This window comes from Asparagus officinalis, chromosome 3, assembly GCF_001876935.1.
Source record: "Asparagus officinalis chromosome 3, Aspof.V1, whole genome shotgun sequence".
NCBI classification, from domain to species: domain Eukaryota; kingdom Viridiplantae; phylum Streptophyta; class Magnoliopsida; order Asparagales; family Asparagaceae; genus Asparagus; species Asparagus officinalis.
Genome location: NC_033796.1, coordinates 66,599,612 through 66,660,559, shown reverse-complemented (window position 1 = coordinate 66,660,559; position 60,948 = coordinate 66,599,612). Strand labels below are relative to the sequence as shown.

The 60,948-nt window shown below is 35.7% G+C and overlaps 2 protein-coding genes and 1 long non-coding RNA gene across 3 annotated transcripts; 1 reads left to right on the top strand and 2 right to left on the bottom strand.

The window, feature by feature from the left end:
• LOC109834286 (squalene monooxygenase-like) lies at window positions 457-15,319 on the bottom strand. The gene is made up of 9 exons (XM_020402269.1): window positions 14,978-15,319; window positions 6,130-6,241; window positions 5,779-5,953; window positions 3,178-3,346; window positions 2,861-2,932; window positions 2,645-2,791; window positions 1,700-1,975; window positions 1,010-1,288; window positions 457-856 (listed from the first exon to the last, which is right to left on the bottom strand). The coding sequence occupies exons 1-9, from the start codon at window positions 15,221-15,223 to the stop codon at window positions 752-754; spliced, it is 1,581 nt and encodes a 526-aa protein (XP_020257858.1). The 5' UTR covers window positions 15,224-15,319; the 3' UTR covers window positions 457-751.
• LOC109835238 lies at window positions 20,362-31,950 on the bottom strand. Its single transcript, XM_020403223.1, has 5 exons — window positions 31,893-31,950; window positions 22,409-22,946; window positions 21,699-22,302; window positions 20,705-21,542; window positions 20,362-20,489 (listed from the first exon to the last, which is right to left on the bottom strand). Exons 1-5 carry the CDS (start codon window positions 31,948-31,950, stop codon window positions 20,362-20,364), a joined length of 2,166 nt encoding a protein of 721 aa, XP_020258812.1.
• Window positions 36,674-37,865, top strand: LOC109832324. The gene is made up of 3 exons (XR_002244705.1): window positions 36,674-36,725; window positions 36,966-37,039; window positions 37,479-37,865. It is a non-coding gene; the product is annotated as an uncharacterized LOC109832324 (long non-coding RNA).

Genomic DNA, 60,948 nt, shown 5'->3' with positions numbered 1-60,948 from the left:
AGGTCGAACGAACGCAGAGGTCGGATCCAAAACGCCGAGGTCAAGGGGGTTTAGGACTGCGGGGCTCGAGCTCGCCTGGGGGGGTCGCCGTCGACTTCGCCAACGTCATCTCCGAGCTCGTCAGAGCTCCTCGTCGCCGTTGGAGGTTGGTTTCCACCCCCAATTCTAACACTCCTTTATCGTACTACCTGCAGCATCTTTAAAGCCTGTTCCTGCTGTTTAAGCCAAGATCTATCAATTAGAAAACATAAAATTAGTACATCAGCTATCATAGAGCTTTGCTACAGGGACCCAAAATATGGGACCAATAAAGGGGACAAGTGAGATGTCCCCCTCCTATTGGATAATGAGTTGGCCATCATTAATAATGGCCAACTCATTATCCAATAGGAGGGGGACACCTCACTTGTCCCCCCTATTGGTCCCATATTTTGGGTCCTTAAAAACTTTTCCCCAGTAGAAATTTGTCCTATCAATTTGCGTTTTGTACAGTTTTCAAGACCTTCAGCACAAGAACCACAATTTTGCTTGACATCGTCCGTGCATTAAATTACCGTCTAAATACAAATACGACATGCATAAAACAGGAACATGACTATTGGATGTCCCAAAACCAGGATAAATGCAACCAAGGTTAAAACGAATAACATACATGTACCATTACAAATATAGGGAATTATGAGTTGTACTCTTCACAAATGAGACACAGTTGACTTAAATCGCCCGGCATTGGGAGCACTGTTTCCATTTGTCATTTAACAGGTGGAGCTCTATAGTATGCAGGAACACTTGCAGGGAAGAACATTTGCCTAACCCCTTCGGCTTTTATTATCGGGAAAATGATCCCTGAAGCTGCCTTTAAAAAGATAAAAAAAATAAAAGAAAAATAAAAGGAAAAGAAGAAAATTGGTCCAAGTTAATAACGAGAATAGGAAACTAAAAAAATAAACAAGCAATAGCAATGTCTTGATAAAGAAAGCAAGCAATAACATTGTTAATGATGACTCACTGAAATCAATCTTGCACCGATCCATAGCTTCTTGGGAGAAGGAAACGGCAGCAATAAACGGCCAACACCATAGATTGCAACAGCAAAGAAGTGGCAAACCAAGCTTAATGGACGAGGATTAAGACCAGATAGCAAAGCAACAGGTCCATTGGAAAACACACCACCAAGGCTGAGATAATCGAAACAGGCTTGACGCATCTCATTCCTTGCTTGATCTGGTGAGGCACTGAATACCTTGTACAAGGCACCAGCCAAGGTGTTTATCGTAGAAGCCACTGGCTGCAAAAAGAAAGGGGTAACATGTGAATTTTTTATCTTGAATAACAAAAACTTCTATATGCAGTGCAAGAAAACATTCCGCCAGGTACAGGAATCTAAAATAGAATATATACCAAATTGAACCCCCCAAAAAACGCAAAGCGTTAGGAAACCAAATTCCAGTACAAAAGTTTTTGCAATATTACTGCATTACTTAATAGTCGCAATAAACAAAGGAGAAAAGCAATAATAATAAAAGATATTGCTATAGTAAATAATCACATCAGTCATAGATAATATACCATATCATACAAATAAGGCAAAATATTCTTATTTGGAAACTCAGTAATAATTTTCATTTACAGGAAAATAACTGAAGAGATTTGACTGAAAGTTAACAAGTTTGAAAAATTATAGTATCCTATGGATTACCTTGCGCAAGGTATAGAAGGATTCTAAATATTTGCACAGGGAAGCAGCATCATGGAGATTGGGCAAAGGCTTGAGGAGATTTCGAAGAACAACTATATCAGACAATGCCACAGTCATTCCTCCACCTGTTAAAGGATGACGCATGTTGAATGCATCCCCCATTAAAAGGGCTCCAGGAGTTGGATATGGAGCAGCTGGCATACTCTTATTTGGCATAGTTCTTATGCTTCCTCTATCAATGGCTGAAATAAAAGCATCATGCAGCTTAGCTGGGACCTGAAAGATGAGATACGTACATGTAAGAAGCGCGATAAATGCAAATAAGGAAGGAGGAAATCTAGTACCATGATCACAAGCTGTTAAATTATGAGATTTGATGATCATCTCGGATAGAAAAATAATATTAAAAGTATTAAGCATAACTTTGTTCCAAAGAAATAATAGGATGTGACTTATTAGCTTCCATGTACACTTCCAAGTGGGAATTTTTTGCAGCTCCAAGGGAGACGCTATGTTTTCCTTTCTTCTTTGGGTTTGTGCCATATTAGATCCCCTGAATCATCATATATGTTTGAAATGAGGGTCTCATCCAAAGCAACTTAACAAATTTAGGGGTCATATTCACAATAACTTAATAGATTTGGGGGTCGTATTTAAACAACTTAATGAATTAGGGGTCCAATTTAGAAATATGAAGATTTGGGCGTCCAATATAGACTTAACAAAGGTTTGGGAGTCTAATATGACATAACCCTTCTTTTCCTTCCCAACCACCACCAACTTCTCCTTTTTCCTCTATCTAGTAGACAAACAAGAGAAAGCTATTTCTCTTTTACTTTTACCTTACCTCGTGAATTCTTCGTGCTCACAACCAAAATTAGCCTATGAGACAACAGAAACAAACCACGCAATAAAAAGAAAATTGCATATCGTACTAAAATGTACCTGAGGAGCTACGACAGTCTTCAGGTACTTAGCCATTTCACCATTTGCTATAGAAGGCACTTTCTGGCCGGGTACATCAACCAAACACCGGACTTCGGTGCTGCTTATAGGATAAAATAGTATCGGAGAAGGATCAGCCAAGACAACATGCCCATGGCGGACTTCGGTGCTGCTTATAGGATAAAATAGTATCGGAGAAGGATCAGCCAAGACAACATGCCCATGGTTTGGATATGGAAGCTCACAGTTCTCAAGGACCAAACCAACAAAACAAGAAGGTACATCCACCTGCATTGTATAAAGTAATTTAATGTTTTGTTACTCCTTAGTAAAGAAGGAATGGCCATTGTGGACGAAGACTTTTTATTATTATTTTTTATTTAAATTTTTTTTATAACCCAGCCCATAATCAAACCCAAGACAATGAGAGCCATATTAGAACCTCTCAACCGTCCAGATCACCTGTGGTGGGTGTGGACGAGGACTTCATAAGTAACAAGAGAATATATTGTAGGCTGAGTTGTTTTCTTCACCTTTGGAGAGCAGAGAACACGCCGCAGATTTGAGAAGCAACCATCACATACAATTGTAAGAGGTGCATAAGCTTTGAGTTCTTCACCAGATTTGGATTTGTATGACACCCCCTTAACTGTCCCATTCTCTTCAATCAAAGATGTTACAGTTCCCTGCTCCAACTGGACACTGCAAAAGTCAGAGCAATCATATTAAAGAAACAAAATTCACCACGAAGTGTTTATCAGATAAAAAGAAACTAAATAAGCAGAGATGACATGCTGCAAAAGCATTCATTTCAAAGTAACAGAAAAGAATTACGTCTTTTGATAGCAATATGCAAAACTTGTTCATACTTAGCCTGCATTACACTTGGAAAAGAAAGAATTACGTCTTTTGATAGCAATATGCAAAACTTGTTCATACTTAGCCTGCATTACACTTGGAAAAGAAATAAACTACAATATGTTACACAATATGCAAAACTTGTTCATACTTAGCCTGCATTACACTTGGAAAAGAAATAAACTACAATATGTTACACATTACTTAATCATGAAAACTTACATATCAAGTCCTAGAGTCATGAAGTATTATTTAAATCTGGGTAATTTCACTTTCTTAGTTTCTGCAGATTGATCCAACAGGCCATACAGTGTGGAGTCACACATCCAGTTGTGCATCCTATTGATTTTCATGGCCAAATATGCTTTTAATGAATAGAACCATTCAGTATGTCCACTCCACCTAAAACTAGAGCTGTTGGCATTTATAGATTAACTTAGTCCGGTTTCAACAAAATTAGTTGTCTTCTTTCCATATTATTATTCTTATTTTCTGTCATATGTTTAATACTTGTTTCCTAAAATCAAAGAAAATAAAATAGGACCCCGGAAACTATTAAAAGTTGATTTCCATCCATTTTCATCCTTAAAAAACACCCACATCATCTAATAATATGGTGACAACTCATCTCATCTAATCTCCTTTCTTACTTTTAAGAATGAACCAAACACAAGAAATGTGTCACATCATCCATCTCATCTCATCTCATCTTTAAAAATGAGTCACATCATCCAATAATATGGTGACAACTCATCTCATCTCATTAAAATTTGATTTCCATCCATTTCCACACAAAAAATCATGAAATGGGTTTCCCTAAATATGAGTCACATCATCCAATAATATAATGACAACTCATCTCATCTCATCTCTTTTCTTAGTTTTAAAATAAGGGGCTGTTTGTTTGCCTAAAAAAAGGGAAATCAAAGAAAAGGAAACCTATTTATAAGAAAAATAGGTTTTGGGATTGTTTGGTTGGCTAAAAAAAGAAGGAAATCAAAGAAATGGAGATGAGATGAGATGAGATGAGTTGTCACCTTATTATAGGATGATGTGAGTGATTATTTAAGAAAACTTGTTTTGATGTTGTTTGGTTGGCGGAAAAAATAAGGAAATGAATTATAAGAAACTTATTTCTTGTATTAAGTTGTTTTCTTTTATTTGGTTATTTCTTAAAAATAAAAAAATAGATGAGATGAGATGAGTTGTCATTATATTATTGGATGATGTGACATACACTTAAGGAAATTGTTTTCCTAGCTTTTTGGGAGGAAAACAAAGAAATGAAATGTTAATGAGATGAGATGAGTTGTCACAATCTTATTGGATAATGTGAGTGATTTTTAAATATGAGATGAGATGAGTTGAGTGATGTTGTGGATGAAAATAATATTTTATTAGATGTGGTGGATGTGATGGATGGGTTGTTGGATGAAATTAATATTTTATTAGATGTGGTGGATGAGTTGTTGGATAAAAATAATATTTTATTAGATGTTGTGGGTGAGTTTTAAGGATGAAAATGTGTGAAATTGTACTTTTTGAGATTTCTTGGTTTTCATTTCTATTTTTTGGTTTTTTAGGAAATAACCAAACATGCCAAACACAAGAAAAGAACCTATTATAGAAAATAGATTTCTTATAATTGATTTCCTTATTTTTTTAGCCAACCAAACAACCTCAAAACAAATCATGAAATTTGTTTCTTAAAAAATCACTCACATCATCCAATAATATGTTAACAACTCATCTCATGTCATCTCATTTCTTACTTTTAAGAAGTGAACCAAACACAAGAAATGAACCTATTATAGGAAATATGTTTCCTTTTCTTTGATTTCCTTTTTTTTTTTAGCCAACCAAACAGCCCCTTAAACAAAAACATCATTCTCCAAAGGTATGATGCTAATTTTTATGTCTAATGGAAACATCTAAAGCAGTTGTCAGTAATGCTCCTCCGGAAGCTTTTTCTTGTAACCAGAGCATTATTCCATAATAAAGTTGCCACATAAATATATTAAACGGCATCGTCCTTAGGTTCAAAAAGGATAAAACATAGTAAATAATCATAAAATATCAATAAATACTAAGAATGTGAAGGATCATATCAAGGAAGCTAGAAGTAATAGAAAAAAAGTAAATTAATCTAGTTTGAAAAATTTCTGAAGTTCTTCAACTTTCACTTCAGATTTTAATATTCACTTAAAAAAACAATTATTTGACTAAGGATCAACATAAGCATTACATAAAAACTTGGGAATTAAAAAAAAGGTTACTTGGGCAAAGACGCAGCTTTCTCTCGCATCCTTTGAATAAACCGCCCATTGTGAAAACTCCTACCTGCAACATCTGAATGGTATTCTTCCAAGGGATAAGACAATTTGGTATCCTTACCATCCTTGAAAAGAGCATACCCAAGTACCCTCTGGGCATCAATTTCATCCACACAATCTGGAAAATAAATATTTGTTTAGTGTACAGTGTTCTCAAGATTGCAAATCATTGCGTAATAAAAGTCAACAGCCAGATGCAATTGAACAATGCGCCAATTTGCAAATATTAGATAATAATGAAGAGCTCAGAGTAATTTACTCAAGCAAGAATTAGTGATGCGATTAAATCCTTACCCTCAAGGCCCAGCTCAATTAGTTTCAAGTAGCCTCCAGGTTGTAACAATTCACCAACAATTCTATCAGGTTCTGTCAAATCTCTCTCAATTACATGCACTCGCTGCCCATCCTACAAACAATAAAATCCAATTCCTTCAAAACTCAGTTTAGAGGCCTGGACATGTCCTATGAAAGGATGTAAGGATTGTCTCATGAAGGAAATATATGATGTATATGCTGGCATGCCCACAAGTAACAAAAAAAAAATAAAAAAAATAAAAAAAATAAAAAACTTAAAAAAAACAATGATGTAAAGTATAACACAATTGAACAGATAGAATTTACCATTTTGCTACAATGAACTTTTACCTAGGAATCTAGGATCGACTATTTCCTACTAAACTTCCTGTAGAAATACTGATAACTGAAACAACATTGCTTCTCCATACCGTCTTTCTCAAAAATCAAGCTTTACTTCTTCATTACATGAAAAGGTTGCTACCTCTTTTAATTTCACCATCTTGGATCTGAAACCTAGTGAAATCCATCTCTCTTGAATATATTTGGTGACCAATCAAATTGTACTTGTTTTTTTAATCTCAGCAAGTAAAATATATCTCAAAATCAGTTGATAAGCTCAATAAATGGCTTCAACTTTAGACACTGTGTTCATTTAAAAGAATCAACAAGCACTTGGCTCTTTATATGTGTGTAAAAAGTAGCAAGTATTTGGTCACGTATATACTTACCAGCATATTAAGTAGTGTTTTTCACAGAATGAGTATATTTATCTCAAAAGAGGATGTCAATCAAATATATGCAGAATGAGTACATTAGTTGAAAAGATTCCCACCCTTTCAACTCCATTTTAAAAGGCCTCATTCCCCACTTTTTGGCTATATGTTCAGATCATGTTGCACTCAACTCCAACTAATACTCCCAATAAACCTGATTGAACTGTATCTTAGTGTCCAGCCAATTGCAATTAATTTGGTTAATCGCGCATACACCCCCTACGCTCTTTTTGTTTTGAACTTAACCTCATAGTTTCATTGTAGTTCATTATTGGATATAGACCCCCCAGGTCTTCTGCCTCTTTTACACTTGGTGAAATGTTGGTAGATATGCCACTAGGTGAAAATACTGAGCCTATCTGAGGATAAAAGAGTTAAAAAAATAATTTAAGCCAGGGCTCTATCTGCAACAATAAAACTACAGGTGTAGAAAGTCCAAAACAGCCATACAACCAGGGACCTACGTGTAACTAACCCGTAATTTGATTCCTTATTTGAAAGAACATTTTCTTCTCATTACATTTCAATTTCAAATATGATACACGTCATGTTACAAACTTTTAACCTTGCCTTCTTGTTTTTGGAAAAAAAGAAGATGAACTTCCTACTGTATTCATATAAATGCCAAACTGAAACTTCGCTAAACCAAATAAGAAAGGAGACCAAAGAGTCATAAAGTATAAAAGAAAATATATCGAACAAGATTGGAAAAAAGATACACGAGATACCAAAGTGGAAAGAAACAATGTATAAGGGAGCATTCATGGGGAGCAGGTAGGGCACTGTTGAACGCTAGTAATAGTGGATTAACACACCAGACTCAAGAAGGGTGCTGCAAAGCAATAAGAAGTTTGCTCCGAGTTTGATCATTGATTAATGATTATTCTAAATTCCATATTACTTTTGTGCTGCAAAACAATAAGAAGTTGGTTCTTGTGTTACTGCTTCTGTGCTCATTTGATTTTATTAACAGATATCCAAAATCTCAAAAAGTTTCTTAAAACAATCAATTTTAGAGATTTCATCTCCCATTTTTCCATACGACACATAAATTATCCAAACATCAATGAACATAATACTAAGAGATTTTTCCATATATGCCCTAAAAATCATAGTAATAGTTATTTAACCTTCTAAATTGTAGTAGCCTTTCAATTGTGTCCCTTCTAACCTTAAATGAATACTTGTCATTTCAGTTTTGTTAAAATGATTAATCTTTCCATACATAGCTGCTTAGTTAAATTAATGAAATTTAAAAATTAATCGTTATTAGTATTACTTTAATCTTTCCATACATAGCTGCTTAGTTAAATTAATGAAATTTAAAAATTAATCGTTATTAGTATTACTTGGCTAGATCAGATTGGTGGAGAGTAGGGAAATTAATGAAATTTAAAAATTAATCGTTATTAGTATTACTTGGCTAGATCAGATTGGTGGAGAGTAGGGATACAAAACAGTTCAGATTTATATGAACTGATCTGAATCAATATCTAAATCTGTTACGGATTTGAAAATTGAACTCCCAAACCGATCGGATCTGGATCAGTCAGGATTCGCTTTTCATTTTTCAAGCGGATACGGAGATGGATCTAGTTTTGCTGAATAAAACCATATTGAAATTCGGATGTTCGGGTAAGGATAATGGGTTTCAAGTTACTTGGATGACTCCTATAGCAATTTCCAAAAGGCCACGTGATATGTGTACCTATAAACGGATCTTTAGGTTGATGGCCCAATGACTGACCTATATATTGATTTGACACAATTGTGGAGATGGAGCACCCTACTTTCGACATCTTTATTTGATTATATCTTTCAACTTTCTCAGTCTAGCCTCAATTTGTATTCATTTCCATAAGGCCAGGGATTTGTGTGCTTATAAATGGATCTTTAGGTTGATGGCCCAGTGACTTACCTATATATTGATTTGACACGATTTTGGAGATGGAGCACCCTACTTTCCGATATCTTTATTTGACTATATCTTTCAACTACCTCAGTCTACCCTCAATTTGTATTCATCAGATGGCTGGCCTAGTAAAGGATCTATATATTGCTATTGTGTTGCATTTTTGTATTCCCTTTATTTTTCAGAGTCAATGAGTCCAGACACATGAAGAAGACGGTTGGCAGAAAATAAGAAATGTAATTTTGGTTTTGTTCTTATATTCATTTCTTTTTTATATTTGAACCACATTTGTATCCATTTCTCTTATATCTGGTTTGGGTCTGTTTCCAATTGTTGTAGATATGGATATTACATTTCACAGAAGTATATCCATATTTGAATCTGTATCCGTAACTGGTAACAATATATGGATATTGTAAGTATCATACATGATCATATTTGATACATTTGCACCATTAGTAGGTGAGAAATGTTAATTATTTCTCATCTTTTTGGAAAGTACTGTTAAGAGTGAGCCAAATATGTAAGGAAAAATTCAAACAGTTTTGCATCCCTAATTGTGCTTCAAGCTATCAAGTCGCCTTAAATTATACATTAGTATGATATTCAATATTGCTTAAGACTTAGTATAATATTCAATATTGCTTAAGACTCAATAGTGTTTTCTTTAAATTTCTTTTATTCTAAACATGAACTACATGTGCTAGTAGATTGGTTGTTAATGATTTATGACATATTTTTATGGAGAAATTATGATATATTTGATAATTGTCATGTTATATTTAACAAAGGTGATGACTCTATTATTAAAATCATTGTGACGATCTTTATCAATTAATTATTTAAATAAATAATAAAACATGTAATCTATTTTATGTGTTACATTGTTTCATTTTACATTATCGGAAGGTGAGCTTTACATTATGGTTATCATTATTTTCAACATTGATTACATGTTTATAGTGGATAGTAACTTTTTCTTTTTGTTATTTTTCTTATAGATAATGGTTTATATCTGAAAAGAATGAACAGAACGGAGGTTTTAAGGTGATGCAAAATAGTATGCGATTAAAAAATGAAGATGAAAAAAGATAACGAGGAAAAAGAAACTTAAATGGAGGTTGGAGCTTTAAAATTCAGTATAAGAAAATTGTATTATTTCTTCAAAAAGAGTGTACTGGTCACGAAGCTTCGCTTCCCTTCCTATTTATTCCTATAAACAAACACAAATTACATCATATCCTCTCTTCCTCTTGTTGTCTATCCAAGCACAATTAACTACAACCCATCCTTTTTTTTCCACCAAGATTTTAAATATCGAATATAGGAAAAATATCGTTGACCAAAATCCATATCAAATTGTAGACACCGAGGAAATATCGGGAATATGCTGTAAAAATCAAAGTGCTATATTGGATGATTTGCATAGAGAACATAATGTCCTACATTGTTGTCTAAGCATACTTAACAAAGAATATATATTTTTGATCACTAATAAATTATAGAATCTTACTTAGGGAAAGTAGCCTACTAGAATCTCGCTAAAATTTTCATAGAGCTAGAATTTTGGTAAAAAAATTAATAAAATTTTGCAGAACTATTTCTGTTTATATTGCAAAGATGATACGTGATTTAGGAGGGTTACACTTAATTTTTTGGGTCCCTTAATCATCTTTGATGATGGATTGTTCCATTTTGGGTCTTTGGGCCGTACATTGCTACATAGATGTAACATTGCAAAATTTTCCTTCCGATGATCGGATACCGTTACCCATACCGATCCATAAATCAGTAAATTCTCTCCTTAATTGTATCCCATATAATCTTCTAATATGAGGATTTAAACTTAGCTAATTCTCATATTACTTCTAATATGAGGATTTAAACTTAGCTAATTCTCATATTATGATCTACTTAATTAAGTTATAGCATGCATACAAGCTTAACATGTAAACCTAAGCCAACCATGCTTTAAACTTTGATTAGAGATAACCCAATTGTTAAATACCTTATTTGAACCCCTCTAATTAACATAATTTTTAATTTTGGTCAGCCATGTTAATGGGAGGATTTTACAATTTAAACCCTCAAAAAGCTCATAATTGCAAGAGATTTGTGCATGGAAAAAGAAGAAAAAAAACTAGTCAAACACTCAACCCTTCAACTCTCTTACTCTTCCAAGAGAATCCTATCATTTCACTCTCTCTCTCTCTCACTCTAAATCTGGCCAACTCTCTTGACAACAACAACCCTCCTCTATTCCCTCATTCTCATTCATTTTTTTCATCCTAAACCCCTTGCTTACCTTGTGGAAGAAGAGAAAGCTCAAAGATAGTCAAGAAATGGTCCTTTGAAGCTTGGAAAAGGAGGAAAGAATGTTCTAAGGTATAAACTCCAAAAAAATTCTTTCATTCCATCAGTTAGAACTGAGTTAAATCAATAATTATAGTTATATTATATCTGGGGTCTTGCATGTAACATTTTAGGACTTGCATGTCAATTTTATCTTGAAACAGAATTTCGTATAGAAATTTTCAGCAAGATACCCTACCAGTAAAAAGAACATAACTTTTTTTGTATATATCCAAATACAGATATTTTTTCTGTTTTAGAAACTACACTTCCGTAGCTTCATTTGAAACCTCTTTTGTTTAATTCTAAGATCAATTACTAGTTCGAAACTATGGTTAAACTCAATGCATGTGTCTGAAATAGTTTGCCTGAGTTATGTCTATTATAAAGAGTATAAATCTCAATATATATCATGCATGCATGAAATTCTTTCTGTTCTTAGAACTAGACACAATCATCTTTCTGTTGGCTCAAGTTTGAATTAATTTGAATAACATCTGATAAGTCTAAGCCTAGTTTAATAGATATCATATGCACTAGCAATTCCAATCTGCCCCCCTTGTGTAATTTTACATGTAACATGCATTATAAAAATAAAAGTTTGATGAAACTCATGGGATTTGGAAGCTAATCCATCATATTACTTATATACCAAATATAAGTTTATTTGTGTAGTGTTAACTGTCCAAAATGAATAATTTATTCCAGATAGCAATCTCTGTTTTTTTGCTGTAGTTCTGATAGGTGTAGTTTGCTGAGAGCATAACCCTTACTATACACCATGCATTGATGTAAATGTTTTATATTCTGAAAGTAGACTCATATTAGAGTCATTTGGAATTAGTTTCATGTATTTTTGATATCAATTGCCCTACCATCCATTCACCCCAAACTGCTGCATGTACACTACTTGTGCTGCTGTGCATATTAGAGATATTGGATATAATCATCTAGAGTGTAGCTTATACCATGATATAAATTTTAAGTCAGAAAAATTATAAAAGACATAGCGTTTAGAATCTCATGTGGGTATATATGTATGTGTATGTAGGACAGAATCTTGGATTCATTCGTTGGCCGAGAGGATCCCGGCATAATCGGTAGGTAACTGTTCATTGTCTTCTCTTAAGTCTTTGAGAATCCGATTAATTACTTCTTGAAATTCTTGCAAGTTAGTTTTCCATGCTAAGTTGTATATCTCATCACTTTCGTAATATTCCTACTTGATTCACTTCATGCGTGGACTCTTTGTCGATTGCTTAACCATTGCTATCCTAATAATGTTTATTTCAATTTTATACATTTGATATCCTTGAATGATTATATTGCAGCAATTCGACTTGCTTCGATGATTCGACTATTGATAATGATAGTAGTCCTTTCTTTATTGATGATTAATAGTCTATATTCATGGATTATGTCATGTATAAAATAAGTTTCACCGGTGGTTGGTAATAGTAATGGGTCCCGATGGGGATAATACCCTGTGTGAGGACGCTCACCGGTGGGTGTATAAAGACATGTGTGATTTATTAATTATCCATGATTGAGGAGTTTAGAATCCTGAATATTAGACATTGATTATTCATATTGACATGTTATTTCATTTTGATCAATGATCATGATATAAGTATGGTAACTTAATATTGAGATCACTATGTTCAAGTTCAATTATCTATGACTATCGTTATTATTCATCCCATTATGTTGTACCCGAGATTTTTATGGTTACTTATTGAGCCTTAAGCTCACCCCTATTGTTTCTATATCTATTCGTGAGTCATAAAATCAACAAGGATAAGGGGATTACAGACCCTGAAGTTGAAGATTAGCTCTAGGAGGAAAATCTTAGTAGGAGTAAATTTATATTCACTTTTGTAGTACTTTTGACTTATCAAATATGTACTAATGTTTGTAGCTATTACCATTATTGTAATATTTTATTGTTCCCTTTAGTTTTTTTACTCTGGTATTCTATGGACTCTGCTCTCAACCTCGTGATCATGAGCATTGCATATACATCACCACTATTTTATTTTTCGCCCTTCAGTATATATATGTTATGATGTACATAAAAATTAAGCAGATCGATCCTTCTTATTACAGACAGGTCATACCCAAATTTTTATATACCTCCATGAGGGGCGCTACAATAGATAATAGAGGTTAGAGGCATCGGAGATTGTTTCCTCCGGTGTGCCCTTCAACGCTCATGACTGTTTCTAATTTCAACGCTCATGACTGTTTCTAATTAATCTGAAAAAAAACAAAGTATAGTCTTGTTGATTTTTTATGTGTAAAATTGTGTATCTTGGTTTCATAGAAATCACCATTACTTATAGAGATTTTAAGGGTCACGTAGATAATTTCAGCCGAGAGTGTGCAGTGTTGGTTCAGACCTACTTTACACATGTCGGCAGCTGATTGGCCAAGTCGCCTTCGCACGATGATGGGACTGTTAGAGTAATGGTGTATTCTAGGAGCTTTGAAGGCTCTGGCTCGAAAGGTCATAATGACTAACATCACATTAATTGTGTGATGGCGACGAAGTGCGGACGCTTACTGTACATACATAAATGCAGCATGATTTTGATGACGCTTGTCAGGCCATTCCACTATTCAAGACACATTGTGTCGAATCCAAGTGGAGAACGCCTTTTGTTTCGGAGTTAGACATCCAGAGGGATCCAGGTCAGAAGCATCTCGGATCTGGATCGCGAGGCGAGTCGGCTGGCCCACTGTTTTAAAAAAGCCTCCGTCTTAGCAATACCTAGGTCGCCTAACTAGCGCCTAGACGGTACCTAGGCCGTCCACCTAGATTTGGGAGTGTTTAGAGGAGCATTATTTACTTATGTAGACTACACCATTTAGACATTGATCATGATTTTCTGTGTTGCAACCTCCACGTCCTCTAAGTTCATTCAAACTCCTTTAACCTCCAAATATGAACACATCCACTACCTCCTCCGACCATCAACAATATCTCCTTGACCACCACTTAAATAAAGAAAGAAATACGTCTAGAAAACAGTCCAGCACCTAAACTTTCTATAATATTGACATTCACTATCAATTATTGTATTAAAAAAATAAAAAATAAAACTCTTAGGCTCTAGGTGTCGGGTCCAACTCCTAGGCCTCTTAGCGCTTTCTATAACCTTGTTAGTTATTTAGTATTTAAGTATGCATGGTTTATTGTGGATAAAAGATTGTTATCTATTTTTTGTAAATTTATATGAATTTAATACATATTTTTATTAATTATTATAATTAAATAATTTAAAAGATAAACAAACGCCTAGGCGCCCCCTAGACATATAGGTGCTAGGCACAGGCTCAAACGCCTAGTCCGCCTAGCGCCTTCTGTAAAATTGTTGTTGCCCTTTCACCTGGGTTGCGCTTGCGGTTGCTTTGGGAGTCGGCCAATTAGTTATCATGTGGTCGTTCTTATAGGTCTTGGTAATTTCTAGGGTATAACTATTTTTTTTTTGTGACAATCCATACAAAAAGACATATCAGCCAACATATCGACTGATAAATTAGCCATGTCTGGGATTCATCTCCCAAAATTGCCAAAATCCCCTACTAGCCTTCGTATCCAAACTTACTTCCTATTAGAAAGTTCAAAACAGTGATAAGGGATATATGTGCAATTAAGTGAATTAACTATTATAAAAATATCTACGAATTGAGAGGCATATATAGGGGAAAAAATTACACACATCTAACCAATTAAACAGAAACTAAAGACGCATTCCCTATTCCGAAATTCCAAGCTCATGATGAGATTTGAGGAAAAAGATTAAACCTTTCCAAGCGCATAGGCAAGGGCCGATCCGGCGACTCCGGCGCCGACGACAACAACGTCAGGCCCGTCGCGGGACCCACAATCCCCGTCTCGTGATGACGTCATCTCAACAACCTCGCCAGCCATCTTCTCCTCATTATTGACCTTGTTCTTCTTTCCTCTGCGGAAGAATTGCGAGAGGAGAAGGAACCCTAGAATCGAAGCCACGATCCCTCCGAAGAGATACTGGTTCAACAACATCACCATCTTCTCCTTTAAAGATCAATAGACTGAAGCCCCCCCTTCTCTTTTCCTTCTTCGTTCTTTCCGCCTCTCTCTCTCTCTCTTTCTTTTGCTTCCAGTGGCGCTTAAATTGCCAACAAATATAACGAGAGAGATCCGGTCCTCCGCCGGTGTGTCTCCCTGCTTCACGTCCTTATGTTGTCCCATCACGTGATGCCAGCTGGCACAAGCTCCATTAGTATTTAAGTTTAAAAAGCTAATCGCGGTTGGATCACCTCCTAACCCAACATTTGCAACAACTAAATTACCCATCTCTTTGATATTTCAAATGTTTGTGAAGCTCAAATTTGGATGATGATTCTTTTCTAACTATTTTAGAAGAAATCAAGTGTGTTTCAATATTTTTAAGCAGGTATTGGGTTTAAACCCCCTATGAAGTAGGTTCGAGAACATAGTAGAGGAGACAAATGGTCATTTTGCCTTCAACTCTTAGATTTAAATGGAATGCTCCTGTCAAATCTAACGTGATTTAACTTGAAGGATGATTTTGTAAGACCCTACAAAATTTGAGGGTTTAATATGCAATTTTAAGATTTAATGGACTAATATGAAGTTATTAAAAATATAAGTAGACTAAGGGGCTATTTGTTTGCCTAAAAAAAAAAAGGGAAATCAAAGAAAATGAAACCTATTTCTAAGAAAAATAGGTTTTGGGATTGTTTGGTTGGCTAAAAAGAAATCAAAGAAAATGAAACCTATTTCTAAGAAAAATAGGTTTTGGGATTGTTTGGTTGGCTAAAAAAAGAAGGAAATCAAAGAGATTGTTTGGTTGGCTAAAAAAAGAAGGAAATCAAAGAAATGGAGATGAGATGAGATGAGTTGTCACCTTTTTAAGAAAACTTGTTTTGATGTTGTTTGGTTGGCGGGAAAAATAAGGAAATGAATTATAAGAAACCTATTTCTTGTATTAGGTTGTTTTTTTTTGTTTGGTTATTTCTTAAAAATAAGAAAATAGATGAGATGAGATGGGTTGTCATTATATTATTGGATGATGTGACCCACACTTAAGAAAATTATTTTCCTAGCTTTTTGGGAGGAAAACAAATAAATGAAATGTTAATGAGATGAGATGAGTTGTCACAATCTTATTAGATGATGTGAGTAATTTTTAAATATGAGATGAGATGAGTTAAGTGATGTTGTTGATGAAAATAATATTTTATTAGATGTGGTGGATGTGATGGATGAGTTGTTGGATGAAAATAATATTTTATTAGATGTGATGGATGGGTTGTTGGATAAAAATAATATTTTATTAGATGTTGTGGGTGAGTTTTAGGGATGAAAATGTGTGAAATTGTACTTTTTAAGATTTCTCAGTTTTCATTTCTATTTTTTAGTTTTTTAGGAAATAACCAATCAGGCCCTAATATCTAAACGAACCTTTAAGAAAATAAAATGGTCTGGTGATGCAAATAAACTTGCGAGATCTCTGATTGTTTATCGTCACGATGGGGGCAGTAAATGACCTGGTTTGGTTGTGCAGGGACCTCTGGCGGTAGGCTGTAGGCTAATTTGCGCACCGAGTCCAGTCCTCCGCTCTGGTAATTTTTCCAATTTACTCTTTCTAATTTTTTTTGTCACGAGGTTTAGCACGTGATGAATATTTTGTATTGATTTAGTGGATGTGCACATGCTTCGTTGAACCTGCAGCCGCGGAAGAAAAATGAATGGGTGCCAATAGCTCCACGTCGTATCATCTAATTGCGATGGGACCCTCATATAGTTATATTTAGGGCCTGTTCGTTTGCCTTAAAAAAAATGGGAAATCAAAGAAATGGAAAATGAAGAATTGTTTTGGAGTGTTCGGTTGGCTAAAAAAAAAAAATCAAAGAAATGAAGATGAGATGAGATGAGTTGTCACATTATTATTGGATGATGTGAGTGATTTTTTAAGAAAACTAGTTTTGATGTTGTTCGGTTGGCGAAAAAAAATAAGGAAATGAATTATAAGAAACCTATTTCCTGTAGTTTTCTTGTTTTCTTTTGTTCGGTTCATTCTTAAAAATAAGAAATGAAATGAGATGAGATGAGTTGTCATTGTATTATTGGTTGATGTGAAGAAAGATTAAGAAATGTGTTTTCACAACTTTTTGGGATGAAATGGAAGAAATAAAATGTTAATGAGATGAGGTGAATTGTTATAATATTTTATTCGATGATGTGAGTGATTTGAAATAATAAAAAGAGATGAGTTGAGTGATGTTTGGATGAAAATAATATTTTATTAGATGTGATGGATGAGTTGTTAGATGAAAATAATATTTTATTAGATGTGGTGGATGAGTGGTTAGATGAAAATAATATTTTATTAGATGATGTTGATGAGTTGTTGGATGAAAATAATATTTTATTGGATGTTGTGGGTGAGTTTTAGGGATGGAAATGAAAGAAATGGATTATTTTGAGATTTCCACCATTTCCATTTCCATTTCTTGCTTTTTTGAAAACAAACGAACAGGCCCTTAAAAACTAGGAAATCGATTTCCTTAAGTGTGAGTCACATCATCCAATAATATAATGACAACTCATCTCATCTCATCTATTTTCTTAGAATTTGAAGATATGTTTAGAGATGGTTTTTATCCTGCATTTAAAAAATTTTCTCGTCAAACCTGTCAACGTGATATTTTAAAATATTATCAGCAAGAACAAGAAAAAATAATTTCTTATTTTAAAAATTTAAACTGTAAATTTTCTTTAACTTCTGATATTTGGACATCTAGAGCACAAACTGGATATTTATGTATCACAGCACACTGGATTGATGAAAATTGGCAAATGTTTAAAAGAGTTGTTTCTTTTATTGCAATAGAAGAGTCACATACTGGTGCTAATGTTGCAAATTTAATAATTGAAGAACTTATGAAATTAGAAATTTCACAAAGAATATTTTCTCTTTCACTAGATAATGCAAGTAATAACAATGTAGCTGTTGATTTTATCAGATCATCTTTATCATTGCCATGTCATGGTGATCTTTTTCATATTAGGTGCATCTGTCATATTTTAAATTTAATTGTTCAAAGTGCATTTACTGAAATTAAACCCATGATAGAAAAGGTTAGAACAGTTGCTTACATGCATAGTGCTTCTGAACAAAGACTTAAAAGATGGAAACAATTTTGTAAAAGAAAAAATGTAAAGCCTAGACTAATTCCAAAAGATGTTGACCATAGGTGGAATTCCACATATGCAATGTTAAGTGTAGCAATAGAATATAAAGACATTATAACTGATTTTATAAACTATTATGCTTCTAGTTCTAGTTCTGGTAGCACTTATGGAATAACTGAAGATGAATGGACAGTTATATGTAATTTAAATGAAATGTTACAAGTTTTTTATGATGCTACCATGTTATTATCTGGCTGTTATTATCCAACCATTACTTTAGCTGCTTTACAAATTTTAAATATTCAAAATTTTTTTGATAAATATCGTTTGGATGCTACTTTTGGACCTATGGTTTTTGAAATGGAGAGCAAATTTAATAAGTATTTTAGGCCTATTCCTCATATTTTTGGTTTGGGGGTTCTTATTGATCCATGCTTGAAGGATATTGGCCTTCGAAGTTTGTTACAGTCATTGTATGGTGGACAGGTTATAGACTTAGATGATGGAACCACCCTGAATGCTACTACTCATCATTTACTTATTAGAAATTATTTTCAAACTTTATATGATGAGTATGCAGCTAGACATGGTGTAGCTGCACAACAGTCTGCAGCTTCGGTTTCTTCGAGCTCATCCCGAGCCCGAGGTAAAAGTGTAAGTTTTGATAGGTATGCAATGGTAGCCGAGCTAACTGGTGGATCTGGACTTGGATCGTCATCATCGGAGGTTTCTGAAATAGATGAATATTTTTCTGCTTCTTTAGTTAGATGTCAAGGAAATGCTTTAGATATTTTGCAATGGTGGAAAGTATATGGATCAGTTTCATATCCTATACTTTCCACCATGGTTCGTGACTTACTAACAGTGCAGGTTTCGACGGTAGCTTCGGAATCCGCCTTCAGCACAGCAGGTCGTTTGATCGACGATCATAGGACATGCTTGGATCCGTATACTGTACAAGCGGTGATGTGCCTACAAGATTGGTGGAGGTACGAGAAGCGAACGCAAGGCATCGATCGGATGGCTGGAATTGAAGATAAATTTGAAGAATTGGGACTAGCAGATAGATATAAAGAATAGATTGTAGTTTTTATATCTTAGCTTACAATTTGTAAAGAATTATTTTGGAAATAATTGCAAATGATAGTGATATAGGTGAGTAGGTGCCAACCTAGTTGGGATTTACTTATCTATTGTGATGCGATTAATTCCAAAATAAATTTGTACTTGTAATTTGTAAATGATTTATTAATTATTAATAAAGAATTTGTTTTTATTATTTTTTATTTGTAATTTATGCCATTTTAAGTAATTAATAAAATTATTGTTTTTATTATTTTTCTTATCTTTTTTATAATTTATAATTTAAATAACATAAAAAAATTAGAAAAAAAAATTAAAAAAAAAAAGAAAATCACCCGGGCCAACCCGGAACCCGGCCCGGTCGGGCCTGGGCCCGGGCCCGGACCCGGCCCGGCCGGTTTTGCCCGGCCCGGGCCCGGATTTCCGGGCCGGGCCGGGCCGGATGGACAGGCCTATAGACCATAGATTGTTATAAGATAAATTCAACTCTAGAGTTCCACTACTGTAAATAAATTATACTATTGTCTTATAACAATGCTTCGAATTCATGATTCTTCAATTTTAAGTCAATTATATGTAAATTCTTTATTTACCTTTGAAGTAATAGAAAGTTACATCCATATGTTTGAATCGTAACTTATTTCAAAGAAAACATGTACGTATCATAAATTTTGACGACAATCACATTCATATTGTATTTATAACCAACAGAGCCGGTCCTGGGTTTTCTAAGGCCCAGGGCAAATTTTCTCTGTGTGCCCCATTTATACAAATTAAACAAACAAATAAATAAATTATTAACTAATTAACTTTATTAAAATTATAAGATTTTACAAAAGACAATCTTCTTTTCATTGCATTAAAAGAAGGAAAAAGAGTACCCCCGGATTGTAAACATTGCATTAAAAAACAAAAACTACATACTCGAGTCTACATGCTTCCTCCCAAATCTCCATAAGCATTTCTTTGATTTGATCAATCTTTTTTTCATCATCCATAATTAATCGAAGCAAAGAATCATCACATGTACCTACAAAATAAAAATAGCAATGAAATCTCAACTACAAAAACATCATTTAAAATGTCTTCTTGTTGCACTTTTAGATGCAAAATCATCAATTATACTATCATATTTAATGTTCTCTAACATATCCTTTTCAATGCATAATATCGCTAATCCATTTAGCCTATCTTGAGTCATGGTGGTCCGCAAGTAAGATTTCAATAATTTTAATTTAGAAAAACTTCTTTCAGCAGATGCCACAGTCACAGGTATAGTCAATAATATCCTATAAGCAACCATTACATTAGGAAACATATCCACACTCTTTACAAACTCAAGAATTTTAATGGATGTCCATGGTTTATCTGTTTCATATGCTTCTTTTGGTAACATCACTTGCAACACCTGTAATTCTGAAAATAAGTCTCTTGCATCAACATCGGAAACATCACCATGTTTTAAAGCATTTTCAAGATTCACACAAAAACTTTTTAATTCATTATCATCAAGCGAAGTCAATTTTGCAGCATCAAATAAGAACCCAAAAATAGATTCAAAACAATGCAATTGTTCAAACCTACTCTTCAATTCACCAAGAGCAATATCCACTATAACAAGAAAATAATCAGTTCTAAATGATTCTTCAGCTGATTGTTGTTCCCTATCACTATTGGAAACCTCATCAAAATGCCTTTTTCTACAAACTTGACGTTTTTTTGGAAATATGGGTTCAATTCCCATATCAAGGGAAATTTGTTTAGCATCAATCATGGCAGAAACAAACCCATTTATTCTATAGTTTTCAAAAAATAACACAAGTCCTTCTAATTGTCTTACAGCAGCATCATGACGCATGTCTTCAGATTGTAACTTTTTACTAACTAAGTTAATCTTATGCAAAATGTCATGCCAAATAACCAAACTTAATATAAATTCAAAACTTGAAAGCTCTCCTGATGCTAAACTTTGAGCATCCCTACTCAATTTGGCATCTTCACTAATTTCTGTTAATTTAAATAAAGCTTCTCTAATTTGGGAAGCTTGAGATTTTATTGCTTTGACACTTTCAATGTGACTTTCCTAACGTGTAGTTAACAATGATTTTAAAGTCAAACCATCTATGTAATCAAGTAACACATTCCATCGCTTTGTTGAATTAGAGAATACCGTATATATGCATTGACATGCTCCAAAAAAAGATTTTGCTTTAACACATGAGTTGGCCATATTACAAACTATTAAGTTGAGACAATGAGAACCACATGGCATGTAAAATGCTCTAGGATTTATATCAAGTAATCTTTTTTGTACACCTAGATTTTTTCCTTTCATATTAGAGCCATTATCATAACCTTGTCCCCTCACATCATCAATATTAAGTGTAAGGGACTCAATTACATTTTGCAATTCATTAAAAAGTCCTAATCCAGATGTATCTTCCACATTCAGAAACTCTAAAAAGTACTCTTCTATATTTATTGGAGTACTTGAAACATCTACACACCTCAATATTAAAGTCATTTGTTCTTTGTGACTTGCATCAGGAGTACAATCAAGAATGACAGAAAAATATTTAGCTGTTTTTATTTTTTCAATGATTGCATGTTTAACATTTGATGCTAAAATAGCTATCAACTCATTTTGAATTTTATGGCTAAGATAATGATAATGAATCTTCTTATCTTGAATGAGTCGAAAATGGTGTTGCATTACTGGATCAAACTCTGCAATCATTTCAAGCAGGCCTAAAAAGTTACCATTACCATCTTCATAAATTTTTTCATTTGTTCCACGAAAAGCCAAATTATGTGTAGCAAGACATTTCACAACAGCAATGATTCTGACAATAACATTTTTCCAGTGTAGTGTCTTTCTTGATTAGCTCTTGTAATTCTGTATCAATTGTTTGATTTGTTTTCAATCTGATTTGCAATTCAACACAAGACCTCAAGTTAGTGAGGTGTTCAATACTGCTTTCATGTTGTCTAAGCTTCTCACCAAGATGTTTCCAATCTCTAATTCCTTCACTAGTTAACTGACTTCTAGAATTCATTGTTTTAAACAACTTACAACAGAAACAAAACACTTTATCCAACTCCTTTGAGTACACTAGCCATTTTCGATCCTTAGTTTCCCCATTTGGTAACGTACGAAGATAATAATTTGAAGAAAAATGTCTATTGTGTTCGTCCATAGGGAATTTGAGATTAGTTTCTCTTAGGGGACCTTTTTCTACAAGTAAATCTCTCATTTTTGCATCAAGATTATCCCAAACTCGTGGATCATAAATGTTCAAATCAAATCTTGTTTCGGGACATTCATTTTCATGGCAAGGTTCATCAATATTTTCATTTTCATCAAGGAAAGGTTCATCACTATTTTCATTTTCATCTAGATCACCAATTTCTTCATTCACATCATTCTCATTTTCTACTAATTCTTCCAATATTGGGTGTTCATATTCATTTGGTAAATCATCTTCATCTAAATTTTCAAGTGAAGCATTGGTTTGTTTAACAAAATATTTATTCAAAGATCCTCTTAAACTTTGAGCAATTTCATCATTTTTTTCTTTTTTTTTGTCTCTTGAGATTTCCGGAAAGTTGTTTCTTAGGAAACATTTTTTAATTTTTATAATAAACACTTAACAAAGAACAAAGAACAATAAAACCTGGATTTTGAGCATATGTTCTTCCACTTGAAACTTCCAATTATAAAGATCAAGAATCTCAGCCAATGTTTCTGTTGAATCAAATAATAAATAAAAAAGTTAAAAATATATGTATTACAATTTACAAAAATTATACATCTAAATTCTATATGTTATCTTTAAAAAAAGTACCTTCACAGAAAGTCGCTTGCGTGATATGTATTGAGAAGAGGAGAATCACTAAAAAAATTTGCTTACGTGTATGAACTAAGAAAGAAGGTCGGAGGGCTTTTCAATTTTTTGTGGCTAAGCTGTTTTTTTTTTTAAACCGTGGCTGAGAGCTTTTTATCCTCCATATTTGTTGATTTAATGATTTGCTTTATATTATATTCTATAATTAAAGGAACTTTCCTTTTCAATGACAGCTACCCCCTCCTTAAAAATTGAGATTTGAGTAATAAAGGCTGATTGGCTTCTCTTTCCATTTTCCAACGACTGGTACATGCTTCTTCTGTTTTATTTTTTTTATACACACATATATACATAGGCTTAAAAAATATATTATGCCCCCTTAGCTGTGGGCCCCGGGCTGTAGCCCTGGTGGTGCTAGCTTTAAGGTCGGCTCTGATTGAGTGTAACCCTTACTGATTAAGGATGCAAAAATGATCCGGCAATACTCCAATGACATAGATGAGCACGTTGATCGGCAAAACTTATTAAGTTGTTGTTTGACATCTCTGTTTTATTAGTTGATTCTTTCTTCCACATGTCATATTATTCTAATGTATTACCGCCATATAAACATGTAGGAAATCATGCATAAGAGCAAATTGTTTTTCTTTTTACCCCAGCCCAGAATCTAAACTCAAGACTATGAAAGTCATATCGGATCTCTTGACTGTCCGAATCACCCACAATAGATAAGAGAATATTGTTTTGAATCATAAAGAAAGCAACTGAATTTTCATTTATGGCACATGTCCTTCTCATGAATGACTTGATATAATCACACTCTAAAAGAAAAGGTAAAAAAGGATTTGGATCCTCTTCACTACAAAAAAATAGTGGAATGGCCACTACATAATCACAACTATTGATTATTTAGTGGATGATTATGATTTTTTCTTTTAGGGCCTGTTCGTTTGCCTTAAAAAAAATGGGAAATCAAAGAAATGGAAAATGAAGAATTGTTTTGGAGTGTTCGGTTGGCTAAAAAAAAAAAATCAAAGAAATGAAGATGAGATGAGATGAGTTGTCACATTATTATTGGATGATGTGAGTGATTTTTTAAGAAAACTAGTTTTGATGTTGTTCGGTTGGCGAAAAAAAATAAGGAAATGAATTATAAGAAACCTATTTCCTGTAGTTTTCTTGTTTTCTTTTGTTCGGTTCATTCTTAAAAATAAGAAATGAAATGAGATGAGATGAGTTGTCATTGTATTATTGGTTGATGTGAAGAAAGATTAAGAAATGTGTTTTCACAACTTTTTGGGATGAAATGGAAGAAATAAAATGTTAATGAGATGAGGTGAATTGTTATAATATTTTATTCGATGATGTGAGTGATTTGAAATAATAAAAAGAGATGAGTTGAGTGATGTTTGGATGAAAATAATATTTTATTAGATGTGATGGATGAGTTGTTAGATGAAAATAATATTTTATTAGATGTGGTGGATGAGTGGTTAGATGAAAATAATATTTTATTAGATGATGTTGATGAGTTGTTGGATGAAAATAATATTTTATTGGATGTTGTGGGTGAGTTTTAGGGATGGAAATGAAAGAAATGGATTATTTTGAGATTTCCACCATTTCCATTTCCATTTCTTGCTTTTTTGAAAACAAACGAACAGGCCCTTATGTGAATGCACCCTTGTATTACTAGCACAAGTGCAAGTATGCTCTCTTAAGGAACTTTTTCCACTCTTTTAAAGTAAAAAAAAAAGGAAATAGAGGGCATATCCATACCACAAGGGTAAATCTGTCTCCTCACAACCTTTTTGGTGACTTAAGCATAAAAAAACAATTCATTTAGGAGGTCTATTCGCCCAAATAGAATTATAGAGAGTCTATTCGCAATTGTGTGATACTAAAAGAGTTTATTCGTAATTACCAAAAATAAATTAAATTCTTGGCTCTCTTTGAATTTTAGAGGATTCGCTAACTTTTTCTAAAATTCTTAACGTCTATAAAACCTCCTTGATCCAAACAGGACCGTACCTAGGAATTTTGAGGCCCAAGGCGAAATATTAGATGAGACCCAAATGATACAACTCATAATAGATTTTATCTCATTCTTCTTACCTTTTGAGCTGCAAAATTACTAATTAAAGTTTTATATTTAATATTTTCTAACATATTATTTTCGATAGATAATATTGTTAAACCATTCAATCTATCTTGTTAACATGGTCGGTCTTAAATAAGATTTTAGTAATTTTAATTTTGAAAAACTTCTTTCAGCGGAAGCAACTGTTACGAGTATAGTCAATAATACACGATATGCAATATAAGTATTTAGACAAGAAGCTAACCACTTTATATATATAGTTCAACACTTCAATTGGACTATTAATCTCTACTTTTAAAATTTGAATAGAAATAATTCAAGTTATAAATTTGAAATAGAAACAAATCAGGTTATAAATTTGAATAGAAACAACTAAATATGATCAAATAAACTAAACTATACACTCTACTTCCGAAAACATATTTGCATGAACCCATGATCATAATCTAGACCCTAAACTACCTAAACCTCAAACCTTCAAGTTAATCAACATCATTTTCTCCGCATCATAACTAGACATTGAAATTTACATTTTCCAAACAATACAAAACGCCATAAAACCAACGACGCATACATGCATTAATATTACTTTCAAGAACCCATTTGGAACCCATTTGCAACAATCCATTATGATAATATAGACCACCCAGCTAAACCCAACACTCAAATCACCTCCAAATTATCAATACCCCTTTCCTCACCCCAAAACAAGAATGCATAACCAACCCTAATATCTGTGAATCCACAATAAGCACACAGATTTAATCTTTACTAAAACAGATCAAAAAAACAACGCAAAATAAATAAAGGAAGTCGTAAAACAAACCAGCAAGCGTGCTCGCAACCTTTCACAAGGGCCTATGAGGACTATAACTACAAGTTGTGGGTGGGTCATAGGTGGCCTATACCCAAGCTGAGGCCTAAGGAAAATATCTTAATTGCCTTAAGCTAGGGCCGGCACTGGATCCAAATAAAAAATATAGAAATAAAAAATAAGACAAAACCTCCTAAAGCTTTGGTGAGTTCAAAAAATTCACTAACCTTTATTAAATAATCGTTAAGTACTATATATGTTAAGGAATAAAGCTTGATGATAGGCTTGATGTTTGATTACTATTTATGTCCATATGCTATGAAACGTTTTTGCAAGATTTGTGGGTTATCGTGAAATTGTAGTTGTTTAAGCATGAAAAATGTTGTTTAACTTTTGGTAAAATTGTGTCAATACTTTAAAAGCAATATCTTCATGTGCTGTAGCCCCTTCACTTTTTTCCCATGTGGGTCAGCCCCAAGAACTGTCGCATCATGTGCTGCAGCCCTCTTTTAGCAATTATTACTCGCCAACTAAGCACAGAGAGAGTATAAAAGTACAAAACCCCAAAATACCATTACCTCCTCTATTCTTTTACAGTTAGGTCTAATGAGAGTTCATGTTAGGTCAAATTTCATGTTAGGTCTAATAATAGTTCATGTCAGATCTAATTTCAGTTCATGTTAAGTCTAATAATAGTTCATGTTAGTGTTAGACCCTAGAGGGGGGTGATTAGGGTCTTATGCTAATCTAATCTGATTTAAATACCAATTAAAATTAATTAATAAGTTATCCTAGCAAGTATGAAATACCATAAGATATATGAGCTAGGATAAGCAATATAAACAATGAGATATATCCTATATGATAAAATATATATGCAAGGATATATAAACTAACACAAGAGTAAACAATATGAAACAAGATAGAGGATGATATGAATAATGAGATAATGGCGATATGAGCAATGAGCACAAATATAAATAAACGCCAAAGCACATTCAAACACACAATATGATCACGGAGTTCGGACCTTCCGTCCTACGTCTCCGCTCCCCACTCCCGGGGAGAAATCCACTATCACAACCGGGTTTTCTACGTTCACCCAAATAACGTTTACACCTCACAGTGTCGGTTTTCAACGCTCACCGAACAACGTCACTCCTCACACTCGGTTTTCTAGTTCACCGAAAACTTCACAACACACTCGGTTTTCTAGCTCACCGAAAACTTTATACCACTCACAATGTAACAAATATAAATTTGTTCTCTACAATAGATGAGAACTCAATTAAGCACAAACTCAATGTTACAATCTCTCACAACCCTAATATACTATGTATGCAAATACAATAAGCTCAAGTGGGTGTGTGTAACAATGAGATAATATAATCAAATCTAAACTCAATATAAAAACTAGCTTTAAAGAATGATAATCAAATAACTAAGCAAATGTAAAGCTAGATAGAGTTTAGAAAACTTCTCCAATAGATGACAAGATGGAGAGATGGAGATTGGAGCCCAAACAAGAAGATGATCTCCTCCACTTGTGAAAACAATCTTCAAACCAAACAAACACTAAAACACACTTAAACCCTTGTTTTAAACTCTTTAAACTTGTTTAAAACATTTCTTGAGTACCCTTAGAAGTATGAGGACATGGAGTATATATAGGCTCATGAAACAAGCCCAAAAACCCAAAAAAACCAAGCAAAAAGACAAAAAAATGGATATATCAAAATTTAGAAAATATAGCCGTTATGCTACAGTAACCGCGTCCAGAGACATGCCCGGTCGACCGGAGTTACTGTAGCAGTGTGTAGCTGTTTTGTAAAATCAATTTAAAATAGTAAATAAACTCCAACAATTATGAAATTTTGTAGGAATGTTCTAGACATGTACAATAACATGTCAGAGAAAGACTTTTTGAAAAATCGTTTCCCAGTTGAGAGAAATAAATATTTGAACACAAATTTACAGTTTCTGAAAAACTGCTGACATACACGATTTTGTAAAATCAATTGGGCACAGTAAATCAACTCCAAAAATAGTAAAATTTTGAGAGAAGTTTCTAAACATGTAGATAAACATGTCAAAGAAAGAATTTCTTAAATACCACTTCCCATTTATGAAAACTCATCTGTTTTGTAAAACATGCACGAATGAAAAACATGATTTTGTAAATTCCATTAAACATAACAAATCAATTCCAAACTTGATGAAACTTTGCGAAATGTTTATAAACATGAAGACAAACATGTTAGAAAAATAATTTCTCAATTTTCATTTCTCAATTGTGAAAACTCATTATTTTGTAAAAACATGCATGAATATGAATTTGTTAAGAACTTGTTTTTGACAAAAAGAGTTTAAACGCATATTGAAACTTTATGAAATGTTTCATAAACATTATAACACATGAATATAAAGTAAACATGGTCAATAAAACAATATCATAAAGTTTTCTCAAAATAGCTCATTTTGTGAGAAAATCCAATATTGTGTGTGTATATGATATTGAGCTTAAAGTATTAAACACACATAATATAAACCTATACTAAATTTATCCAAGTTTGATCTTGATCTTCATTGTAGCTCAACTTGGTATACATGCGGATGAAGCTTGAACTTGATCTTTAACTTTGAATTGCAAGGCTTCACTGACATTCCGCCAACCTCCTTTGGATATGATCATTGAAGCTCTATTCCATCCATCCTCCAACAACGTTGTTTGTCTACAATACATAGGAATGCACAGACACTAGACAAACAACATTAGTGGTAAATTGTTTGTTAAACATCATCAAAACAAGAAGGCCAACAGTTAGGTCTAATTTCAGTTCATGTTAGGTCTAATAATAGTTCATGTTAGGTCTAATTTCAGTTCATGCTAAGTCTAATAATAGTTCATGTTAGGTCTAATTTTAGTTCATGTTAAGCCTAATAATAGTTCAAGTTAGGTCTAATTTCAGTTCATATTAGGTCTAATAATAGTTCATATTAGGTCTAATAATAGTTCATGTTAAGTCTAATAATAGTTCATGTTAAGTCGAATAATAGTTCATGTTAAGTCTAATTTTAGTTCATGTTATGCCTAATAATAGTTCATGTTAAGCCGAATAATAGTTCATGTTAGGTCTAATTTTAGTTCATGTTATGCCTAATAATAGTTCATGTTAAGCCTAATAATAGTTCATGTTAGGTCTAATTTCATGTTAAGTCCGATAATAGTTCATGTTAGATCTAATAATAGTTTATGTTAAGTCTAATAATAGTTCATGTTAGGTCTAATTTCATATTACATCTAATTTCATGTTACGTCTAATTTCAGTGTTAAGTCTAATAACAGTTCATGTTAGGTCTAATTTCATGTTAAGTCCAACTCGATTCGTGTTAAGTCTAAATTCAGTTCATGTTAAGTCTAATAGCAGTTCATGTTAGGACCAATTTAATTCATATTAAATTCCTTTTAAGCCTAAGCTTACTTCATGCTAAGTCTAATTTTTAATATTTTATTTACTTAACATGAACTATTATTAGACTTAAACGAACTATTATAAGACCTAACATAAATTATTATTAGACTTACATGAACTAAAATTAGACTTAACATGAATTATTATTAGACCTAACATAAACTATTATTAGACTTAACATGAACTGAAATTAGACTTAACATGAACTATTATTAGACTTAACATAAACTAATATTAGACATAACATCAACTGAAATTAGACTTAACATGAACTATTATTAGACTTAACATGGACTGAAATTAGACCTAACGTGAACTATTATTAGACCTAACATGAACTATTATTAGACATAACATAAACTAAAATTAGACTTAACATGAACTATTATTAGACTTAACTAACATGAACTATTATTAGACATAACATAAACTAAAATTAGACTTAACATGAACTATTATTAGACTTAACATGAACTGAAATTAGACCTAATATGAACTATTATTAGACGTAACATGAACATAAATTAGACCTACCATGAACTATTATTAGACCTAATATGAACCAAAATTAAAAAATTAGACCTAACATAAACCGAAATTAAAAAATTAGACCTAACATGAACTATTATTAGACATAATATAAACTAATTAAAATTAGACCTAATATTAACTGAAAAATTAGACTTAACATGAACTATTATTAGACTTAACATGAACTGAAATTAGACCTAACATGAACTAGACTTAACATGAACTAAAATTAGACCTAACATGAACTATTATTAGACATAACTTGAAATTAGACCTAACATGAACTCTCATTAGATCTAACATGAAAGAATAGAGGAGCTAAGGGCATTTTGAAGGTTTTATTTTTTTATCCTCTCTCTATGCTTAGTTAGCGGGTAATAATTGTTAAAAGAAGGCTGCAGCACATGATGTGACACTTTTTGGGGCTGCAACATATGAAAATATTGCTTTTGGGGCCTTGACACAATTTTTCCTTAACTTTTACCCTTTAGATCCATTAATAATTATTTTCTAAAGTTCAGAACGATTTTGTAAAAACTACACTATAGTCTATAGGGAGCATGATTTCCTTGGAATTTAAATATTTTGTGAGGGTTTTGTGCAAAACATTTCAAAGTTTGGAGGCTTTTTTTAAATTTACCATGAATTTTTTAAGCTAATGGTGAACAAGAAGATTGAAGCTTAAACCTGATGGCTCCCGGATTTAGTTAAAGTAATGCATAAATAGGAATTAATTAATTGCCAATTAGCACAGTTGACTCATCTTCGCTCATCTTAGATATCTATCATGACAATATCTTATTTAATATTACACGTCAAATGCTATGCAGTTTCATCTGGATAATGACTCCAAATTTTATGGGCTTAATACCGGAAAACCTTTTTTTTTTAATTTTGGACAATTATCAAATAACCTCTCATAAATTTCAAAATATCAAAAAAACCCTTAAGTTTATAGGATATCAGAAAACCTCTTTTAATGTTAAGATTTAATCAAAATAGCCTTCTTGAAGTGTAAACCATAATTTTACTTGAAAAAACATAAACCATAACTTTCACTTGAAAAAACATCATCATGTAAGATTCTTCTTACCCATTTGGAAAAGTATGATTAATGCTATTAATGTTTCTTTAATAAAACCTTATAGTTAAATAGGGTTTTCTGATATATTAAAACTTATGAAAGGTTATTTGGTAATCAGGTAATGTTAAGAGGCGTTTTTGATATTTAAAGGCTAAATATTAGAAAATTAACCTTCCATAACTTTCAAAATATTAGAAAACCCCCATACAACGTTAACCTCAAATTTCACATGGGTGGAAGAATTATGTAGGGATAAATTTGTTGATAAAAATGTGGTTTATGTTATTAGTAGGTTTTATCATAAAATCTTAAAGTTAAGAGGGTTCACTGATAACCCCTTAATGGCCTTAAACCCCTAACTAAAGTGTTTTTTAGCATTCTATTTTTATGGAGCCTGCGACTTACGTGATTGCCAAAATTCTGAACATATTTGTCGGAAAAGCTTAAATCCATGAAGACTATTATTATTTGGAGGGTGTTTTGATATCCATCATCCAAATTATCCGTCCACTAAGATAGCTTGCTAAAAGGAGATTTAAATAAGTCCTCTAAGCTATTTAAAACCAACAATGATCTTTTTTTTACCATAATTTGAAATTCCCTTTTCTAACAGATCAAATGATCGACTAACTACCACCGTCATGCCGTCATAAATATGTCACTTAAGCATTAATTGACAAATCACATGAGTGCTTGCCAGGAAATTAGGAGGGAAAAGTATTTTTGGGCCTATTTATCCTACCATACAAGTTCAAATATTTAGTTAACACCATAGTTAATTTTAATACAAATTTAGTCATTAGGTACGATTTTTAATACTAATTTGCTATTTTGGCCATCTAAAAATCAAATTATATTACCCCCCACCCCATTTGCATGATCTGAGGTTTCCCTCAATCTCTATTTTCAATCATTATTTCCCATCATCATTTGCATAAGCTGAGCTTCAATGTAATAACTTCTGTAATTTGGGGGCTTAATTCCATTTGGAGCATGTCAATACAATCAGTTTTATTGATAAATAAAAAATCTTCATATTGGTCTAATATATGTTTGAAATATTGTATACAGGTTATAAGAAGTTAGAATCAAGTTTGATATTAGAAAGAGTAAGATAACAAGTTAATCACAGCTAATTCTGAAAAAAATATCAAAATTTAAAATTATGTTTGAGCATATGGTAGTGTTTGTGTCGTTGTCATGAATCCACATGAAAAACAAAACTCAATTCAGATATATATAGTTTGAGATGTGAATATTTTAGTTAAATAACGTCGAAATAACCAGTAGCAGATTCGAAGCCTACACCGGGACTAAAACTTACACGAGCCATAACTTTTGACTCAATTAAAGGGATCACTATTATAATAGCTTTTTATAAAGCTCTCGGTCTGATAAATAGACTATTGATGGCACTAGTAACCATTGATGAAGCAAAATCCAAAGAAGTTCGGATCATCGACGATGAACAGTAATCATCGATGGTTAACAGTAACCATTGATGGTTAAGTTCAACCATGAATGGTTAAATTACTAATTTTAGATTTCTGATCTGTTTTTAGATTTAATCTTAACCGACTATTGTTAGGTGTATATAGGCTCTATCCTCATGTTTTTCGTCAGATATTTCTGAACTAAGAGAGAGAGAGAGAGAGAGAGAGAGAGAGAGAGAGAGAGAGAGAGAGAGAGAGAGAGGGAGAGAGATAGAGAGAGAGAGAGAGAGAGAGAGGGAGGATTTTAATCCAGAAGAAAGGATCTCGCTTAGGCTTCTTAAAAAGCATACTCAACATCGTTCTTCATCATTCGATTATTAACCTTCGAGTAGTGCTACCTTTAGACTTTAGCATCCTCACCATTCTTCTCAAAGCTTCGCTTCAATCACTAGTAGAATAATTTGCACAATCAAAGGATTGTAATATTTTTCTAATTGCGCTTAATTATTATTTATTTTATTCAATTAATTTTATTTTTACGACGTACTCGAGCTGGAGTAGATTGAGGGCTTATGGCGTAGTCAAGCTAGGGTTAAATTGAGGAATTGGTCACTAGCTAGGGCTAGGGATATGATCATCATGTTTTATTAAACTTTTATATCATCCTATCTATTTTATTTGAATAAATATATTAATTAATAATTATTTTTATCTTAATTTGCAGGTACTAGAGAATTAATAAATAAAAGCCCAATAGAACTAAATTTTCTTAATTTTCTACCATTTATTGAAGCCCAAGATCAAGCTAAGAGGAGCTCACAAAAGCCCAAGAGATTAAAAAATTCAGGTCAACAAGTCAATAAATAATCAAATTATGTTAGGAAACAATAAATTAATCAATCAATTGGCTAATCAATTAGCCAACCAATAGGCCAATTAATTAATTCGTAATAGAATCAATTAATAGCTGAGGTTTACTTAATGGGGCTCAAGGCTAATCCGATGACTCATGTTGATTGCAAAAGTCTATAAATAGGGGTACAAGTGATTTTTTTTTATAAAATCTCCATTTTGAGAGGAGGGTACTCTTAATTAAGAAACTTTCCAAAATTATAAACTTTTCTTTGCAATAACTAAAAATTTATTTCCTCTTCTTTTATTTTCATTGCTCCCTTTTTATGATGATGAAGTGAACGAGAAGATTTGCTTCACAAGGGGCCAACAACCACTTGGCATTTAAGTTTTTATTTTATCTTTTTATATTTCTTTTTTTTTAAATTGCATGAATTATGATTTTATATTATTATCATTAAGTTTGGTGGATTAAATTTATTTTATGCTTGTAGTGTAGATTTATTTCATGCTTTGTAGAGTAGATTTACATATTTTTGCTCTTTTATTGCTTTTGTTGTTCTTTTTCTTGCTTATTTTCTATTTTCTTGTCTTTCTGTTATGCCTTATTTTCTTTTTTCCTAATATGTATAACTAAATTGTTAGGAGATCTAGGATTATATGAAACTAGTTTAATTACTTTTATGGTTTACAGATTGCTCTCTTTATGCTAAAAATGATTATACTTAGAATAATAAACTAGAGAACTAAATGGTAGAAGAATAATTGATAATCTATACTTATTGTTACGCCCCGGTATCATGGGCTGTTCGCGCAGTGCAAGTCGTGAGACCCACCGAGTGTAACACATTGTTTTACTCAATTCACAACCAAAATTGACTAGATGATGATTCATTTGAGTCTTAGGCTTACCTATTTAAGCCACCAATATTTGAGATGTTGTCATGCATCCCAAAATGTGCTATGTGTTTTCGGGGCATAACAAGTTATGGTATTAGAGCTTAAGTTTGGAAGTCCTAGGCTTGAAAGCTTATAGTTAGTGGTGTTTAGAAAAAAGTTTTAGAGTTACTTGTGATTATTGATATATTGTTTGTTTGCTTTATATAGGAGCAACATGAGCACTCCTTCAACCCGAGAAGGTGATTTGCACCAGACCTTGAGGCAAATGTTTGGTGGTAGAAATGCATTCGGATCTAGTTCTGGAGGAAATCAAATGGATGCAACTGCTATGTTGCAGATGATGCAAAATCTCACTATTGTGACGCAAAATCAACAACAATAAATTAACTAAAAGCAAGAATCTCGAGACAATGATCATCCTCAATTGCAAAGCGGTATGACGGAGTTTAGGAGGTTAACATTGCTTACCTTCAAAGGAAGTGTTTATACTATGGTAGTTGAAGACTGGATCACAGATATAAAAAAAAGTCTTTACTTATATGAAGTATCCTGACGAAGAAAAAGTGGCTTATGCAATCTATATATGCTAAAAGGATATCGCGCATTAAAAGGTAGGGTGATTGTGATGCCCCACTAATAATCCCATATAAAAAATCGATAGAGTTTAAGAGGGTTTAAATGATTGAGAGCCATGTGCAACATTAGCCAGCCAATTTTGGCAGTGGATTGAGCCAAACCACGTGTTGCATTTCGTGGATCCTAGGACTTACATCGTGACAACGGGCTCGCACGCCCGGGGTGTGACAAATGGTATCATGAGGTCCAGCAAAAATTAAAGCAATTGTGAGTTGAAAAAGACCAAGAAATGTTCATGAGATCCACAATTTTCTTGGCATGGCGGGTTTTTATCAAAGATTCATAGAGGGTTTCTCTCATATAGCCTCACCTTGTACCCGATTGACTCAGAAGCGAATCAAATTTGTTTGGTTTGAAGAATGCAAAAGGAGTTTTCAAGAGTTAAAGAAAACGACTAGTACCTGCATCTATTCTCACTATACCAATTGCAGGAGAAAATGACTAGTATATGCATCTATTCTCTCTATACCAATTGCAAGAGAAAATGACTAGTACCTGCTCTGATTGATGAGATTAATATTATCCAAAAAGATGACTCTAAAGTGAAAGCCATTAGGAAAGGGGTCGAGGATGGTATTCAACAAGGTTTTGTAATACATGGTGATAGATCCCTTAGGTTTGGGAATCGACTTTGTTTCCAAATAGTTTAGAATTGAAAAAAAGGATTTTGAAGGAGGCTCATTATTCTGGATATACAATGCATCCTGGTGGAACAAAAATGTACAAAGATTTGAACAAGATATATTGCTGGAATAATATGAAGAGGGATATTAGCACTACTAGAAATATGAGTATTAACTACGGAACTATAGCGACGAAAATTTCCGTCGCTATAAGGCCACTTATAGCGATGGAAATTTCCGTCGCTATAGTTCCGTCGGCAATACACTTATACCGATGGAATTGTTATTATTGGCGACGGAAATTCCGTTGCTAATAAACAAATTTTAGCGACGGAAATTCTATAGCTAAAACTACTTTTAGCGACGAAAATTCCGTAGCTAAAACAACTTTTGGCGACGGAAATTCCGTCGCTAAAAAATAAAAGAAAAAGAAAAATTTTGGGCGCGGGCTTGCCCAAAAAAATTGGGCATCCCGCGCCCGACAGAGGGATTTCCCCCAAATCCTTATCTCATTTCCCCCCTCTCCTCATTCCCCCCTCTCTCCCTCCCCTTTCTCTTCGTCGGCACCACAACCGCCGCCAATCCGTCACCCGCTGCGTCGCCGCCCCTCTCCTATTCTCCACTCCCTCCATCCTCTGCTCCTCGCCCGCCGCGTCGCCGCCCTCGAGTCCTCCTCCTCCTCGCGTCACCGCACCTCGCCCATCCTTCGCTCTCCGAAGAAGAAAGAAGAAGGGGAGATGGAGACAGACGACGAGATGGCCGCCGCGATGCCGATGACCAAGATCCCCAATCCTCTAAAGAGGTAGCCCCGAAACCCTAGATTTTGATTTCTTTAGTTAGAAAGACTGAAGATGGTATCTTGTTGGAGTAGAACTTGGAGGTGATCAAGCAGAGGTTGAGGAGATCGAGGAGGAAGCTGGAGCCCTGCGCGAGAGATGCATGCTAAGGTCGAGAAGGAGATGTCTCTGTTCAAGGTTTGGTTTTCCCCTCCCTCTGTTTCTCGTTTTCTAGGGTTTTTGCTGGAGCCGCTTTGTTCGGGAATTAGGGTTTCGGTACACTATGTTTTCGAGAAAGCTGCCCTGTAGTTCAGTTCTTGTATTACTTACAGTCATTGTGCGTGCTTTTTTCTATTGTGTGTGTGCCTTACAGTCTCTTATTGGAAGATTATGTTTGCTCCTTGGTTTAACAATTTCTTTGGCTTTCACTCTTTCCAGAAGATTCATCTAGTGGTGCTGCAAGCCAAGCTGAAAAGGAGGAGGTGGATTCGAGATCGATCTATGTTGGTAATGTGAGGTTCTTCAAGCCATCCTCTCTTTTCAGTGTTTTGCAGTTTACAGTAATGCTTGCATCTCTTACTTCACTCCTACATTTATCTAGCAAGAAGTCTTATTTGAAATTTATGTATTACATGATCGGTATAAGGAAAGAATATGTAAATTTTTGATTGCTTAGTGCTGGATAAGTTGACGTTCTTGTTATATTGTGACTACCAGTATACAGTTTCGTAGTCACATCCCATTTTTAATGGATGCACTGCTTATTGCTCATATTCTTTTGAAGATGTAAGATGACAGATGGAGGTATTTGGTAGCATGCATCTTAGTGAAATGTTAGCAGTAGAACAGTCTTAACTAGTGAAGCAAATTTTCTTTCTTTTTGGTAGTATCCCTTTTATTTTAATCAATCTTATGAGTATTATGAATTATACTTCTCATACCGATTGTTAGGTGGACTATGCCTGCACTCCTGAGGAAGTGCAACAACATTTTCAGTCTTGTGGGACTGTAAACAGAGTAACAATTTTAACAGACAAGTTTGGTCAGCCCAAGGGATTTACATATGTGGAATTTGTTGAAGTAGAGGCTGTTCAGAATGTTCTGCTGTTGAATGAATCGGAATTGCATGGTCGTCAGCTAAAGGTTTGCATCAATTTGATTAGGTTAAACTTTACAATGTAAACATCCAACTGATTTGGTTGTGGTGCAGGTGTCAGCTAAAAGGACCAATGTACCAGGAATGAAACAGTACCGGGGTCGTCGAGCAAGCCCATATATGGGCTTTCGATCACGAAGGCCTTACATGCCACCTCCATTTTATGCTCCTTTTGCATATGGGTATACTGTTTTACTTCGATGTTTGTATTTATTTATTATATGCCCTCTAAAGATATGTCTTATTGTATTATATGCTCTCAAAAGACATGCTTTTGTCTGGTGATATAAGGTGAAATGTTAACTTGTCACAAACTAGTTTCTCATAGAGCTTATATGGTCTCATAGGCCACTTATACAACACTCGTGGTTGCCTAATGCTGGTTCTTGCCTAATGACATTTCATGTTCTCCTTCCTCCCTATTATTTTTGATAAATATTGTTGAACGTGTTTATATTTTTGATGTTCACCATGTATTTTACTTCCTCCCTATTATTTTTGATAAATATTGTTGAACGTGTTTATATTTTTGATGTTCACCATGTATTTTAAATGAGGATCAGAAACTTTAAAATTTACTTATCTATAAAATTGTTAATGATAGTTTCCTGTTATTTATACTATTGTAATGTTGGGTATTTCATTATATTTACAGACCGGCACTTCTAGACATGGTGGAGCTGGGGGTAGTCATGGTGGAGCTGGTGATGAGGATGATGGCGATGAATGATTTGTAATAATTTAACTTTAAAGACAATAGTTGTATAAACAATATGTATTATGTCAGGGTATTTTTATTTATTTTTATTGAAATATGTGTTATACATGTGTGGTATTACTGATTGAACAGGGATTATTATGTTTTTGTACAGGGTATTTTCAAATTTCAAAATATTTTTTAAAAAGATACTGGTCACTTTTTAGGGACGGATTTTCCGTCGCTAAAATATCTTTAGTGACAGAAAATCCGTTGCTAAAGACATCTTTAGCGACGGAAAATCCGTCGCTAAAGATTTTTTTTTAAATTTAAAAAAAAGTACGACGGAAAATCCGTCGCTAATGTCCCGTCGCTAATATTTAGCGACGGATTATCCGTCGCTAATAGTCATATTAGGGACCCTCAATGTAGTGTCGGTATTTTAGCGACGGAATTTTATTTTTTTCGTCGCTAAAAGTTTTAGCGACGGATTTTGAACTTTTAGCGACGGATTTGTCCGTCGCTAAAAGTCCTGTTTCCAGTAGTGTAGCAAATGTCTCAGAGTGTGATATATGTCAGCAAGTAATAGCAGAGCATCAGAGACCAGTAGGATTAACTCAAAATCTCGACAAACCGATGTAGAAGTGGGAAAAAAAATTACAATGGATTTTGTCACAGCGTTATCAAGACCCACATGAGGAAATAATGCTATAGTGGTCATAGTGAATAATCTAACTAAGTCAGCTCACTTCATGCCAATCAATATGAAGTTTTCCTTAAAGAAGCTTGTGAAGTTGTATATTGCTAAAATAGTTAGACTTCATGACGTACCAGTGGAGATAGTATCCGATAGGGATCTTAGAATTCGTACCTAAGTTTTGGTAAGGTGTGCACAAAGTCCTTCAGTGTAAATTCTATTTTAGCTCAGCATATCATCCATAAACAAATGGTCAATCAGAGAGAACAATTCAATCTCTTGCGGATATGTTATGATGTTGTATCCTTGATTTGAAAGGATCAAGGGAGAAGTATTTGCCATTGACAGAGTTTGCATATAATAATGGTTATAAATCAAGCATTAAAATGTCACCATATGCAGCTCCATACAAGAAGTGTCGTTCACCTATACACTAGGGTGATCTTAGAAAAAGAAAACATTTTGGACCCGAGTTAGTGCAACAAGATATAAACAAGATTAACTTGGTAAGAGAGCGTATTTAAAATACACAAAATAGACAGAAGATTAATGCTGATCGCGGGAAGAGAGACTTAGAATTTTAAGAAAGTGATCATGTATTTTTAAAGGTATCTCCTAGAAGATGTGTGAAGAGATTTAGAATCTGAGGAAAGGTGAGTCCAAGATTTGTGGGGCTGTTTAAAATTCTTCAGTGTGTTAGTGAAGTTCCTTATAGGCTTGCTTTACCACCTTCTTTGGCTAGAGTCCACAATTTGTTTCATGTATCTATGCTAAAAAATTCAATCAAGGTCCAGATCAAGTTATAGAATTGGAACCAATTAAACTGAAGGAAGACTTGATATGCGAGGAGAAACCAAAATGCATTTTAGATCAAAGGAACAAGTGCTTAGGCAACATACTATTTGATACGTGAAGGTTCAATGGAAGAATCACTCTGATAGAGAAGCAACTTAGAAGCTTGAAGAGGAGATGTGACAGAAGTATCCTCAACCTTTTAAGAACCAATGTACGTAAAGTTTCGAGGATGAAATTTTATTTGAGGTGGAGAGGATGTAGAGACCCATTTCTTTTCTCAATTAATGAAGAAATTAAAAGACAAACCAAGAGTTTATAACTAAAAGTGTATGTTGGACTATTAACTAGAGTTATTAGGTAAATCAATTACAAAACTAAAGAGGCATTGAAAGCATGTAAATTGCACCAAGCTCAAAAGCCACTAAACCCTACACACACACACACACACACACATGTTGATGGCGATGATCACACAGTTAGTTGTGTCTGTGTTCGGACGGGGTTGTAGTTGCAAAGGGGTTAAGAGGACCGCTTTCTTCCCCGACTTTGTGTCTGGTTCTTGAGTTGGGTAAAGAAAGAACCCTCAATGCTTATTTTTGGACAATATATCTACAAAAGAAAAGCCCCCCGGGTGTAAGGTAGAATAGCACCTGTATTTATACTTGGGGGTATGAGGGTAGGCTGGTCACTTCGGCCTAGCACAATAGGGCGATGGCCAAGTGTGGACCAGTCGCTGGGATGGTCTTTGCTTGATGAGTGTCAGCTGGTGACTGGGAGATAGACCACTTTGGCCTTGATTTGGGAGTGATCGACGGCATGTCAGTGCCCACGTGGGCTAAAAATTGATGTGGGCTAATGAGCCCCGAGGTGTGTGATGCTTGATCCATTTGCAGGTTTGATGTGGATATGTTGTTAATATTGATAAGCTCCATCATAGAAGATACCCTATAGCTTCACCGAGAAGCAATGTCTTTCGGAATTGTCCTAGAGAGGTGTTGGACGATTGGTCGAGTGGACTCTTGGCAAGTCGCCTTCGACAAGAGGGTCGACAGGTATCACCTTTCGAGTCGGCATGAAGAAACATCAGCTCGTTTAGTCGGCCGGGTCGGACTTCTTGTTAGGCTTGGGTCACCAAATTGATTGGGCATATATTGAGCTTTTACAAATCCATCATTTGGTAATGAACCATATTTTATAGAATGGGATCACAATAACAGTTGGCCCCTTTTGCTTGAAGTCGGCTTGAGCCGGGTCTGAGTAAAATGAGATGGACTTTGGGTCAGTGTGAGTTTACTGAGGTTGAGAAACTAAAAAATTTCTTTCAACTGACGTGGCTGACGTCATCGAGGATTTTCCTTTAACTACCATGGCTCCGCTTTTCTTGGCTGATGTGATCATGAATTTGAACTACCATATTTAATTTCTGATTAACAGTCAAGATTAAATTTTAGAAATGGAAGCATCATGCGATTCGATTTTTGTGTGAATCGTTTGAGACTCCGAGGCATGGAGTAATAAAGGGGTGGCACTTCATGTTTCGAGTGAACTATTTGAGATTCCGAGGTGGATCTCTTTCGTTTATTTCGAAACACTACATCCTCATGGATCAATCCATGTGTCTCTCCAAGAAACTATAAATAGCTCTCTATGGGCTGAGAAGATTTCTTTACGAACTCTCACTCAAAATCTTCGGTGTTTCTTTAGACCTTAAAGCTAAAAAACTTTCAATGGCTTCTCAAGTTACAACCACTGGGCGTAATGAGGAGAAGATCTCTCTTCTTTGGATCATTGGCTCGAGGATCTATATGGATGATCTAATGCAACTTTATCATCTCTACGATATTTCCAAGACTTTCACACTAGCGATGCCAGACAGAGGCGAGCCGGTGTATAGCCACAGCGAGAATCGAGTGCTGTTGCATCTTGATCACTTGGAGTATAGTCTACAGCTGCCTTGTTGGGCGTAAAAATTGACTTCTCATTTGAGGGGTCGTTTGTGTTTATAAGAATGACTTATTACAAACTAATGATCAATGTTTGCAATAGAGGAGAAGGGAATGATCCTCCTTATTTTAACGTGGGCTCATTGGCAGCGGTAAGATGCCTCCCTCAGTGCTCGCGTCGAGTTTGCTTCCCTTGGACGATCTGATCGAAGTTGCGGTTGGAGCTTCAGTGCGCAGCAGAGACTCCGGAGTGATTGAGTTCAACTATACCCGAGCTTGAAAAGGTATCAAGGCCGCGAGCTTGGAGAGAGCTACAATGCAAGGGTTTGTAGAGAGCTGATGAGCCTCAAATCTGAGGGTTCAGATTGAGTCTACTTCAACAATCCAAGCGAGGAGATAGGAAGGTTCTACCAAGCAAGGCAAATGAAGGCCTCTGTTTTAAGAGTCTTTAGAATAAAAATGTCAAGCCAAGCCCAAAAACTAATCCTAAGAGTAAAAAAAATCCTAGCCTCTTGAATGATTTGCCCAGCTCCTTTTACGTTGACTAAAGGTGGCTTTAAATAGGTAAGGGATGGCATGTGTCATCCCTTGATTTGTGAGATTTGACCACTAGTGGGTGAGGAGCATCATGCCCTCCCCTAGCTGTGGGATGTGTTCACTAGTGGGTGAGGAGCACCATGCCCTCTCCTAGCTGTGGGATGTGACCACTATAGGGGTGATGAGAGCCATACCTCATCACTAGTGGGTGAGGAGCACCATGCCCTCCCCTAGTTGTGGGATGTGACCACTATAGGGGTGATGAGAGCCATACCTCATCATTACCCAGGACGTGGGAAGTGGGTAGGCCCACTCCCACAAGCAAGTAGCCCATTTGCATTACTCAGGCGAGGTTGGCAAATCTACGGGCGAGCTCAAGAGCTGTATGAATGCTCAGATGAGCTTGCAGGGGAGCTTGGAAAACAGACGGGGTCGGCTGATGGGCCCCTCCAACGTGTGAGCTATCATTCGTTGGTGAGTGGAGTTCATGTAGGCGAACTCCCTGTAGGCATGCTTGGCTCGTGCAGGCGAACAAATCATTCAGGTGAGGTTGAACTCGTGCTGGCGAGCTCAATGAACAAGGTGATCGAGCTCTGTGAGCAAGCTCAATAAACCGGCATGGTTGAGCTCTACGGACGAGCTTAACAAATGGGTGAGGTTGAGCTCTACGGGCGAGCTTAATAAGGAGGCAAGGTTGAGCTCTACGAGCAAGCTTAATAAGGAGGCAAGGTTGAGCTTTACGGGCGAGCTCAATAAGGAGGCGAGGTTGAGCTCTAAGGGAAAGCTCAATAAGGAGGCAAGGTTGAGCTCTACGGGCGAGCTCAATAAGCCGAGATTGAGCTCTACGGACAAGCTCAATAAGGAGGTGAGGTTGAGCTCTACAGGCGATCTCAATAAACAGGCGAGATTTGAGCTCTGCGGGCGAGCTCAACAAACATGCGAGATTTGAGCTCTGCGGGTGAGCTCAATAAATAGGAGAGATTTAGCTCTACAGGCGAGCTCAATAAGGAAGTGAGATTGAGCTCTGCGGGTGAGTTCAATAAATAGGCAAGGTTGAGCTCTACGGGCGAGCTCAATAATCAAGCGAGGCCAGTCAGGTGGGCTTTGACACATAGGCAATTTTTACTGCCTACAAGACCCCTTCAAAGTTTTCAGACCTAAATCAGGTTGAATATGGTCTGGAATACTTTGAATGAAAGTAACCACTGCTCATTGGTTTGGGCCAATTTAAGCCCCTTGGTTGAGTTGAGCTCTTCAGGTGAGCTCGATGAAGTGTAGGCGAGCTCGAGCCTTCAAGCGAGCTTAGGCCATTGTCAGGTGAGCTCTTAATATGCGGGCGAGCTCGAGCTATTTGGTAGGTGAGTTAGCTCACTGCAGGTGAGGCTCAAGCTGAGGGTGAAAGTCGTGCATCAAGTGATCTTTGTGTTTTCTAGCGAGCTCGAGATGTCATCAGGCGAGCTCAAACCCATAGGCAATGCCTAAAAAAATTAATGGGCGGGCCACGTGTCCGTAGGTAGGCCACGTGTTTGCAGACATGCACTCTGCGCTTGCCAGCTAAGGTGGTGTGAGCATGTCAGATCGTAATAAATGTGATCTAATGTGGTGGCCTCATCTTCCTGTGCTTAATTCTGAGCTGTGGATTTGACGACTCTTTTGATCTTGATCGTCATTTAGACGAGAGACCATGGCTGTTGATTTCAAAAGCTTTTGATCTCGGTTGTTTATTTGAAGGCGAACCGCCTCGTCGGTTGGCTCTTTGGACTCGAACCGTTTGATTCGAGATTCGCTCTCGACTGTTCAATTCGAACCGTCGAATATGAACCGTTGCAGTCGATCTGAGCCATTGGTTTTGGTTTAAGATGACAGATCTCAATCGTCGAAGGACCGACTACAAATATGATTCGTCTCACTCCTTAGGAGACTTCTGCCTACTCAAATTTTTGCTCACCCAAGCTTTAAATAGAAAAACCCAGTCTCTCTATTCTTCTCCAACTCGAGATAGCACCTAAGAAGTCGCTCGCTTCAAAGGGAAAGGGGAAAGTCTCCTCTCCTATTGTTTTTGGCGCTGCTGCTGCCGTCGCCGTTGTCCAAACTCCTTCTAGTAGGTTTGAGAACCGTTTGGACTAGTTGGGGAAGATGAATAGTAGTTTGTTCATCTTCTGTGGTGAGTTTCGCCCACTCAAGCGAAGCTCTGCTATTCAGGCGAGCTTTGCCTTTGTTAGGCGAGCTTTGCTCATCAGGTGAGCTCTATTTTGGTAAGGCGAGCTCAGCTTTATTAGGCGAGCTCTGCTTGTCAGGTGAGGACAACTTTGTCAGGAGAGTTTTGCTTGTCAGCCTTTTTAGGCGAGCTTTTCTTATCAGGCGAGCTCAGCCTTGTCAGGTGAGCTCAGCCTTATCAAGCAAGCTTTGGAGTTCGCCTATCGCCTGTTACAAAGACTTAGGAAATTTTTAGCCTTTTTGAGTTAAAGAGAATTCTAACTACTCCTTGTTATGCTTTACAGCTACCTTCTCTGATAAGGCCCTTCCAAGGGGCAGGGCCATTGTATTTGCTGGCAGAACTGGTTTCGTGGCTCCTCATCGGTTTTCGCTCCTCAACCCAGTGCTGATGTTTAATGCTGATAAGATGAGTGAGTTGAAGCAAGTGGTGTCTGAGGGATACTATTTGATGCCACGAGAACTGACCACAGATGCAACGCTGGTGGACTCTTAGCGCCGGGAGATGGGGAAACCTATTTTTATGTTTGGTGACGCCGTAGCTGACCCCTCCACCATGTTTCTTAGCGAGAGCATGTGGCTCCGCGAGATAGATGGAGTTTGATACTTCCTCCCCTGTATGGTGAGGGGGTTCTCATTGGTAGAATTGCGTCCTCTCTCCATCCCCCGTATAATCAATTGGGAACTAACTCCGTCTCAAGACGGAGTTACTTGTGGACTTTTCACAGGTTCTTCGGCTGGTTACGGTGTTGACAACTCTAGTAAGCATGTCATCGCTCTGCACCCGGGCCTCCTACAGAGTGAGATCCCTGTGGGAGAGACACCTGTGGTGGCCGAGACCTTTCGTCACTGTTTCTTCAGAGCTGGGATCAGTCCCCCAAAGGATTTCAGAGCCCCCGGGTGGATTCACTCATCGACGGGCAATGGCCCATGGTGGTACAGAATCACCGAATATGTGTTGGTGGAGAACTCTAACTTGCATGGGTCAGATCTATATAGGGCTATCAGGGCCACTCAGCACGGCCTCAAGATTAATGCTCCCTAGCTTCACAGCATTCTAGAACTCTACTCTCCAGACAACGGCACATTTTTCATGCTGAACAGGGAGTTGGGGCTAGCGCTTCATGAGATGTATGAGGTGTTCGGACTACTGAAGGGGGAGTTCCCATACAAAAAGTACGTCCCCAGCCGACAAGAAATCAACCATCTTTCTAATCAAGCCCCTCAGGTGGTGGTGATACGGGTGTATCTTATCTTCAGGACTTAATGATCCTCATGGGAGCTTGAGGATAGTTGATTCTCATAGTACCTTGAGAATAGAGGTGTAAAACAGCACAGTGGAATGCAGGTTGAAGCGTGGAACGAGACGGCAAATTGAAGAATCGAAGCATCTAGTTTTCAGCCCGTGAGTCGACTCATAACAGTTATGAATCGACTCATCAGGTTGAGTCGACTCATGCCTGTCATGAGTCGACTCACGAAACCTAACCGTTTGTCACCAGTCTCTGACAAGTCGACTCATCTTAGTCATGAGTCGACTCATTGCTGGTTTTGTGTTTTATCCACTTTCGGACGAGTCGACTCATCTCAGTCGTGAATCGACTTATCGATGGTTTCCTGGTTTGTTTGGGTTTCTGTTTACACGTTTTCCTATGAGGTTTAGGCTTGGTTATTTACCACTTTGCCATCTAAGTTGTTCCACATATAAAATGGATTATTTTAGGGTTTTAAAACAATCAAGAGAGATTAGATTGTACTAGGAGAATTGAGAGAGATTGATCTTCAATTCTAGTGAGATTATGAGAGATTTTAAGTTATTTGATTCTCATAATCTAGAGAAGGTATTTTTTGTTAGACCCTAGAGGGGGGGGGGGGTGATTAGGGTCTTATGCTAATCGAATCCGATTTTATGCCAATTAAAACTAATTAACAAGTTATCCTAGTAAGTATAAAATACAACAAGATACATGAGCTAGGATAGTCAATATGAACTACTGAATATATCCTAGCAATGAGATATTACAAATATATGAGCAAGGGTATATAAACAACACAAGGGTAAATAATGTAAACAAAGAAGTAGACAAACTAACTAATGAGACAATGGCGATATGAGCAATGAGCACAAATATAAATGAATGCCAAAGCACACACAAACACAATCAAATGATCACGGAGTTCGGACCTTCCGTCCTACGTCTCCGTTCCCCACTCCAACAAACACAATCAAATGATCACGGAGTTCGGACCTTCCGTCCTACGTCTCCGTTCCCCACTCCCGGGGACAAATCCACTAACACAACCGGGTTTTCTACGCTTACCCGAATAACGTTTATACCTCACAATGTTGGTTTTTAATGCTCACCGATCAACATCCACACCTCACACTCGGTTTTCTAGTTCATCGAAAACTTCACAATTCACACTCTTATAATGTCGATTTTCAACGCTCACCAATCAACGTCTACACCTCACACTAGGTTTTCTAGCTCACCGAAAACTTTACAATCTCACAATATAACAAATGATTTGTTCTCTACAATAGATGAGAACTTAATGTAAGCTCACACTCAAAGTTACAACACTCACCAACCCAAATATACAATGTATGCAAATACAATAAGCTCAAGTGGGTGTGTGTAAACAATGAGTGAAATCAAATCAACTAAACTCAATATAAAACTAGCTTTAATAAAATGATAATCAAACAAATAGATGTAAAGCTAGAAATAGAGTTTAGAAAACTTCTCAATAGATCAAGAGGTAGAGGGAGAATAGTTGGATGCCCAAACGCCAATAGATGATCTTCTCAAGCTCTTGTGAAATTGATTTCACAAACTCAAACTCTTTTAAAACACACAAAACAAACTTTAAAACCCTTGTTAAACTTTTTTAAAACATTCTCATTTTATGTAGGAGACCTGAAGGCAATGTGGTATTTATACCCACTCAAAACTTCAGCAAAACCCTCACAAAACTAACCAAAAAGCCCACAGAAAAACACAGCTGGAACTAGCCGTTGGAGTGCAACGAATAGTTCGGCGGTCGACCGTGGGAATCTCGCGGTCGACCGCGAGTAGCACAGAAACGAAGAAAGGGCTCTGGACAGCAGACGGTCGACCGCGACGGTCGACCGCGAAACTCTCTGGACTTCATCCGGTCGACCGCCGGGGGGGGGGGGGAGCCAACAAAAAGCAAACTGTGTCTCTTGACTCAATGGGCGGTCGACCGTGATGGTCGACCGCAAACTGATATATGAGAAAAACAGGTTTAGAAGCAGTTTGATGATTTGAAACCCTATTTAAAAGTATCAAATAAATTCTAAAAAATATAAAACGTTGAGAAATAATTGTAGACATGATAATACACATGCTACAAGATTTTTAAAAAGGATCTCCCAAATGAAAAATATCATCATTTTACAAAATAGTCCAAAACATGAAAATGTAAACATATGAGTTTTGACATTTTAGCTTAACCATGTTTTGAAACAATACAAAATAATTTTATAGACTTAAAGAAAGATATAAACTATTGTTATGAAGTCTATAAATAATGAATACAGTATTTTCACAAATACAATAGAATATGAAACATATGAGTATGTATATGAATATATTTTTGTTTCGTATCTATGAAATTAAACCAAACCAACTTATCCACATAAATATATATATATATATACATAAAAACCAATAAAATGTGTGTGTATGTGATATTGATCTTAAAGTACTTAACACACATAATATAACACCTAAACTAAGTTACCCAAGCTATGATCTTGATCTTCAATAAGTTCTTCTTGGTACATATTGCGGATGAAGCTAGAACTTGGATCTTCAACTTGAATTGCATAGGCTTCACTCCGTAATTCCACCAACCTCTATTGAATATGATCATGAATGCGTAATTCCATCCATCCTCCAACATATTGTTTGTCTAGAATAAATAAAACACTAGACAAACAATATTAGATGTAAATTGTTTGTAAATAATCATCAAAACAAGAAGGCCAACAATCTCCCACTTTTTGATGATGACAAACAATTTACAAAAAAGATATATGCATGAAAGGAAATGAATATACAAAGTATAATATATCATGTATATAAACAAGAAAGAATATACTCATAATATTTTTCCTCCTTTGACAATATCAAAAAGGGGAAACAAAAGAAGGAAGAGAGCGAAAGCTCCCCCTATCAATATGCATGAGTGAGTATAAAAATATAGGGATTGCTCCCCCTATCAAAATGCCATATAGAATATATGCAATAAAAAATCATGGTAAATATGTGAGCAAGCATAAAAAAAATATATGCTAAATATCACTCACATACAAGAGGATAATGAGAACATATATAAATATATCAATATGAAAAAGTGTCTCAAATGTACAAACATAAAAACAATGTATAAAATAGATTTATGAAATCACAAGAAAGAAGACATGAGAATCATGTAAAAAGTTTTTAAATGAAAACAAATCAACCAATAAAATCATAAATCACAAGTAAATCATATAAGAACATAAAACCAAATCATCATTGATTGTCAAAAATCAAGAGAGGCAATTATATCTAGCTCTTGAGCTAGTATCAACCCATATAAACATTTTAGCATCCGGTAAACAAGATTTAGGAATAAACACCCAATAAACCCAGAGGGTATATAATTACAAACCTCTTATTTAAAATCGAAACTAATAGTCATGAAAACAAAATAATTAATCAAAGAAAAATTGTTTTCATATTCAAAGATTTCAAAGCATAATTTTCAAAACCAAGACAAGGAAAAATAAAAATCACTAAATTACTTGGTTTTAAAAATCAAATTTGTTTTGGTACCCAAGAATTCTTGGTACCAAGAGATTTAGGGATACGACCCATATCTTTTAAGCTCAAAGCCCTAGGGTTATGAACCCTCTTGGGCGCACATGGTGCACTAGCACGATCAAAACAATAATCTTACAAATGACCATTCCGATTGTAATTTGTGCAATAAAAGAGATCCATTTGTTTTTGTGGACCATTAGCTCGTGCACGGGAATCATTTGCAAATAAAGATTTTTCTTTTAAATTATATCGCAAATGAGAAACATCATTAAACAAAGGTGGTTTACTTGAGAAATTTGGCAAGTTTGAATATTTTTTCAAATCATAACAAAACTTCGCCAAATGGCCAAATCTACTACAAACATGACATTTAAAAACATGTGGTCTACTAGAAACATTTGGTAAATGAGATTTCTTTTTCAAATCAAAACAATATTTTACCAAGTGACCAAAACGACCACATATATCACATTTAAACACATGAGCATGCTTATGATGAACTTTATGAGTGTGTGCATGTACATATGTGTGTGATGAAGAAGCCATATGAGATGCACAAGAAGCATTAACCTTAGAAGATTTGTGTGCATCATAACACAATTTAGCAATGTGGCCTTTACGATCGCAAATTGAGTATTTATAAATTTTGCTATACAAGTGTGCATAGTGTATAGGTAATTTTGTAACACTAAGTTTAGCATACTTGTCCATAAGTTTCTTATGGTTATCAATGCATGTATTTAGAGTTGAGTCTAAAGATGAAATGCGATTTTTAACAACATTCAACTCATCATTTGGCACATATGCATTTTTATTAGAAGTAGAACATAAATAGTCATTTATAAAAGAAGCAGTATCATTTTTTATGTTCTTTACTTCTAACATGGTATTATTTTTGTCATGAGTCAAGTTAGCAATATTCAATTTTAAATTTCTTGAAGAGTAATACTTTCTTGAGAAATGATATCAAATTTGGAAGCTAACTTCTCATGATCAGATTTTAAATCTTCATGCTTGCTTTGCAAATCAATAAAAATTTTATGCAATATGTTATAGGCATGCAATAATTTTTTACTAACACAAACAAGTTCATCACTAGTTAAATCATTAGTGGTTTCGAACTCGCAAACCTCAGTAGGGCTATCGCCTAGTGGCCGTGTGCATGATGCTCCATATGAACTTAAAGCCGGATCCTCCAAAGCTTGTCGGATCGCCTCCAAGTCCCCTTGATGTGCTTCAATAAATTTTCATAAGGTGTAAGCACTATCAAAATGAATAAACTTGTTAGACATAGATGAATCAAAAGAATTTAGCAAATATTCTAACAAAATCTTGTTCATAGTAAATAATCTTTTATCATTTTTACACCACTTGGATTTTTCCAAAGTGGGCACAATATAAGCATCATATATAATTTCGCATAAATCAAAATGTTTAGATCTAACAAATAGTTTAAATCTAACAAATAGTTTAAATCTAACACACCATTGGACATAGGAGAAATTATCTAAACAAGGAGTAACATTCATGGCATAACCTAAACAAGGTGCACCGTACATATCCATAATGTATATATGAGCAAGCAAGATACAAAAATCTCAAAATTGGATTAGCACAAAAAAATAACTTGGATCTTTAACTTAAGACGATTAGACCTTAAATCAAAGAGCACCAAGCTCTGATACTAATTGTTAGAACCTAGAGGGGGGGGGGGGGGGGGGGGGGGGGGTCTTATGCTAATCTAATCCGATTTTATGCCAATTAAAACTAATAACAAGTTGCCCTAGCAAGTATAAAATACAACAAGATACATGAGTTAGGATAGGCAATATGAACTAATGAATATATCCTAGCAATGAGATATTACAAATATATGAGCAAGGATATATAAACAACACAAGGGTAAATAATATAAACAAAGAAGTGGACAAACTAACTAATGAGACAATGGTGATATGAGCAATGAGCACAAATATAAATGAACGCCAAAGCACACACAAACACAATCAAATGATCACGGAGTTTGGACCTTCCGTCTTACGTCTCTGCTCCCCACTCCCGGGGACAAATCCACTAACACAATCAGGTTTTCTACGCTTACCCGAACAACGTTTACACCTTACAATGTCGGTTTTCAACGCTCACCGTTCAACGTCCACACCTCACACTCAGTTTTCTAGTTCACCGAAAACTTCACAATTCACACTTCACAATGTCGGTTTTCAACGCTCACCGATCAACGTCTACACCTCACACTCGGTTTTCTAGCTCACCGAAAACTTTACAATCTCATAATATAACAAATGATTTGTTCTCTACAATAGATGAGAACTCAATATAAGCTCACACTCAAAGTTACAACACTCACCAACCCAAATATACAATGTATGCAAATACAATAAGCTCAAGTGGGTGTGTGTAAACAATGAGTGAAATCAAATCAACTAAACTCAATATAAAACTAGCTTTAATAAAATGATAATCAAACAAATAGATGTAAAGCTAGAAATAGAGTTTAGAAAACTTCTCAATAGATCAAGAGGTAGAGGGAGAATAGTTGGATGCCCAAACGCCAATAGATGATCTCCTCAAGCTCTTGTGAAATTGATTTCACAAACTCAAACTCTTTTAAAACACACAAAATAAACTTTAAAACCCTTGTTAAACTTGTTTAAAACATTCTCATTTTATGTAGGAGAGCTGAAGGCAATGAGGATATTTATACCCACTCAAAACTTCAGCAAAACCCCACAAAACTAACCAAAAAGCCCACAGAAAAACACAGCTGGAACTAGCCGTTGGAGTGCAGTGGATAGTTCGGCGGTTGACCGTGGGAATCTCGCGGTCGATCGCGAGCAGCACAGAAATGAAGAAAGGGCTCTGGACAACAGACGGTCGACCGTGGCGGGCGACTGGCGGTCGACTGCAAAACTCTCTAGAATTCATCCGGTCGACCGTCACGGTCGACCGTGAGCCAACAAAAAGCAAACTGAGTCTCTGGAGGATGAAGACCCGAGGGAGCAGCTCTTTGTTTTGAAATTACAAATAAAGACCAATTTAGTTGATGCCATAGTGGATCCAAGGAGCTAGAAGAATTTGATATCTGAGGCCTTGGTTCAGAAGCTGGGATTGAAGACGGTTAAACATCCAAAACCCTATCCTTTAGGGTAGATTCAGAAGGAGGCGGGATTGAGTGTGGTCAACCAATACACTTTCAGATTTGTGCTCCATGAGTCGTATATTGACGAGGTCACATGCGACGTCGTTCCGTTGGACGTTTGCCAAGTAATATTGGGCAATCCTTATTTATGGGATAAGTTTGTGGTCTACGATAGACGAGCCTAGAAGTATACGTTCACCAAAGATGGCGAGTAATTCATCTTCCGTTCGACATCTCTTCCACATGAGACGAGTTTGGTGACAGTGACTCAGGCGAAGATGCTAGTGAATGCGAGCAAGAGGTTCATATTGCTAGTCATTAGGTCTTATGAGGAGCAGCTCAGTAGGGTATGCTTGACTACCTTGAGCAAGTTTCAGGAGGGCGAGCTTGATAGGTTGAAGGTCAAATACATGGACTGTTTTCAGAGATCACAGGACTACCACCACGACGGGGTGTGGAGCATGAGATTATGTTGACCGGCGAGAGTTCTTTGCCGAATATAGGTCTATACCGTATATCTGTAGAGAAGTCTGAGGAGATCAAGAGGCAGGTTCAGGAGCTTTTGGAGACAAGAGTGATTGTGCCGAGTTGTTCCCCTTGCGGGTCTCCAATATTGTTGGTGCCCAAAAAGGATAGAGGTTGGCGTATATGCGTGGATTACCAAGCACTCAACAAGATAACCATTAAGAATCACTACCCATTACCACAGATTGACGATCTCATGGATCAGTTGGAGGGAGCAAGGTTCTTCATGAAGTTGGATTTGAAGTCTGGCTACCATCAGGTGAGGATTCTGGAGGATGACACTTGGAAGATTGTATTCAAGACCAAGCATGGCCTATTCGAGTAGTTAGTGATGCCGTTTGGTTTGTGCAACGCTTAGCTACCTTTATGAGGCTTATGAATGATTTGTCACAACCATTTATAGAGGACTTTGTGATAGTTTACCTCGATGACATCTTGGTGTACAGCAGGACCTGGGAGGAGCATCTTGTTCATGTTAAGAAAGTGTTTGAAGTGTTGCAGAACGCACATCTAAAGCTCAATGGGAAGAAACGTGAGTTTAGGAAGGACGAGTTGGTGTATCTCGGCTTCATCGTGGGGAAGGGCCAGCGAAGGATAGATCTAAGCAAGGTGGCGATGATCACAAAGTGGCCGACCCCTAGGATAGTGACGGAGGTGAGAAGCTTCATGGGGGCTTGCCAGTACTTGTGCAAGTTCATTCGATATTTTTTGACTTATGTGGCACCTTTGCATGGCCTTACGAAGGCAAAGGTTCAATTCGTGTGGGGTAGGGCGCATGAGGAAGCTTTTCAGCTACTAAAGGAGAAGATCTCGGAGGCACCGGTTTTAGCTTTGCCGAATTTGCAGAGGACCTTCGAGGTGAACACTGACGTTTCTAGTTATTCTATAGGCATTGTGTTGATTCAGGATGGTAAGCCGATGGAGTACCATTCAGAGATGTTTACGGGTGCTATTCAAAACTACCCCACCTACGACAAGGAGTTCTATGCACTTTATCAAGTGATCAAACATTGGAGGGTGTATTTGTTGGGTAAGGAGGTGGTTGTGCACTCAGATCATAAACCATTAGAATTTCTACATGCCCAGACGAAGCTGCAGCAGAGGCACGACACATGAAGTGGATGTCCTATTTGATGGCGTTCAACATCATTATTAGGTACAAGAAGGGAACGATGAACAAGTTAGCCGATATGTTATCTCGCCCACCAGTGAGGGCATTTTTTGTGGTGACGCGCATTCAGCCATTGGTTCCTTCGGAGTATGTGCAGATGTACACATCCAGCAAAGATTTTAGTAGTGTATTTGAGCGAGCGATGGATGGTCGAAAGGGGGAGTATGCGATTGGTGATGATGGTTTGTTGTATCATTGGACGTCGCTTTGAATTTTGGAGGATGGCGACCGATTATAGTGGATTCAAGAAGCACATACATCATGTGTGCAAGGTCATTTTGGGATTCAGAAGACGCTTCTTAATCTACGGCGCCATGTCTTTTGGCCAAAGATGTTGGAGGATGTCACTAAGTATGTTGGGGGGGTGTAAGCTATGTTGTATATCGAAACCTTCCAATAGGAAACGGGGTTTGTATCTACCATTGCCGGTACCTTTGAGACCGTGAGAGAGTATTTCTATAGATTTCTTAGGAGGATTGCCGATGACCAAGAGAGGACATGATTATTTGTTCGTTGTGGTGGACCGGTTGACCGGGTCAGCAAGATGGTGATCTTGATTCCTTGTAAGAAGACCATGACGGGAGCGGGTGTAGCGTAATTGTTCTTTGAGCATGTGTGGAAGCACTTTGGGTTACCGAATTCGATTATTTCCGATCGAGATAGCCTATTTCTCGGACATTTTTAGGATTCTTTGTGGAGCTTGATGGACACTAGGTTGAAGAAGAGCACGGTATTCTATCCACAAACAGACGGACAAACAGAAGTGGTTAATCGGACTATAGTGCACATGTTGTGAGGATACAATTCCAGGCATCCCAAATCTTAGGATGAGAGTTTACCATATCTTCAGTTTGCGTTTAATCGGGCTATTCATGGATCTTCGGGGAAATCACCGTTTGAGGCTTGTTATGGGTTTTTACCTCCGAGCCCGTTTGATCTCATGTTTTCAAGTGAAGCTACGGCAGACAGTAAGGAAGGGAGTGAAAGGCAACGAGCTCAGTGATTTTTGGAGAAGATTGCACATATTCATGCCATGGTGAAAGCACAATTGAAGAAATCACAAGCCAAGTACGAGGAGAAGCATGATTAGCATCGGGTTCCTTGTAACTTTGGCATAGGTGACATGGTATGGCTGAAATTGAGTAAGGTGAGGCTAAAGGGAGAAGGGAAGAAGTTGAAACCTATACGATATGGTCCGTTTTGGATTCTCGATCAGATTGGTGACAACACTTTCAGGCTGGATTTGCCACCTTACTTAGGCATGTATTCGGTGATCAATGTCGAGTATTTGAAGTTGTTCGAGCCTCCATTGCTGGATGATGAAGGTGATGACAAGGTGATCTTACCACATGTTAAAGACTTGTGGTTTGATAGAGAAGAGCTGCTGAAAGAAGATTGCATTTTAGAGCGGAAGATGACCACGACGAGGCGGGGGACGAATGAGTCGTTTCTCATTGGACGTCAAGGTTAGGTTCCTAGCAAGGCTAAGTGGTTCAACAGGGAAGGAGGAGCTCGTGAGTTTCCTCAGCCGAAGTTCTAACTTAAATGGGACTTTAAGTTCCTAAGGGGGGGACCCATGATACGAGTGTATCTTCTCTTCGGAACTTAGTGATCCTCATGGGAGCTTAAGGGTAGCTGATTCTCATGGTACCTTGAGAATAGAGGTGTAAAATAGTACAGTGGAACGCATGTTGAAGTGTGGAATGAGACGACGAATCGAAGCATCCAGTTTTTAGCCCGTGAGTCGACTCATAACAGTCATTAGTCAACTCATCAGGTTGAGTCGACTCATGCCTGACATGAGTCGCCTCACGCCTGTCATGAGTGCCCTCACGAAACCCAGCCATTTGTCACCAGTCTTTGACGAGTCGACTCATCTCAGTCATGAGTCGACTCATTGCTGGTTTTGTGTTTTGTCCAGTTTTGGACGAGTCGACTCATCTCAGTCATGAGTCGACTCATCGATGGTTTCCTGGTTTGTTTGGGTTTCTGTTTATACGTTTTCCTGTGGGGTTTAGGCTTGATTATTTACCACTTTGCCATCCACGTTGTTCCACATATAAAAGGGATTGTTTTAGAGTTTTAAAACAATCAAGAGAGATTAGATTGTACTGGGAGAATTGAGAGAGATTGTTCTTCAATTCTAGTGAGATTGTAAGAGATTGTAAGTTATTTGATTCTCATAATCTAGAGAAGGTATTTTCCTTCACCACACTGAATTACTCTTGTGTTCTTGTTATTTTCTTCTCAACCCACCTTTGATAATTCCGTGATCAAAGGTGCTCGCACGACGACTCGTATCAGGTGGAGACTCTATGGGAGCTTCTCTGCAACTATCACATCTGCTTGGATACCCTTGGATCAGTAGATCACAAGGGTAAGAAGAAAAGGATGGCAGGCATCAGCCACAAGGACTGGGCAGATTACTGTTAGCACCCTAGAGGTGGGGGGTGAATAGGGTTTATGCTAATCTAATCTGATTTAACACCAATTTAAAACTAATTATGAAATATATCCTAGCAAGATTAATATTCAATATTTTATTAGCAAGGTTATGCAAACAAGGGTGATATAAACATGCAACAATGACGATATAACAATATTATGAACAAAGGATAAATACGCCAAGACAAACACAAATATAAAAAAATGATCACAGAGTTTGGTCCTTCTGACCTACGTCTCCGCTCCCCACTCCCGGGGAGAATCCACTACACAATGAGTTTTCAACATTCACCCAAAACGTTTACAACGATACAAGTTTGGTTTTCTAGCTCACCGAAAACTCTCACAATCCACACTCTTGCAATCTCACTCTACATGCTCTAAGTGTTGGTCTATAGCCCGTGTCTCCCTCAAGTGCTCAGATTTATAACCTCTCTCTAGGCTTTACTACTGATGCCACTCCTCTTGGGACAACCTCATCTCTCACCACACACACCTCTCGGTGTACAAGTGTATTACAAAGTATATCTTCATAATGAAAGCTCAATATAATAATTTGTTCTCTAGCATGGATGAGAACACAATGAAAGCTCACTCTCTAAGAGACAAACCCACAACCCCAAATTATACTATGTATGCAAATACAATAAGCTCAATGGTTGTGTATGAACAAAGAGAAAATCAAATGTAAACTCAATGTAAACACTAGCTTAATGAAGGTGACAAACAACAAATAATTAATGCAAAGGTAGTATTGAGTTTAGAAATTCTTCTTTGAAAAACAAGATGGAGAGATGGAGATTGAACCTCAAACAATAAAGATGATCTCCTCCACTTGTAAAAGCTTCTTCACAAACCAAACAAACACTAAAGCAAACTTAAACCCTTGTTAAACTTTTGTAAATTTGTAAAAAATAATTTTCTTAGATTACACAGAAGTTATGAGGCATGGGGTATATATATAAGATCACAAGGGAAACCCAAAAAACCAAGAAAAGAAGGCAAAAGGACAAAAAAACTAAAAACATTACATTCTGGAAAACTAGCCGTTAATTTAGCCGTTAGAGGCCGTCAGTCGACTGATGAGCTGACAGTTACAGGCAGTTCACAGCCATTTTGAAAATTTAGCCGTTAGAGGCCGTCAGTCGACTGATGAGCTGACAGTTACAGGCAGTTCACAGCTCATCGGTCGACTGAAGACCTCATCAGTTAACTGATAGTTTATCAGTAACAAAAATAAAAACTTTTATACTTTCCAGAAGATTTCATCGGTCGACTGATCCTTTGCATCAGTCGACTGATAACACATACTCAGCCTATTTTGAATAGTAAAACAAATTTTTCAAGTGTCTTTAAAAATAGCAAATAAATTCAAAAAATATAAAACTTTGGAGAATGCTTGTAAACATGATAATACACATGTTACAAAAAGTATTTTTCAAATTACACCTCCAAAAGAGAAATCTCTTCATTTTATAAAAATTTCCAACATGAAAACTTGAGATACTTGAAATTTGATGTTTTGACATAAACTAAAATTTTGAAAGCTCTTGTATGACTTTATAGACTTGGAAAAGATATACACTAGTAATGTCAAGCCCATAGACCGAAAACACAATCTTTTCTCAAAAATACATATACTATGCAATAAAACATGATTTGATTGAATTAAATAAACTTGATATTGATAAAATCATATATAAGCATATAAACATGAAACAAGTATGTATTTTCTATTTATATTCATTTGTTTCATGAGAATCATACAAAAAGTTTTTAAATGAAAACACATCAAACTAATGAAATCATAAATCAAGTGGAATCCCAAAAATAATGTTTGATCAATAAAGGAAATTTTCTTTGTAAAACTTGATCAAACCACACATAGAATACATTATAAAGAACAAAAAGATGATCTATAAGGACAAACACATAAATATCACCATATAAGTGATTTATGATGAATCCATAAACACAAACACATTTTTCATACCAAAAACTACATAGTTCAAATATATATATATATGTTTGAAAACAAATAGAATCCTAAAATCTAAAAAACAAAACATAAACATAATTAATTTTGTTTTGGCACCCAAGAACTTTTGGCGCCGGAAAACTTAGGGACATGACCCCTACCATTTTATCTCAATGCTCTAGGGTTAAGTTCTTTTTTGGGTGCATTTTGTGCACTAACACGGTCAAAACAATAGTTATGCAAATGACCCTTTGGATTGCAATAGGTTCAATGAAAAGGGTAAAATGGTTTGTGTAGACCAAACGGTTGTGCATGGGACTCATTTGTAAAAATAGACTGATCTTTGAAATTGTTTTGCAAATGAGAAAATCTTCTCAAATCAAGACAAAATTTGGTCAAATGACCAAAACGATCACAAAAATCATATTTATACACATGAGCATGCTTATGATGAGCAATGAGTGCTTGTGATAAAGAAACTTGATGAGATGCACAAGAAGGATTAATATTCTTATGCTTGTGTGCATCAATATAAAATTTAGCTAAATGGCCTTTACGGTCGCAAATAGTACATTTATAAACTTTGCTATACAAGCGTGCATAGTGGGTAAGTGATATAGAAGTTGTAGCACTAGATTTAGCACACTTATCCATAAGTTTCTTATGATTATCAATGCATGTGTTTAAGGTTGAATCTAATCAAGATATGCGGTTTTTAATATTATTCAACTCAACATTAGGCATAGAAGCATTGTCAATATAAGTAGAGCAAATATGATCATTTTTAAATGATGTAAATTTATTTCTAATAGACTCTACTTCTAACATAGCATTATTTTTCTCATGAATTAAGCTAGCAACAATGAAACTCAAGATGATATGATTCAATTTTAATTTTTTATTATTTTTTAAGGATCATATTATGTTTAGCAATGGTATTAAATTTAGATGCTAGCAATTCATGATCGGATTTTAAAGTTATATGCTTGCTTTTTAATTCAATAAAATTTTTATGCAACTTCTTATACACATGCATTAATTTCTCATAGGCACAAGCGAGTTCATTAATAGTTAATTCACATTCAGAATCAGAATCGTTTACCATACTAGAGCTATCGCCTAGTGGCCGTGTGCATGATGAGACTCCACATGAACTTGAAGAGGAAGCCGCCAAAGCTTGTCAGGTTGCCTCCAAGTTCCTTTGATGTGCTTCTATGAATTTCCATAATTTGTAAGCACTATCAAATGAATCAAGCTTATTAAATATAGATGAATCGAATGCATTTAATAAAAATTCTAACACAAGCTTATTCATTATAAACATTTTCTTATCATTTTTACTCCACGTGGATTTCTCCAAAGTGGGCACAACATAAGTATGATCAATGACTTCCCACAAATCAATATTTTTAGATATAACAAATATTTTAAATCTAAAACACCATTGAGCATAAGGAAAAAGATTGAAAGATGGAGCAACATTTATATTATAGCCTAAACAAGGTGCACCATTCATATCCATGATAAATATATATAAAAGATGGAGCAACATTTATATTATAGCCTAAACAAGGTGCACCATTCATATCCATGATAAATATATATATGCAAGCAAGATACAATAAAACTCAAAACTAAACAAGGTGCACCATTCATATCCATGATAAATATATATATGCAAGCAAGATACAATAAAACTCAAAACTGGATTAGCACAAATATAAGAACAAAGGATCTTTAACTCAAGACGGTTAAGCGAGCACTAAGCTCTGATACCAACTGTTAGCACCCTAGAGGGGGGATGGGGGTGGGGGTGGGTGAATAGGGTTTATGCTAATCTAATCCGATTTAACGCCAATTTAAAACTAATTAAGAAATATATCCTAGCAAGATTAATATTCAATATTTTATTAGTAATGATATGCAAACAAGGGTGATATAAACATGCAATAATAACAATATAACAATATTATAAACACAAGATAAATACGCCAAGGCAAACACAAACATAAAAAAATGATCACGGAGTAAGGTCCTTCCAACCTACGTCTCCTCTCCTCACTCCCGGTGAGAATCCACTACACAATGGGTTTTCAACGTTTACCCAAAACGTTTACAATGACACAAGTTCGGTTTCCAAGCTCACCGAAAACTTTCACAATCCACACTCTTGCAATCCGACTCTACACCCTCTAAGTGTTGGTCTCTAGCTCGTACCTCTCTCAAGTGCTCGGATTTACAACTTCTCCCTAGGCTTTACTACCGACG

What these genes read in the sequence shown, in the direction of transcription:
- LOC109835238 (XM_020403223.1), bottom strand. Translation starts at nt 31,950, where the DNA reads ATGACGGTGGTAGTTAGTCGATCATTTGATCTGTTAGAAAAGGGAATT. An exon ending in AAAGGGAATTTCAAATTATG is followed by an intron (nt 22,947 to 31,892) that starts GTAAAAAAAAGA and finishes TTGAAAATTTAG; the next exon opens with ATGAAGATGATTTACCAAAT. An exon ending in TGTGGCATCTGCTGAAAGAA is followed by an intron (nt 20,490 to 20,704) that starts GTTTTTCTAAAT and finishes TTTATTTTGTAG; the next exon opens with GTACATGTGATGATTCTTTG.
- LOC109834286 (XM_020402269.1), bottom strand. Translation starts at nt 15,223, where the DNA reads ATGGTGATGTTGTTGAACCAGTATCTCTTCGGAGGGATCGTGGCTTCG. An exon ending in TTGCCTATGCGCTTGGAAAG is followed by an intron (nt 6,242 to 14,977) that starts GTTTAATCTTTT and finishes TATTGTTTGTAG; the next exon opens with GATGGGCAGCGAGTGCATGT. An exon ending in AATTGAGCTGGGCCTTGAGG is followed by an intron (nt 5,954 to 6,129) that starts GTAAGGATTTAA and finishes TTTATTTTCCAG; the next exon opens with ATTGTGTGGATGAAATTGAT.